Source organism: Ursus americanus, chromosome 31, assembly GCF_024610735.1.
Source record: "Ursus americanus isolate L20-20 chromosome 31, mUrsAme1.1.p, whole genome shotgun sequence".
In the NCBI taxonomy this organism is placed as follows: domain Eukaryota; kingdom Metazoa; phylum Chordata; class Mammalia; order Carnivora; family Ursidae; genus Ursus; species Ursus americanus.
Window position 1 is genome coordinate 4,231,260 of NC_142157.1, and position 72,089 is coordinate 4,303,348.

At 34.6% G+C, this 72,089-nt stretch overlaps 1 long non-coding RNA gene across 3 annotated transcripts; it reads left to right on the forward strand.

The window, feature by feature from the left end:
- Nucleotides 1–3,547: 3,547 nt before the first annotated feature.
- Nucleotides 3,548–33,360, forward strand: LOC148107356 (uncharacterized). Of its 3 annotated transcripts, none has more exons than XR_015722503.1 (4): nucleotides 3,548–3,741; nucleotides 10,119–10,380; nucleotides 20,102–20,278; nucleotides 31,940–33,360. It is a non-coding gene; the product is annotated as an uncharacterized LOC148107356 (long non-coding RNA). The 3 variants fall into 3 exon arrangements; XR_015722505.1 differs by having other exon boundaries at nucleotides 20,102–20,257; XR_015722504.1 differs by lacking the exon at nucleotides 20,102–20,278.
- The last annotated feature ends 38,729 nt before the right edge of the window (nucleotides 33,361–72,089 follow it).

The window sequence follows — 72,089 nt, forward strand, 5'->3', positions numbered from 1 at the left end:
GTGTTCACTTCTGCTCTTTCTCAGAATATTCTTTATCACTGCTAGCTCTCTATTTTGGCCTTGTTTCTAATCCAACTAATGTTTACCCCTGTTTATTTTGTTACCAGCTCATCCTCATTTACTTATTTTTCTAATGGAAACCATGTTGTTTCACATTTAAGTAAGAATTTAATTTCTTTCTGTCTTTGGATCAGGGAATTATCTGTCTGTTTGTTTGTTTACAAATGCCTATAATCTTGAGTTCTACTGTCACCACAACACACAGTGACTACGAATTCAAGTAGAACTTTCTCAGTGAGAGTAAAAATCAAAATCAGCATTCAGTCTTGACCCCTGAAGTGAGGATGATTGTGAGTCTAAGATCTTTGCCATATCATACTGAGAAGCTATACCACGTCTCTGACAGGTCACTCTCAAGTCGGCCCTAATTTAATGTGCCATCAGAGCTATGTATAGGAGAAAGCTTCCAAAGATGTTGGTTTTTGAATAATTTTCTTTTCCAGCTTCTAAGACTAATTTAGATTCCCCCCCCTTTTTTTTTTCATTCTCAGTTATCTCTTAAAGAGTAGAATGAAAGATAAATAGGGTATGAATCAAACATAGTGTCCTCAATTCTTCATGCAGTAAGTAGGGCTAGATTTTTTGTCCTCTGATAATTAACACTTTTTCATCGAGAAGGCATCCATTTTATTCACAGGGCTTCTTCCCCCCAAATAGAAATTGACTCTCACTTCAGTGGTACCCTTCTGTCCTAAGTATATCCTGATGATTGTCTACTGAAGGCTGTGGTAGTATGACAGCTGTCCACCAGCTGATAGTTGGGGCTGTCAGCTTCTGAGAAACTCTGGGTATCCTAAAGCACACACCAACACACCCCAGTATCTCTATTACACATAGGTGTCTTCAGAGAGGCAAATCGTTTCGGGGATTGTGGTAACTCGTGAAGCTCCAAGTGTTTCACACAGACTTGTCTTCCCTCACGTTTTTTTCCTTAGTGTCTCTTTAATCCCAAGACTGTCAGTGCCTGGAGCTTCATACCGAGAGCATTGTGGAGTATCTTAGATTTCCACTGCTGTAGAAAGAAGATAGAATGCTTACACACAACCCAGCGAAGAGGCCCACAGAGGCAGGGCTGCTGACTGCCCTGCAGGAGATAAGTAGAAACCATGCCCCCGTGCAGGTCTTTGTCACATTGTATCAGCTCTGGTTAGACTGATGGTTAGACTGAAAGTTAGACTCAGGGAAATCACCAGCCACTTGAATAATTTGTTATTCAATGCAACACACAAACATAACCTGAAAGGGCCTCAGATATACAAAAGGGCAAGGAAGAATACACAGGCCTGTGAGAACAGGATCTTTCATAGTCTCTGCAAAGTTCTAGAATTATCTGCTTATGTTCATGCAAATCAGATATATTTTTACCACTGCCGAATATTTATGAAGCTGCTACTAGTATTATAGATAGTTTTAAGAGTTAGAAGGAGTCTGGGATTTGGAGTTGTTTGAAAGGCATACTCAAATCAGCTGGGAGTTTCCTCATCAATCAAATGAGGATGACAAAAATAATCTTGCCAAACTTTTATGGGATTATTAGTGATCAATGTGAAGCTCGTCTCACAATGTCTGGTGCTTGGTAGGTGCGGAAGTCAAGACGGCTGCCACTCCTTCTCCTGTACTGTCCTCACTGGCTGTACTGTCTCTACCAAACACTACTAAACATACTGAACAAAGTGATACAAGCCATATAGGTTACACTGGAAAAAACACATTTGACCCTATGTATTTAAACCTATAGGAGCAACTCCACAAGTATCAGCAAAGATACACTTGGTGCATTTCAGTTTACAAATGGGATCTGAAGTCAGCACTTAGAAAAGTGACAAAACCCAACAGCCTACTTGGATTTGGGCAGTGGGGAGGATTGATGCACATGTCTCACTTGTGTAATCACTTGGTGTGAGGTCTGCAAACTGAAGCTCTCTTCTCTGAACCTTACCCATTGAACATTCCCCAAAGTAAAAAGGTTTGGTTTAATTCCAGGACAAGCAACTGAGAAATGGCCTCTGTGAAACAAATACATTCACATCAGTTTGGATTAATTTACAAGGAAATGGAATGAATTGGATCTAGTTATTGTTCAGAAGGCTAAAGGTTGATTCTAGGTAAAGATCAGTCTGATTTACATCCAGCCTCCAATTTATCTGTCTTATCAGTGGTGATCCTTCTGCCCCAGGGTTCATGGAATGCAGATGGCGTATGTAAACCAAAGGGAAAAACGAGGATGTAGAAAACCAGAAATTCCTGTGTAAGCCAGTTTGTAAGATCTGTGAGCAATTATACATGGCAAAATTGTGGAAAATATATAAGAATTATATTATTTTACTAAAAAGTACATAATTTCATGTTCAAGTCAGCAAACATAAACGTATTTTTAAGTATTCTTGTGGGTATAAATCATAAACTAAGAGGATTTTTTTCTACTTATATTCATTTCGTTATGAATCCTTTTAATCCCTAAAATATTGTATTTCTAATTTTTTGCACTTTTTAAATATTCAGGATTATTCCACTATGTTTAGTTTATAATTTGTCTCTTAAATTCCTATAGCCTTAATATTTAATAGTAATTTATACATGTTATCTATTTATTCTGAAGAGAGAGTCATGTGAAATTTGTAGGACAGGTAGTTACTTTCCCTATTTACAAAAGAGGAAATAGGCTCTCAGAGGTCGAGTCATTTGCTAAAGACCACCAGCCAGTTTGTAGCAGAGAAGGGCCTAAACACGGTTGTTAGGATTCTAATGAGGAGACTTTTCATTCCACCCTGTGCCTTCCCAGAGATTCTAGATAATTCAAAGTAAATTCTGGGAATACATTCAGTTAGTGTGCCCTGAGGGTGGGGTAGTCATTTACCACACCACTGGATTTTATACTCCAGTGTGGTAGGAATCCAAAAGAAAATACTTTAATGGCACCATTTCTACAAGAGCATTGCAAAATCTCTTCAAACACAGAAACTGCATACACATTCGATATCCTGTGCCTCTGAACCTTTCACATAGTCCCAGGCCTGCCTTTACTCTTAGAGTCAGAGCCCTGGCTGAGTGCGAAGAATGCACTGGAATAGTCCCCCAGTTGGTAAGTGAGAACCGAAGACCTGCCCTGTCCTGATGTGTGTGGCGGTCACCGGGGGCCCAGCAAGCTGCTAAGCAAAGGAGGACTTAGGATGTATGTGCCCTGCAGTCTAATTGCAACCACCTGCTAAGGCATTTACCTAAAATACTGTCCTTGGGAAGACAGGGTCCACAAATTCAGGCATGACCCAAAGTGTCCTCTCCTGTACTTAAGAATACACAGAGATCAGAATTCAGCTTGTCATTCCAAAATTGAACTGTCCCTAATTTGGATCTGTTCTTTTGCATTCCAAATACCTCCCATGAAGCACCCTGACTACAAGGCCACATTCCAACACCTCAGCGCCTCTGGTTACATTCCTGTGGGGGTTGGGTGGGGGGTGCTTGGGCTTCACATGCCACATATGATTCATACCAGAGTAGTATGTTTTCATTATCTGAAGCTAAACAGATTAATATACATTTATGAAACCCATTTGTTTCTTGAAAATTTGCCTCAAGAGGATTTTAATAATCCCACTGGATAGTGGCTTAAATAACCAATCCCAGCATCTGCGCTTCTGCAAGCCAAGGAGCAAGGCACAGAAGAAGAAAGAAATGTTGGTAAACAGAACTTTCTCTATTTCGGGGCTTTCTTGGAACAGCTGCTCAGTGTCACATTTTTAACTAAACAAGTAACCCTCCCATGCTTCTTGTGAGGGATAAGAACTGCTATACTCCAAGCAGCAGAATGCACTAAAAAGTGGTAATGATGCTTGATATCAGAACTTGCTAATTTCTAGTTGCTTAGTAGATGTAGTGAGGTAATGAAAAAGAGATGTTTTGACAGACTGTACAGAGAACAGACTTTGTAGGAAATTTGCACTGGAGTGGATGGGAGGTGGGGATGAGAAGAAGGAAAATGAGAAAATACAAGCAGGAAATCCTTTTAACCTCATTCTGAAATTTCAAGATCACTTCTTTGGCAAACTAAAGCATAAGAAAACCTACTGGTGTAAATACCTTCTTATTAGCTGGAAGAAAATATTGTTCAACTTAGTATCTAAAATGTGTCACATTGATAATCACTAAATTTGAATTAGGCATATGGTTTGGTAATTTTTTTTTCTGGCTTGTGGGATAAGTATTACAATCCTGTGTAAAAGTGAATTACCTCTGGTTGTATACTATATGAATTACCTTTATCAAAAAGACAATATTATATTAAATTGAAACTGTTCCTGAAAGTTTATCATAAATGATGAGGTTGTGGGATATAGGTGAGGTTCAGTGGGGTGTGGTCCGGAGCCGACGACCAAGAAAAAATTCTTGAGACGCCTTTGGTGCAAAATTGGTGGTTTATTAAAGCACGGGGACAGGACGTGTGGGCAGAAAGAGCTGCTGCCCCGGGTTGTGAAGGGTGGCTGATTATATACAATGGGGTTGGGGGAGGTAAGGAAAAAGGGAGGCTTCTAGAGAGTACTTTCATATGTTAAAGAAGACTCACAGGATACTCACAGGATAAAGAAGCCTTGCCATTGTCAAGTTAAGGTTGTTTACCCCCCCAGCAAGGCATTAACATGAAGATAGTTGGGAACTTTCTGGATTCCTAGAAGTATCTGTCTAGGGTGTGCAGGTTATAAAGACATTTAATTATTGTATCTACATTCCCTTCTGAAAGCTAGGTTATTGATAGAAATGCTTTGTTCTTAACTGCTAAGACATTTGTAATCTGAGGGAGATTCAAGTCTTACAGGACTGTGGTCTCTATAGGTTAACTATTTCTTTGTCCTTTAGGGCAGCCAGGAGTGCCTGAGGAATGTCACATAGGTCTCATGGGGGAGGGGGGGGTGCAGGGTGTCAGTTTCTGCTTTGTCCTCAGCTTGCCTTCTGTTCCCTCGTCAATAAACTTTTAATATGAGTTGATAAAAAACACATGTGTTAACTTTACACAAAATTGCACCCTTTGGATTCTATTGCCTATGTTAACCTCATTCCAGTCCCTGATTTTTATGTATAATTTTTTTCTCAATGATTAAAAGAGAAAGAATGGCATGAAAGGAGGAATACTATAGTGGAGACCAACTGAAACAGAGAACATGTGATCCTTTTTTGTGAGAAACAGACATGGGTTGTCCAGATGCTAGATTGGCACATCCGACACCCTGGACAATCTGGGGTCACATTTTCCCCTGGCCTCAGTTTTTCCCCTGGTGACTGAGGGGATTAGCTTTGTCCATCCTAAATTGCTCTACTCTTCCATGATTTTGTGACTGAACTCACACTGTGGGTGCTAGAAATTCCCATTTGTCAACCACCTTCCCTGTGCATCAATTTATAGATTTGATTCTGATTCCCCTTGATCACACCCCTGATCAGGTAATCATAAAGGGAAGGTCAGCTCCAAAAAAAACACCCCCGCATATTTTTCCTCTATCTACGTGAAAGTGTGCAAAGAAAATAGGTAATGCAAGCTATTTGTACTGTCAGTAAAGAAAGGATTATTCATAAGCTTTTATTAAATTTTAGTAGAAAATATCATTTACTACCTAACTCAAAGATCTCTTTATAAGGCTAGACAGAAAATGTCTGTTTGTGTTTTAAGAAAAATGTTGTTTCCACAGATAAATGTGCATGTATTAATCTGTCAGGAAGTAGAATCTACACAATATGACATGTTTTCCTCTCCACGTTGCAGCCAGGAAACTGAAAGCTAGTTTCAGTAATGAACTGTATTAATGTGACTATCTCTAGTATCTAATATATCCTTTCTCTCTGCTTCCTTCAAGCTACATCAACCTATTTTTGTTCCTAATTGCCCTATTTTTCTTTGTATTTAATTTCATTTATTTCAAGTACGTTAGGAAGAAAACAAACTCTAGTTGCAATTGTAATAAACAATAATATAATTAGCTGAAATAAATTATTTCCAGTAAACTCAAATATAATATTGATTAACATTTTGAATATTCAAAGCATCATGTCATTGGAGAAAATACCCTGTAAAACAGAAATCATCAATGTAAAGCTATTTTCCTGAATAGTTCTAAGTCATAATGATCAGAAAGTAGAACAAGAGTCCTTTGTATATTTAAGCCTATGGCACAAAACACATGAAGTCACTTCAGTCAACACTGAACTGATGGGTGAGTCAGGGACACTAAAAGACTGCACCTCAATTCTAGCCAGGAAAGGAGGAGAGCAAGATAAACATAAATACATCCTGGGAACAAGTCAGCCAAGTGACTGGTTGGAGATACAGAAAATGTAAAAACTCTGGAGTTTTCCAGACATCATTGGCCTAATGCAGAATTTGGTGTGATTCAGATTCATCTTAACCTTATTTAGGGAGGTAGGATCCAGAAGTGATAGAGACCCTCAGAATCCCGTGTATATATAACAAGCCTGAGGAAAACAGGGCTCTAGTTTTTCTTCCTATGAAAAATAAATTATGAGTGAATAACATATTATAAATGACTAATTGAAGAAAAACAAGAACTTACAAGATTGAAACCTAGGGAGAAATAATAATGAACAAAAAACATACTAATTTGGACCCCCATCCTCTGACAGCAAATCATTTACTGAACAACTTACTGTTCCTCTGACATGAAATATGAATTTGACCTAGAAAAAAATTGTAAAAAAGTGAAAGTAGTATATAAAGTATACAGGGTTTCTAAAAATTGTCTCCCGAAATCCATGTGTATAGGATGTATTTAGCCTTTGTAAATTATTCTTCCTGAAGTTCAATTCTGATTATTAATGTTTACACTTATTCAAACATTTTCAAAGCATTTTATTAGATTATATAGGAGGAAACAAAGGTGAATAAAGTACAGCTACTGTCCTTCAATACCTAATCTAATTTATAGTTACTGCTTCACACATATCCAAATGTCTTAACCAAATGCAAGGACTTCCTTCCTTTTTTTTTCCTTCCTTTGTATTGATATTGTTATTGTTGCTTGTTTGTTTTCTTTATTCCAAAATTCCTCATTTCTTTTAGGTTCTCTACTATTACTCCTCAAAATATTCCTTGTTTCAACAAAGTAAACTTTCTCCTTCACTTTTAGAACTTCATTCACTCTATCTTCCAGTGAGGACTTATCAACACAAAGCATATCTATGTACTGAAACCCTACCCATCTTTCAGAGTTCAACTCAAATCCTTTCCGTGTTGGGCCTTGATATTTTCTCAGCATAAAGTTAACACTTGAAGGTTATTTTAAAGGTTAAGTGAAATAATATAAGTAAAATGCTTAGCACAATGTGGTACATAGTAAAGTTCTACAAATATTTGCTACCATCATACCATTTTTGCCAATAACACCAAAAATAAAATGACCACTTCCTCCTCAGAAAACCATATATTTATCCCTTTCTGATGTCTTTTATTAGTATTCTTTCTTCCCTTATCAGTTCCCCTCCCACATAATATTCCCTCAAATTATCTTGCATATTGTACAATATGATTTTTTTCATACAACATGTGTATTTTAATACCTTCTTCATAGATTAGTACTTTTGTTTTTAGCTTGACAGAAATTTGATGAATGATTTTTTTTAGGAACCTATGTATTTAGGTTTCCACCTTCCAGAAATACCTCCAGAAACAGTCCCATTTATCAGTCTCCAGCTCAGATTCACCCATCTCCCATATAAATCCATTGCTTGACATAATTTCTAGCTTCATTAAGAATTCATAGACCTTCGGCCTTAAGACACTTCAACATATCTTTTTTTACTATATAGTTGTGTGTATCTTTCATATGCCCTAATCCATTATAAACTCTTTAAGGTTGGAAAATACTGTTTCATTTTCATTTTTAACCCCTTTTATTTCATAGTTTGTCCATGCATTAATTCATTGCTTAATCCATCCATTACTTTTTCCCCTCACTCACACTGGAAACAATGGTTCAGAGCTTATAGTTGTTGAGCACCATGAAAAAGAGTCAGTTGAGTCCCTTGGCCACCTGCCATGTTGTCCCAGTTTCTCTGACATGGCTTTCTCAACTGTTTTTATGTATGTTAAATTATATATACAGATTTATAAATTTTTATAAGATCACCTAGCAGACATCATAGGTGTTAAGTAAATGTCAACATTTTTCTATCTTCATCAACAAATTATTTGTTAAAAAAAAAAAAAGAATCCTGAAGAATGTTATACTCAAAGTAAATGTCTCTGATCAGTACTTAAAACTTTTATTTTTAAAGGCAGCAATTGGGGGAAAACAAAGAAACAAAAACAACAAAAAAATCTAGGGAACAACAAAACTGAAAAACCAATACAGTAAACATCAGCTCTCTTGTTGGAAACTGTTGTTTTTGTTTTGTTTTGTTTTAAAGAGTAAGTAAGAGTAATTTGAATTGCTGGTAAACTAGAACTTCCCTCCTGTGACCTGAGAGCAGGCTGTACTTTCCATAGATCCCAGAGTCAGACCACATTTCTGATTGCTGCAGACTAGATCTGTGTGTGTGTGTGTGTGTGTGTGTGTGTGTGTGTGTGTGTGTGTGTGTGTGTTTGTGTGGCCTGAGGGAACCCTGAATTTTGCTCTCTTCTTTCTGTTTGCTATGTCAGCAGAGTTGGCACGGACTAGATTCACATCCAAAGTCAAACTTTACTTACTTGATCCAGGGCCTCCAAAATCAAACCAGTCTATCAAATGCAGAGTATAAGTCACATTTGCTTTCTGTTTTTCCAACCTAGAATTAAAATTACTTTAAAATATAAACAAGTATATGGGCAGCCTGACTACTGTCAATACTATTTAGAGAATATATAAATTTTGTCCAATTTTTAGTTTACATTTTGGTAATTCAACATTAATAAATAGAAAAGCCTCAAAATCTCATTCTATTAATTCCCAAATCAGCTGTTCCCTTACAGGTGTTTAGATCACTTTAGAAGAAACAACTTTGAATAACAGTAAAAGTTCATACTTTACTTTTTTAAAAAATTTTTTAGAGAAATTCTAGAATCAAAAAAAAGTTAAAGACAAAGCATTCATATGATTTCACTTAGAAGCTAGAGCTTAAGAAATAACTGTTTATTGTTTCTCCCCACAAGGAAAATCAGATACACAAAACTCTAAATTTGGTCTGTCTTCACTATACTGTACCACTTTGTGAATTTGAGCAGCCTCCAAGAAGTATCACTCCTCCCAGGCATTTTCATTCAAAGAAATTTCATTTGTTCGACATTAATTATGCTATTTGAGTTTTTGTCTAATTTATAACATAAAACCATAACCCATTTTTTCTTCTGAAGCACAGTACATGCATTAGTCATTTCATGTTACTCTGCTATATTTAAAATGAATGTGTCCAGGTCCTCTTGTAATATTGTCATTGTACAGTGTGCGTATAGCACGGTCCAAGTTTGAGAAGAATGAACTTGCAACTATTTATCACCCAAGATAGAAACTAAAATGTCAGAAAGTTGGTAAACTATTTTGGTGTTTGAAAAAATTGAATTGTCTTATTCTCATTGTTTGGAATGGAACAGAATTGACCAATATACAGATAATGCTCTTTCATTTGCATTTGGATTGGTTTAGGTTCAGAATGCAAAATAGATACCAACTATGTATGTTAAATTCATAACTTGGTATAGCCAAGTGAAAAATGTTATGTGTGGAAGGAATGATACACAATTGATTATGCAGTATAATGATTAAGGTGATTATGACTGTGTAACAAATCACCCCCAAAGCTCCATGGCATAAAACAATGATTTATTATGCTTGCAGTTTCTGAGGGTAAGGAATTCAGACAGGGCATAACATGTGTGGCTTATCTCGATCCATGATGCCCAGGTTCTTAACTTCATAGATTCGAAGGCAAGAGTCCAGAATAATCTCTAGGCTTCCTCACCTGCCCCTCAGAGAATGGTGCTTCTTGGAGTCTGTCACATGGCCTTCCTTGCGGTGTGGTGGCTGAGTTCTTCTTTTTCTTCTTCTTTTTTTAAAATATTTTATTTATTTATTTGACAGAGAGAGAGAATGAACACACAAGCTGGCAGAGGAAAATGGAGAAGTAGTCCCCCCTCCCTGCTAAGCAGGAAGCCTGATGTGGGGCTTGATCCCAACCTGAGCCAAAGGCAGCCACTTAACCAACGGACCCACCAGGGCCTGGTGGCTGAGTTCTAAAGGCAAACATCCTATGAGAGGGGGCCAACCATCAACCTTCCTCCTTTTAACGACCTGGCCCTAAAAGTCACAAGCCACCTAGGTCTAATGGAAATAGGCTTCTCAGGTATGTTTCTTTTTTTCTTTTTAATTTGACTGTAGTTGACACACCTTGCTGCAGTAGTTTCAGGTGTACAACACAGCAATATGACAAGTTTATACATTACGCTATGCTCACCACAAGTGTAGCTGCCATCTGTCACCATAGAACACTATTACAATATCACTGATTATATTCCTTATGCTGTGCGTTTTTCCCCCTTGACTTATTCATTCCATTACTGGAAGATTGTATCTCCCACTTGCCTTTATCCATTTTGCCCATCCTCCCACTACCCCCGTCTAGCAACCATCAGTTTGTATTTATAGGTCTGCTTCTGCTTTCTGTTTGTTTATTTGCTTTTTTTTTTTTTAGATTCCACAAGTGAGTGAAATTATATGGTATTTGTCTTAATCAGTCTAATTTCTTATACTTAGTATAATATCTTCCAGATCTGTTCTTGACGAGGATAGCAGGGTTTGAAAAGAGCGTGTAGAACAGGAAATAGTCCTATGGCCATTCATGGAAAACACAAGTAGCAAACATTCTTACCAAGATATAGAGTGTTCCAGGACACCTGGGTGCCTCAGTCTGTTAAAGCATCTGCCTTCAGCTCAAGTCATGATCCCAGGGTCCTGGGATCGAGTACCTCATCAGGCTCCTTGCTCAGCAAGAAGCCTGCTTCTCCCTCTGCCTGCCTCTCCCCCTGCTTGTGCTATCTCCCTCTGACAAATAAATATCTTATTTATTGAACCATTATCAGTTTTCCCTCTTCTAAAACTTCATGCAATACATGTTGTTTATTACTACTATTATAGTAGTTTTATGTCAGCTTCTTTCTTTCAGCATGATATATTTCATATATCTTATATATCTTGCATATATAGTAGGTTTTTTCTTTTTTTAAATTTTTTTCTTTTTATCACTGAATAGTATTCCATTGAATACAAATTTTTACTCCATCCTCCTGTTAATGGGCATTTGAGATCTTCCTAGTCTGTGCTTATTAATGTGTAATTGTGCTATGAATATTCTTTACAAGTCTTTCGGTGAGCATATATTTTTATTTTTTCAAGGTAAATATCTAAAAGAGTAATTTTCTGAGTTATAGGTGTATATTTAACTATACGAGACACTGCAAAACTGTATTCTGTAGTAGTTGTAACATTTTACACAACCACCAGAAATGTGTCTTCACCCACATATGTTGTTAGTCTTTTCAGTTTTTAATTTCAGCCATTCTAGTGAATGCATAGTAGTAGCTCGTCATGGCTTTAATTTGGATTTCTTTAATTACTAATAATGCTGAGCACTTTTTCATATGCTTAATGGATACTCAGATTTCTTCTTTTGCAAAGTGCCTATTCTAATCTTTGCCTATTTGTTGTTGTTGTTGTTATAGGAATTCTTTGTCTATTCTGAATATGTTTGGGCTTTTTTTTTTTTTTGTCAGATTATGTATCAAGACATTTTTTTAAAGATTTATTTATTTATTTATTTATTTATTTATTTATTTATTTGACAGAGATAGAGACAGCCAACGAGAGAGGGAACACAAGCAGGGGGAGTGGGAGAGGAAGAAGCAGGCTCCCAGCAGAGGAGCCTGATGTGGGGCTCATTCCCAGGATGCTGGGATCACGCCCTGAGCCGAAGGCAGACGCTTAACGACTGAGCCACCCAGGCGCCCCAAGACTATTTTCTTCTTCTAGTTAATGCTTTATTTTTCTCTTTCTTAATTATTTCTTTTGATGAAGTTTATAATGTGATGTAATCTAATTTATGAAATTTTTTCTTTTGTTGGTTACTAGTGTCTGGGTCCTATACAATAGTTGCCTACCTTAAAGTCATGAACATATTCTTCTGTAATCTATTCTAGAAGATTTATAATTTCAGCTTTTATAGTTTGGCCTATAATCCATTTCAAAGTAATTTTGTTTAGGGTGCCTAGGGGGCTCCGTCAGTTAAGCATCCCACTCTTAGTTTCAGCTCAGGTCATGATCTCATGGGTTGTGGGATCCCCATGTTGGGCTCCCCATTCAGCGGGGAGTCTGCTTGATTTTCTCCCTCTGCCCTCCCCTGTTGGCTCATTTTCTTTCTCTCTGTCTCTAAAATAAATAATCTTTAAAAAAAAATAATTTTGTTTATCATAGAGGTACAGGCTACAGCTCCAGTTGCTCCAGCATCATTTGTTAAGAGATACATGTATCCAATATATGTATATGTATGTGTATATATATGCAAAATATCTATATATGTATGTGTGTGTGTGTCTATATGTCAAGTTTTTTCTGCATCATTTGCTAAAAGAACTTAAAGATTTGTTTTGCTAGCTTTGCTGAAAATTGATTAATCCTATACGTGTAAGTGTACTTATGGACTACATATTCTGTCCCATTTAAACTATTTGATTATTCTTACTATAGTACCACACTGTCTTGATTACTGTAGCTTGTCAGTTCTACAAAAGTAACTTCAGGATTTTGATTGGTATTGCATTAAATCTATAAGTAAATTTAAGAAGAATTGACATATTAACAATATTGAGCCTTCTGACCCTTGAAGATGGTTTATTTGTGTACTTTTTGAGGTATTCTTTACTTTATCTCACAAAGGTTTTATACTTTTTATTGTGGAGGTCTCCTGCTTTTGTTAAATATATTAAGTATTTTATGCTTTCTAAAGATATTGAAAATGCCATTAATTTTTGTTCTAATTAGAGCATTCTAGGATTTAATCCCAATTCCAAGAATACACTTTGGGAATATACTTAGGAAATAAGCAGAGATATTGACAAAAAGTATGTGTAAGAATATTTTCAGTACTATCTATACTAGCAAAACATTGCAAATGACAACTAAGTGTCCAAAGCTAAGAGCATGATTAAAGAAACTATGGTGCATCTATATTATTTACTAATAAACTATAAAATTATTTTGAAGAATATTCAGCATAATAAAATGGACAATATAGAATATTGAATAAATTAACAAAGTACTAATTTTTTATATATTATGATCCCAAGTATGCAAATATTTATCAAGTATAAATAATATTTTTGTCCGGAGGGAAATAAAAAAAGTATTAATCTTTTGTGATATCGTTAAGTTAATTTTTCTTTATGATTTTATGTATTTAATAAGTTATTTTTATTATGGTAACATATATATAGCAAAATTTACCATGTTAACCACTTTTATGTGTACATTTCAGTGATATTAAGTACATTCAAATTACTTTGTAACCATCACTATCATTTTCTAATTTTTTAAATGGCTGATTATCATTTTTAATGCAACTATGGTAAATACTGTTTTCTAATTATTTTACTAAGTTTAGATTCAGACCTTTGCAACAATTACATAAAAAATTTAAAAGAAAACATTTTTCTCATGGTCAGGAGACTGTCCTAAGTGTTGGATTATTAGATTACGGTATAGAATTTTTAAGTCAATATATTCAGACGTAAAAAACTGTTTTGGCAAGACGATATTTAGTTTTGGTTTTGTTTTTGCCATATCCATTTACAATTACTCGGGTGATCAAAAAATGTTCATTTTTCTACTGTTATTCTTTAAAAAAATCTCTGATAGGACTTTGAAGGTGTGTTGTTTCAAATATGTCAACATTATTTCAAAAAGGATCTGTCATAGTTAACAATACAAAATTTATTAAAAAGAATTTTATTTTGGGGGGCACCTGGGTGGTTTGCCTCAGCTCAGATCATGATCTCTGGGTCCTGGGATTGAGCCCCACATCGGGCTCCCTGCTCACTGGGGAGTCTGCTTCTCCCTCTGCCCCTTCCCCCAGCTTGTTCTCTCTCTCTCTGTGTCAAATAAATAAATAAATAATAAATAAATAAATAATCTTTTTAAAAAAGGATTTTATTTTTCTTAATTTTATTGAGTTTTTCATTTTAATTCCAGTACAGTTAACATACAGTGTTTTATTAGTTTCAGGTGTACAATATAGTGATTCAACAATTCCATGTATCACCCAGGGCTCATCACAAGTGCCCTCCTTAATCCCCATCACCAATTTCACTCCTTCTCCCACCTTTCCCCTCTGGTAACCATCACATAGTTCTCTATAATTAAGAAACTGTTTCTTGATTTGTCTCTCTCTTTCTCTTTGTTTTTTCTTTTGCTCATTTGGTTTCTTGAAATCCACATATGAGTGAAATCACATGGTATTCTTCCTCCCTGATTGACTTATTTCACTTAGCAAAATACTCTCTAGATCCATGCATGTTGCTGCAAATGGCAAGATTTCATTCTTTTTTACAGCTGATTCGTATTCCATTATTCCACTTCTGTATGGATTCATCTATTGATGGACATTTGGGTGCTTCCATAACTTGGCTATTGTAAACAATGCTGCAATAAACAGGAGGGTGTAGGTATCTGTTTCAATTAGTGTTTTTTAAATTTTTTGGATAAATACCCCATAGTTCAATTACTGAATTGTAAGGTAGTTCTACTTTTAACTTTTTGAGGAATCTCCATCCTGTTTTCCGCAATAGTGGAAAAATGCACCAATAGTGCATGATTGCTCCCTTTTCTTCACATCCTCACCAATACTTGTCATTTCTTGTGTTTTTAATTTTGGTCATTCTGACAGGTGTGAAGTGATATTACATTGTAGTTTTAATTAGCATTTCCCAGATGATGAGTAATGTTGAGCATCTTTTCATGTGTTTGTTGGTTATCTATGTCTTCTTTGGAGAAATGTCTGTTCATGTTGTCTGCCTATTTTTTAACTGTATTATTGTTTTTTGGGTGTTAGTAGTATCAGTTCTTTATATCTTTTGGATATTGAAAATAAATAATTGTTTCTCTTATAAAAGCCCCAGGGCAGTTAACATTAAGAAGGAATTGATGAGAAAAAATTATATTCACCTTTATAATTTATCTGGTAACAGTTATTTTTTTTTAATCTGTATGTTGATTTTTGATTTTATTAGTCAGATAAATTGGCATAGGTAGAAAAATGAGTCAAATACATAAAAAATTTATCACAAAAGAACAATTTTGTCCAATTTTATCTGATCCTCCTTCAACCTTCCATTCACTAGTCCATCCTTCTAGAGCAGACTCTCAACACTTTGAGCAATTTCTCATGGTTCATATATTAATTATTTCCATTCTAATGTTCTCTACACCATATTTAAAATTGCTCCATTATTTTTCATTTGCACTAATTTGCACATTATTATATTTTTCCTAAATGATCTAACACATCTATCAAATGCCTGGGTACAGCAAATAACGCATCATATTTTTCTTGGTGCTCTCCATCTTTCTACACTGGTGCCCAGTGTAGTATGAGGTTGCTCTTTGCTTATCTTCTATGCTGAATCCCCTATTTCTTGCATCCTTCATTTTCTTTAAACATGTCCTCTAGTAGCTTCCTAAAAATAAATAGGTAGCTTTCTAAAAATGGATAAGACCTACTTTAGGTAGGTCTTTTTTTTTTTTTTTTTAGGCTTGTATGTTGTAAATATGAATTTAGTCTATCCTCACCCTTGATTTTTTTTTTTGAAAAAGAATTATGGATTGGAAAGAACTTTTCCTCTGAATTATGAAATCATTTCACTGTCTCCTAGCTTTCAATGTTGCAGTAGGTAGAAAAGTCTAATGCCATTTTGATTTTCATAACTTCGTACATGAACTTGTTTTCCCTTTGCAAGTGAGTAGGATCTTTCTTTTACAATAAGGTTCCTGGGTGTGGGTGTTTTATATTTGTGGTGCCAAGACTCAGTCCTTCATCAGGATGAGATTCATGGCATTCAATTCTAAGAGCTATTTTTTCCCCCCATTTGTTGATACTTTCTTTCTCTCTGATTTTTTCCTATCAACTTTTTCTGAATTACCTATTAATTTAATTTTGGGTCTTCTTAGTTCAATTTCAACTTTTGTTACTATTCTAAACTATTCGACATAGTTTTTGTCATTTTTTTTCCCTTATTCTCTGGGAGATATTATCCATTTTATCTTCTTCCAGTCTTTTTCTTTATGGTTCTCATTTTAAAAATATTACTTAGCCACAGATATTTTCTTATTTTAAGGACATCTCTTTTAGAATGTTTTCAATGGTTTTTTTTTTAAGTTCTTTCTCTGATCCCCCTTTAACCTGTTTCCTTCCTTCCTGCCTTCCTGTCTTCCCTCTTTTTCTTAATTTGTTTAGGTTTTACTCCTTCCAGTTGGAAACTTCCTTTCATCTTTCATATTTTAATCATTTTACATTTAAGGGTGAGGCAGTAAGACTGTTCAGAAGTCCTGAGTAAGCAAGTAGAAGTTATTGGATAGGAGTTACTGTGGGGCACTCAAACAGGACACTTGTCTTTTTCTGAAGAGAAATGCCAAATTTGTTTAAGAGTTTACTTGTTTGCTTGCTTGCCTTTAACCATTCAGTTTCTCCAGGATGGATTTTTCCAGGTTTCTGTCTATGGGGGAAACATTTTAAGTCTGGATGAGAAGGGGGCTTCTCTTATTCCTCCTATTTTTAGTCTTATGCAACATCTCTGCCTTCCCTTATGACTGTGGCCTCTGTGGCTTGGTTTCTTGAAGAGAATGAGGATGTGGTCTCTGACAAGAGTTAGGGTCAGGCCAATCCTATCTGGGAAGGGTAGGAGAAATGGCTTGGAGACAGATTTCAGTCAATGTCCTGTTCTCAACTGCTTCCTTGTGGCCTGGTCCTCAAAATAGTGACATTCTCAGAGGTTCTGTGGAACAAACTGACCTCTGCAGACTCTCAAATTATAATTTTTATAGTGTCTTTTACTTTGTCAAATCACACATCATTCCTCTAACTCTGTTTTTCTAAAAGTAGTATAAATGTTTTGCCAGTCGAAATCTCCCCATTGTCTTTATGGGTTAATAAATGTTTTTGAAAAATTCCTTTGCTGTCATTTTATTTGGGTTATAGTAGGAAAAAAAGATTGACACATGTTGTCAATACTCCATGCTTCATCAGGACTTTTTGTTTGAATATGAACTGATTTAGAGTCTCACAATATTATGATGTTAACTTAGTTAACCTCCCAAGAGAATGCAATATCCAGGTGTATTAGTGTTGCAGTTAATGAAGGCGAACCTTACATAAGAGATGGGTTTAAATTGAATATCTATGTTCAGTAATGTTAAGCATAACATTTTCTTTTATTAATCCAGAGTATAAAATATGTGGTCTCTTTTCACCAATTTCTGATTTCAAATATATTATCTCAATTACCTACATGTTGGGTGGATAGATCATAAATAGATTGATAGATGTGTATTGTGTGTCTCACTGCTGCTGAAATTTTTAAAATGTGGCAGAGCTATTCTTAAAAGACATGAATAAAAATGCAGATGGGTGAGGAAATTCTTGTCATTGCTGTCAGTTTCTGATTCATAGATGATAAATATAGCCTAAAAATTAAGTTGTTAGGAAACTCACTTCCCTCTACCGGCTAAGCTGCAAATGGTTGGCTGTCATGGCATAGAAATAGGAAACGCTACTTAGGATGGACTTCAAGCTGTAGAGCTTCCCTGAGGGGATTGTGCAGCAGCTTCATTCCAAACCCAAAACACAGAGAACACTGGATATATAATTATGTTTGCATTTGGTTCTTTTTCCCTTGTGTTCTTTTTCTTGGCTTCAGACTGTTTAAGAATTAGAACGTCTTTGGTCTTTTATTTACTTATGATGTTCAAAATTGGCAGAGTTTGTAGATTTAGGACTATAGAACAAACCCTAGATTAACTGAGCTATTGAACGTCCTTTTGTTAGAATATAAAGGGTTCTATTCTATCCACCAAAACAGATATTAGGTACATTCTTTTCATTAAAGCATGCCCACATCTTTCAGTAAGGAAGCAGAATTAGGAATCAAATCCACTGATCTTGTTACAAAAGCAATGTTTATCCCACAACAAGATATTTTGATGTTAGTAATATTTAAAGCAAGTTTCCAAAAGGAATCTGATTAAAGTATAGGATAAAATTCAGAGATAAATAATCATCCAAGATACATCTTTAAAATAACTGGGACTCCTTCTCAGGACAAATAACCATCAGCTCAGATAATTGAAAATTACCTGGAAACCATAGTGAATAGAGAAAAATTGAGTTACTCTCCCAGATTATTGCTTTAGAGCTTGTGGCAAGATAAAACCTAAAGTTTACTTTTTAAACTGATATAAATAATATCATATTTATTTATTTAATTATATATATATATTATATGTAACATATATATATAGGTTCATATGAACAGGTATACTAAAGTTTGGTTTTAATATTGAAATATGTCATGCAGGGCTGTCCTGCAGTGCTAGCTTTCTCTCCGATTATATCAGTTCACGTTGTCGTGCAAATAAATACTCCTCTACTAGCTGTTACAGTTCAAGAGGCCCCGAACAGTAAGAAAATGGTAGATTTCCTTCAAGACTTTCTGACAAGCTGATCCTTAAAGTCCATATAATCTAGGAGCTAGGCTCTTGCAATTAAAGAAGGAGGTAGCCTTTCCTGAAAATTTTCCTCAGGCATTCATAAAGGTCAGGCTTACAGAACATTTTTTCTTTTACTACTGTCATTATTTTTTGAAAATCAAACAGCACATACAGTGAAAATAAAAATATACCTGAAAACTCTCATCCAGTGTTTGTATTTTCTGCTTCAAAATATTTTGCATCATAAATTCTGTCAAATTTTGATGAAGAACCTGGGGGTAAAAGTGGGAAAATATCAGTGATGTATAATAAAAAATTTTTAAATGGAAAAATAATTTAAAAAACAAATATAAACATGAGTCATTTAAATAGTTAATATCTAACTTTCTCCTTCTTGGAAAATACATGAAAATATACTTATTTTATCCAAATTAGTTTCCAGGAACTTAGTGATGGAAATTTAAGAACCTTGCACTATTATTCTACATTTAAGCCAGGAAATGCATGGGAGTTCTGTGGGACAGCTGCATGGCCACAGGGTTAACTTTGTACTCCAAATATCTTATCTTATGCCTGAAACACACTGTTTTATCAAGGTTCATCCTGGTTATTTCCACTCATGATTAGACAACTCTAAAGGGATGAAAGTAATGGCATTTTATATATACTTCTTTTCAAACACTGAAAAGGTTTCTGAGTACAGGGTTGCTTCCAGTTACTAAGCTATAGAAACCTGGACAAAGTCATAAATTGTCTGCTGTAGCCAAGGTTGCTATCAATTTATTTAAATTCTATTTGCTCAACCATGCAAAATGAGCAAAACTTGTGAAAGTGGTGACTGTGTGAAACAAATTTAGTATGATAAAAAATAATAGAGAAGTTTAATGTTTATTTAATTGTACTGGAGAAATGTTACTGTGCTACTGGGTAATTGGAGATAAATCAGAGTCAACCTCATGCAAGATAGCAAAATGTATTTGCTCTGGACTCCCAGTCAGACTTAAGTTCAATTTTCAACTCTGCTACTGACAAACTGCACAATCTAGGTATATTTCGTAACCTGTCCAGGACTCAGTTTCCTAGAAATAAACCTAGTTCTATGTTATAGGATTACAAAGGGAACCACATGAAATGATGCAATAGAAGGCTTAGCTTGAGCATTGCTAGCATCCTGCAGATATTGGATGCTGCATTTTGAATATAATTAGTATCAACTTTACATATCAAACTGAGTATTTATGAAGTCATATGGGAGAATTAAATTGGAATGATTCCCTTTCTCAGACTCCCTAAATTCGTCCCCTTCCTTCCTAAAGACCATTTATTGGGACCGGTGTGAAGCTGAATTCTAAAGTTTACACAAACAGGGAAAACTTCTCAGTGGACAACAAACTGAAAGAGAGAAGATCTAGAAGGATCAGATTAATCCCGTTGTTGCAATTCAGAGATTGGCTCCAGCCAGTATGGTCTCTGTAAGTAATTTGCATAACAAGGTAAGAGCTTCTGTCTAGCAGCTTCCTCTCCTCTCTGGAACTCCTATCCCTTACCCAAGTATTAATCCTTCTTCTCCAACCAGGCCTACCCCCCAAATGAAAATGTATCCTTTCTTCAAATTAATCAAGCCTGGACTATTTAGCTAAATTATCCATGAATTATCTGAAAGGTGGAATAAAGCTTAATCCTTCTGAGATTAAGCTATTTATAGTTGTCCCTATTTACCACCTGTGTAGACCTTCACATCTTGTGCATGCCGCTCTCTCAACCTATCCCCCTCATTTACCTACTCTGGAAATTCCTCTTCGTCCTTCGTCCTTCGAGGCATGGTTGTGATTTTACCTTCCCTCTTGAATATTCCCGGATGACCCGGGCAAAGCTAGTCACTTCTTCACTATGTTTCCATAGTCATTGTTTTGTAGTTTAAAATCATAGTATTGATCACCATATCAATTAACATATGCATTTTCCCCATTAAGCTGTTTGATTCTTCCTTGTGTTTTTTTATGTACCTAGCCCAGGCCTGGAGTACAACAGGTCCTCAACAGCAGCTATGCAGAAATGCTATTGATTATGCTCTTCTAAAAATCAATGGAATTGGCTTTGGACCTAGCAAAATATTTACCAAGTAGCATATGCTTTTCTTGTCATTGCAAGAACAGGTACAAATGAACCTAAAAGCACCTCAACTTCTGGAATAGAAAGGGGTATCTTTGGTTTGTAGAGATACTGTGGAAGAATAGTAACATAAAGAGGATGGGATGGAGATTTTAAAGTCAGAGAGACTGGGTATAAGAATCATCTTCACCTCTGTCACCTAATAGCCGGGGAGCTTCACACACATTACTTTGCCCACTAATCCTTAGTTTCCTCTTTCATAAAAATGTAGAGATATTGTGACTATTAATTGAAATGATGGATAAAAAGAGCTGTGCAAATGTGTGGCACAATACCTGAATGAACATCGTGATTGCTACAAAAACGCTTCCCTTCCAGGAACTTTGTTTTGGGCTGGGGGGAAACCTGGTGTCGGGGAGGGGCAAAAGTGAAAATTGTGCACCTACATTCCTAACAAGGAATGTAACACAGGGCTGCACACAGGCCCTAATTATGGAGAAGCTATACCCAAACATCTTATCTGGCTAATCAAATTCAAAATGCAAGGCTTTATTTTGTGTAGCAACTGCACATTAATGGCATCTACGCTGTATGTTGTGTGTGTGTTTTGTTTTGTTTTCAAAACAGAAATCTTTACTTTTTTCTCTGTAAATATCTTGATACATTTTGGCTTCCAGTTTAACAGAAGACATAGTACAATAATATAAGTATCTTATCAGATTCCACAAGAGCCTATATTTTTAAATAAGGCATTTATTATAAGATTAAATAAGATCATTGTGATAAAGAAACTTTCTGAAAAAACTGTTACCCTGTAAAAACAGACTTAATCTTAATGAAACAGAATCAAGACATTTCCTTAATCATGAGCATGTTATCATGCCATAAGATGCCCGTTGGTAAATTTTTGATGTCTTTTTGTGAATCACTGACTAATTCTATTATCTTCAGACGTAAGCTGACCTTAAAAAATAATGGTGCTCACACAGTGTTTCATTGTAAGTACTGTTTTACATCCTCCATTTTACACACTAGCCTCTGTTCAGCAGAGAAAACCCTACTACAGCCAGATTCAGGCTACTAGGAGTACTGATGCTGGCCTCTTTTCCCAGCTACTCTCTTGGGATACATAGCCAAACTAGGGGTACAGTATGGCGGTGGAGCAGCATCTAGCCAACCGACCACTAGGGAATTCAGAGCCATGGCCAAAGCCTCTTTAGCACTGTACTCCTAGCGGCCTGACTTCAGAACTCTCACTTCATTCATGATAAGACAGCTTTAAACAACTGTGCTTTTCCTTGAGAATTAACAATGTACCTACTTAGGTTATCTCGGGATAAAATACCAAATTCTATGCCCTGATAAAACCTTTTCTCTGAAGTATATTGCTGTTACATTTTTGTCTCAAACTCTCTTAATGGCCAGTTTCACATGAAATCATTTATTAATGCAGTCAGCCAGCTGATCAACACACTTATTAAGCACCTATTATGAGCCAGGCACTCTTGTAGGTGCTACTCAGAGTAGTGATTCTCAAACTTTAGGGGAAATCTTGTTAAAATAGGTCCTGATTCAGAAAATCAGGGGTGCAGCCCAAGATCCTGAATTACCAAGATATGACGTTAACAGTTCTGGTCCACAGATAAGATAACAGAGAAAACTATAAACAGGGTCAGGTTTTTTAACTACAAATTGGATTTTTTATGGATATTTACCTGATGTGATGTAATTATTGAAAAGAAGGCTAACTAAATACATGAAAAAATCTGAAAGGAGTTTTATTTTTTAGGCGGTTCAGAATAATTATCTACTGACTAACAAAGTGATGCCCAGAAAAGATCTTTTCTTGCATTACAGGAAGCAATAAGATTTACTTTCGACTCTATGTTTAACTGCATTTATTCAACTTCAGTTACAAACTGACCAAAAATGTGAATGGTGCTTAAAACACTGAAATTGTGTTTTCATCCTAAAAATTGCATACAGTTGTTTATAGGATATTTTTTTCTATTGCCATATTGACAAACTGTTGTTTCTGAACTGCTTTTGGAAGCATAGATCCACTAACCAGAAATTTCATACGTAGGGTTTTCCATCTGAAGGTGAAGTTTGGCAAGCAAAACCCCCGAGAAGATAGCATGGCATCATTCAGTGCATTCCTAATTCATCATTTAAATTTCCATGCTTGGAGAAATTTTTGTTGGAAATTTTACAGTCCTAAAATTAATGCTGAATAAGGCACAGTTATTTCCAGTTTTTTTGGTGGTACTGCAAAACCACTCCAGTTAATCATGATAAAGGCCTGTGTCACGATGACCAATTTCATTTCAGTTTGATGCATAATGCTTTTTTTTAAACACCAAACACTGTGTTCTACCTCAAGAAAATCCACGTTTTTCAAACTATTAAGGAGTAGTGTAAAAACTCAAGAGGACACAAGCTAATTTGTCTCTGAGATTAATACAGACAGAATAGTATCTTTAAGTTTAGATTTCTCTAAAGTTGTATAATGTTTTAAATTTAAGTACATACTCTATGATTTTTATCAGTGTATTTTTACATGATTCTCTACGCTTGTAACATATACCAGCACATTGAATGCTCTAATTTCCAGATTGTTTTACAGCTCTTGCTTCAAATGCTATCTAAAATTTACTAGCAACCAAAATTTGGAACTGTATTTTTAAGTATCAAGCCTACAGATGATTATTAAATTTTAAAAATGTGGGGTGTTTTTAAAACTTAAATTCTGCTTTGGGGTATTAGCCGTAGTTTTAAAGCATGTACCCCACAAACAATTTCTTATTTATCAAGAAGCACCTTTCATCAGCTATCTCTATCTCTAAAATGATAGAATAAAGGCTGTTCCTCCTCAAATATCAGGTTTTATGCAGCCCAGTAAAATGTAAGGCACAGACATGTTTGCCATTCCCCTAGCAAATGTTTATCACAATTGCCACTGTCTGAGAGCAATTTTAAAATATGCTAAAAATGATAAGCCTACATTTTTCTGTATTCATTCTTGTGAGGGAAAAGTAGCTGAACATTCTTAGCCAGCCTCTTCAATTTTACTGTGAAAATTCCCTTCTGCTGTGGGTTCATTCAAAGCCAGGAGTATGGCTTTACACAGCTTTTCATTGTACTCAAGGGAAGTTTATGGAAATGTTGCAGAAATAAGCTACAAATGGAAATCTGGCCTTCTGCCAAACTGCATCTCTCCTTCCTGTTCTAACAACTTTCTTTTCCCCTTCCATACTCAATGTGTTCTTAGCATATAGAACATTTATCTAAAACTAATTTTAGAAATACAAAATATATCAATTAAATCTTAAACAATATTAATAGCTGAGAGTTATAAAGTATAGCTGTGTGCCAGGCATCTTTCTAAATGGGTTACATTTATTAAATATAAATGATTTTCTAAATGCTTCTCATAAACTAAGTCATTTAACCCTCATGATAACCCATGAGGTGGGTACTGTTGTTATCCCCATTTTATAGATGATGAAATTAAAGCACAAAGATTTGCCCACAGTCACTCAGCATGTTGTTGGCAGATGTAGACTTAGAGCCCAAGTCACCCTAACCCAGAGTCCAGGCTCCCTCAGTACTTGCCATAGACTGTTCATGACAATTTACTTCTGTCTACAATAAACTTGAATGAATCAGACAGAACTGTTGGGAAAAGGGGGGTAGATCAGTTTTACATTTGACTTGACTGACATTACTTAGGTTTTATACTAAGCAATTGTGTAATTTTTCTTTCAAAGATGGATGAACATTTTCTTATATTTTTAATTTACACAATATGGTGAAAATAGCATATATTACAAAATGGTTTTTAGAAATAGAAAAGTGTAACATACTTGGATATCTTTCACTTGATAATCATGATTATTTTTTTGGAAGAGTTGAGTTCCTTGGGTTGAAATACATTTTTGAGAAGCAAAAAGAAAATAAGAAAGAAAAAAGGAAAGGAAAGGAAAAATATTTTCCAAAATTCTGATTCATATGGATGTATGACATTGGAAATGCCTGTGTTATTCTTACTATGATGTGCTCAGTCATAAAATTAAGATTAGAAACAGGAATTCTCATGAGATTACTGAGCCTTCCAGGTTTGATAGGAAATAAAAACAGAAATATATGTCCAATATGTTTTTCCCTTATGAATGTAGTTTCGTTGAAAAGAAAAGTCACAGCCAAAAATTCCTGAGTAGTACTCCCAGTCCTGACACTGACTTGCTCAGTGACCCTGGCAAACTGCCGGACAACTGTGATTTCATTTCCTTCTCTGCAAAGTTAGCAGAATACTTACCTACATCCCAGATGTTGGAAGACTTAATTAATGTCAATGTTTGTGTAAAAATGAAATGCTGTTTACCCAGTAAATGCCAAGTAATTCAGATTTTTTACTCCCACTTTTTGCAGGCACCATAGAGTACAGAAGAAACAACTTGCTAAAATAGTTGGTAATATCAGGAATTCTTGGACCTTTCTTTGCAGCAATAATTGTAAAAAATAATTTATTAACCACTCACATAATAATGAATTTCTGCATATAGTCACCAAATTTTACATACATTGCACTAAACATTTATAACTGAATATGTCAATTATACCTCAATTAACCTGAAAAAATGCATAGTTGTATACTCGTATTGGTCTCCTTACTTAGCCATGCCGAGGATAGTGTCATGGGTTCCAGCCACAGTGAACCTGATGTCTCATTATCTCCTAAGGCCACAGACTGTACATCTATACCATTAATCAGGCATCCTGAAAATTCATGCAATGAATCACAGGGACACTAACATCAATTGTCATGATTCTATTCACATTTCTGAGAAAACAAATTAATGTTCTTGTCTTACTTTTTGTCTCAGCATCTTGTGTCTACTGACACATGCAATTAATCACTTATTTATTCATATTTTTATGCACGTATTGATTGTCTACTATGTGCTAGACACCGTGCTAAGTAAACCCTAGGAATATATTAGTGAGCAAGAAAAAAAGAGTTGTTGGTATTATAAAACATACTCTCAGATGAAATGTAGACATCAAGCATTTGTTTATTAATCATATGTGTAAGTTATCATGATAGGGAAAGCTCAGGGACACCTAGCATGTTATAGAAACTAAGGAATATCTTTGGAAGGAGATGATATTTCAGCTGCAATTTAATGGTGAAAAAGAGTGTGGTCCAGGCAGAGGGAAGAGTATGCACAATAAACCACAAAAATGAGAGAGAACTTAAGGTTCAGGTTGGCCTGGTCTCATACAGAAGTAGTGTGAGATGCAGAACACTTTATCCTAAGGAACGGGAAATTTTTGAAAGATTTTAGGCAAGGATGTGAGATTACTAGACTCACATTTTTATTAAAAAAAAATCACTCTAATTAGAGTTTGGAGACTGGATGAAGAGAGAACACTAGGGGCAGATATAAGTTAGGAGGTCATAAAAATAATTATTTCGCTAGAATTAATGGTGAAGTGGATGAGGCTAGTAGCAGAAAGAGTGTAGAAAAACAGTATTTGGCAAATGTTTGGAAAATAGAACTAGGTGAACATAGAACTTTATAGGGTTTTTTGAAGGTGAAGTGCAGAGAAGGGGCCAAGAAGGGAAAGCAGGATTCAAGGATTCCTGTCAGGTCTAGAGCTTCAATAAGGCATAGAGGAAACCTTCACTGAGCTAAGAAATACTGAAAGCAAAACACCTTCAGAGGAAAAATGACTTTAGTTGTAGACTCATTAAGTTCACAATGACCAAAAACACCTAGTGAAAACATTTGAGAGGCAGTTTAACTTAAGGCCCACAAAAGTGTTTTGGTAGAAGATAGACTTAGGAATCTTCAATATATAAATTGGAAATAAAGCCAAGACAGAAGAGGACATTGAACGGGGCAAGTATATAGAGTAAGAAGAACATAAGGCCCAGGAAAGAGATTGAGAGGTATCAATATTTAATGAAAGAAGAGAAGCCTACAAAGGAGATTGAAGAGCGGGAGGAGGAAAGGGGAGAGGAAAAAAAAGAAAGGAAGAAGAGGAAAGCCCAGAGAGTCACCACTAGAACTTTGAGAGAAACAGTCTCCCTTACACACTGTAATAGAAGTGATGAAATGAAAACTAATAGTATAGATATTACTCTTTTGAAAGTGACTATGAAAGTAATGTGAGATCTATAGTTTATCGGTATTGGATAATGTGGAATCAAGGGTGGCTTGGTTGAGATTGGAGATGAGCATATTCAAATGTTAAAACAAAGGAGGCAGTTTGAAGAAAAAGTTGCAGATGGAATAGAACATGAGGATGACGATAGAACTAGGCCATGAGGAGGTCCAAAGCATAGGGGAATAATTCTGTAGAACAGGAAGAAGGATATCTTTTCCAAATGTATATGGAAGGAAGAAAAAAAATAGGCATGCATGCAAGCAAGGTACAGATATAGTGATGAAAAGTTAAAGAAATTACTTTTAATTAATTTTATTTTCTCTCTGGAGAAGGCCTAGACTGCTTGGGGAGGTGTAAGTCAGAGAAATCTGAAGAATTGAACGAAGTTTAAAACTGTAAATGTGACAAGTAGGAAACTTAACTGATTTGGGAAATCCAAGATTGCTGGGTGGTGTTGATGATACAGTTGATGATATTCTGTAATGCTTATTCTCACTTTATTTTTACCAAAATAATATACCAAATTATATTATATACTGGATATTTATTAGAAAATTTATATTGGATATTACCCAAATTCTACCCATACAATTTTAAGAAGGTTGACCAGGCATACCTGATTACCTGCCTTCCCTCCCAATTTCCCACTGAAATAACAGTAATATTTACAAAAGAAAAATGTTTCCTACAGTGCTGAGAATGAAAATGGAAATCATAAGGAAACCTGAGCTTTTGGTGAATTTTAAATTGAAGAACTGATGGATAAACCAGAGTTTAAAAAGTCACAAGGCAGAATAAATAGGTGAAAGACTGCAGTAGAGGGGTTAGGTTATGCTGGAAAGGCACTGCTTATGAGTGGGAGAATCCAAATAGTATCAGGACACTCAACGAGGAAACTGATTGCAAGACTCTTTATCAACAACTGAGAACACAGAGAACTAAGTAAGAATTTGTATAAGTTGGTAGACAGAACAAGTTACAAATAATGAAATAAATTGAATTGTTATCAGATTCCTCATCAGCAACACTACAGGTTAAAAAAAAATGGAGAAATGCCTTCAAAGTCCTAATAGCAAAAATTTTGAATCTAAAATTCTATATCCCATGAAACTATCAAGTATGAAAGAAAAATAAAGGTATTTTTACAAGGCCAAGGACTTAGAAATTTATTTTTACATGTTTTCTGAAAAAAAAAAACCAAACAAACTACATAATATTCTCCAACAAAATGAGGAAAAAAAGAAGACATAGTATCCAAGAAAGAGAAGATTTAATTCAAGATTAGAAAGAAAAATAATTTCAGGTTGGCAGTGATCAGTTAATTTAAATCCAAGTAGACTGTCTTCAAGAAGAATAACTTGAACAAATACTATAATTACACATTTGAATGATTTCAGGGATAGAGTGAAGTCATGGGATTTATTTGTCACTAACAAAAAAAAGGCAATTAGAAATACCAGGGAAAACAAAAATCTGTCTAAGAAATCATTACACAAATATAAAGTGGCATCAAGAAATACCATTTAATTAAATACCATTTGTTAGATCAAGAAAAATAAGTTTAAAAGTAATATTTAAAATTACAAAAGTTATCACTAATAGGAATACTAAAATAAAGTATTAACAAAAATTTGGAGGAAGAGTGAGCAAGAAGAGATGGAAAAATGTACTCACTGTAAGTTGAAATTCTTAATCTTTCATAGCAGAAAATATTGTTTTACCTTTCCTTTTTAATGTATGCAATAAATGAGCAAAGAAGTTCATACTTATACAAATTCAGAACTAGCACTCTTCCTTTACCATGCAGTGGTAGAGTGAAAGCAGCACATATCTTGGAATAAAACAAATTAGGGTTTAAATCCTGGGTCTATTACTTATAAGCTGTGTGTTCATGGCATATTTATGTAAGCTCTCCAAACCTTAGTTGGGGAATAAATTACAGAGTGAGTATTAAGAACCCTGTACAGTGTTTTCTCAATAGTAGTCTCTCAATGAATATCAGTATTGTTTTTATTTATAGAATCTTCTTGAAACAATAACTCAGCATGTGGTATGGTTGATGACTACTTATCACCAGAGATGTGGCTTTATTGTGCAAGTTGCAAAATAAGGTGTCCTGTTTTGCAGTGACATTTAATGTAATTAATTGAGTAAAAGGAACAAGTGATTTACTGCCTCAGAGAATGAAGGGGGAATCCATAATACCTTGATCTTTGGGGAGCCTCCAAGGTAGTAATTATTATCACAGACCTAGATGAAGTATTTTAAAAAATTATGTAACACTTGAATGAAAGCGGAATAGTACACCAAATTTCTTTGCTTTTATTTGAAATAATATTAACTCATTTGTGGGAGAATTGGTTATCTCTTGATCATCCTCTCTTAGTTTTATATGCCTTGATTAAAATAAATTGGAAATTATATTTACTAATGAATAAATGAAGTTCCTTTTGTGAAAACAATTATTTTATAACATGCAGCACACATACGGAAATAAGTGAAATGGCCTCTTGGGATTTTTTCTTTCCTACACTCCTGATTACATGAAGGGGGGTTTCCCTGGATACCCTGGCCTCTTGCTCCACCCTTAGGTCTCCAGGGAAATAGAGTGGGTGACCAGAGCAGTGAGCTTGGAAGGAGGGACTGGATATTCACAGCTTTGCCCCTTCTGTGTCTCCATCTTGAGCCAAAGGAGAGCTTGTAGTCATCTGTTCTCTTAGTGCCCTAAGTAGTAAACAGAGAGGTTTGGGCCACTCATTCATTGCAACCTGTCCTAGATGGGCAAGTTCAGTTTTGGTGTTCCAAGAGTTGGGAGATCTTTGTTGCAAAAAAATAAAGCCTTTATTCAGTTGCAAGTTTGAACTCCATGCACCTAATTCACTGCTTTCTCTCTCTCTCGCTCTTAAAATTTTTAACTAAGGATGGGCAAAGGAGCCTCCTAAAATCTCAAAATAGCTGGGAACAGCTACATTCAAGCCTTATGTATCTTTGAACAACTTGTTAAACAATTACACACAAAGGAAAGGAGATAAACATAAATGTGAAAACTGTGAAAATGTAAGTAGTTGACTACCCGCTAAGACAATACATATTACACATAATTAACACAGTTTTATATCTTTAATAAATTCTATTTCAAGATAAATTGGCATGTTTTTATTTGGGGCATCCTGTCTTAGTCTCCCAAAAGTGATGAACTCAGCAATAAGCTTCTAAATGTCCACCCTCACCTTTTTGCCCTGAATTGAGGAACTCCAGTACTCAAGGGGACCTATCCATATGGTTCTTATTATTATAAATTTAAAAACAGATTTGTAGCTGTTGTTTCATAATTCTTGCAAAACCTTTCCATTTTGACCAATGGAACAAAGATTTAGATAAAAACAAATAAAAAAATAAGCATAAAAGAATGCATGTCAGGTTCAGGATACAATAACATTTGAGGATCAAATATGTATTAAATTTTTATGTTAATGTTGATAGTACTAGTCAAATCTTAATTTTTCTTTCTAATGAAGTTAAATAAATTAATAAAATATAACTTCTTCTAAATGTCTTCCTAAAGTCTCAGTGTTCTAACAGCTTATTAATTAAAAATGCTTTTGATAAATTATTATAAAGATGGTTCTGTTTGGGGTAATACAAATTGATTTTATTCTGTAAAAAAAATACTTTTTTAAAGTTTGAAATATGAACTAAACCAGACTGGAAACAGAAAGCATATTTAAAAACTATAGGAGCAAAAAAAAGAAAAGAAAAAAGAAAGAAAGAAAGAAAAAGAGCTTTAAGACCAGTCTTGACCAGTTATCTGTTAATGATGCCAAGAGCAATATTTTTTGTTATTCATATTTTCTACTCAAGGCATTATCAATTATATTTATTTTTAGTTTCTTAAAATATTATATGTAATTGATATCTATGTATCTTAATCATTTTTCAACATAAGAGAATTAATTCAACAATAAAAATGGTGTATTAGGACATGTGACATGACATTGAGGCACCTCCATATAATTCTCTAATTTTTGTAAAGTCAATAAATAATTAGTTAATTATGGCTCGATACTTATATAGAACTAGGAGCTCAGTTTCTCATAATAGTTATAAATTTATTAAGAATTAATATTAAGAATTTTCTACTGTGTGATTTCACTCATATGTGGAATTTAAGCAATACAACAGATTGGACATAGAGGAAAGGAAGGAAAAATAAAATAAGATGAAAACAGAGAGGGAGGCAAACCATAAGAGACTCTTAACTATAGGAAAAAACTAAGGGTTCCTGAAAGGGAAATAAGTAGGGGAATGGAGTATTGGGTGATGGGCATTAGGAGGACATTTAATGTAATGAGCACTGGGTGTTATATGCAACTGATGAATCACTAAATACTACTTCTGAAACTAATAATACAGTATGTGTTAATTAAATTGAATTTAAATAAATTTTTTTAAAAAAGAATTTTCTATCATTTTTGATTGATACTTACCATAGAAATCAGATTTCCTTTTTTTCTTTTCTTTTAGAGTTAATTTTGGTTAAATATTTCATTATATTGAAGGGAGATATTTTAAAGTTATATGTCTTCATTATAAAAAGGTGTCCTTATAGGGGCGCCTGGGTGGCACAGCGGTTGAGCGTCTGCCTTTGGCTCAGTGCGTGATCCTGGCATTATGGGATCGAGCCCCACATTAGGCTCTTCCGCTATGAGCCTGCTTCTTCCTCTCCCACTCCCCCTGCTTGTGTTCCTTCTCTCGCTGGCTGTTTCTATCTCTGTCAAATAAATAAATAAAATCTTTAAAAAATAAAAAATAAAAAGGTGTCCTTATTATTTTGATGACTACCCATAAAAATCATTCATTTGTTCCAGAAGGTGTATTTGAAACGAAGAAGAAGAAAGAAGAAGAAGATGAAGAGGAAGATGAAGACGAAGGAGAAGGAGAAGGAGAAAGAAAGGAGAAAGGAAAGAAAAGAAAAAGATATTTTAAAAATAAAAATATTTGTGACTCTATGTCACATGCCTCCAAGTCAATTAAATTTTCTACTATTTTCATACTTGGATATAGTAGTCTTCTAGATATTTAAAGATGTTGAGGTTGAATGTATCTTAGTTTGCCTCTAAATAACATCAAAACCACCTGCTTAGAAGTCAACGATTTCAGCAAACTCTTTGGTCACATACAAACAATGAGCCTTATTTCAACTATAAATAGTTCAACTATTTTGCATTCAAAAAGACATCAGCATTTAAGAATATTTTTTAGATTGGAAATAGTAAAGCTTCCTTTAAGTTAGTAAGCCAATTATAATATTTTAAAATTATTTACTTGTCAATTATTTAGCTTCAGTAGTGGACATGATTTAATAGCATTTTAATGGTAAAAAGTAGGCTAGGTATTTTTCTATAAAAGGTGGTTTCAAGGGGCACCTGGGTGGCTCAGTAGGTTAAGCATCTGCCTTCAGCTCAGGTCATGAACCCAAGGTCCTGGGATTGAGCCCAGCATTGGGCTCCCTGCTCAGCAGGTAGTCTGCTTCTCCTTCTCCCTTTGCCCCTGCCCCCCCATGCCACCTCTTGCTCTCTCAAATAGATAAGATCTTTTTTTAAAAAAATAGGTGTTTTCAAAACCTTAGTAGCACATAGAATAGCATAATTGAAAAAAAAAACAGTTTAATTGGGATAGATAGAAGCGATTTCAGATTCAATTCTGCATTTTTTTACTGTTTAAATCTATAAAAATATTCAAAAATGATAATGGGCTTAAACTTTATTTTTTTAAAATAAATTTTTCAATCTGCCTAGATATATGTTATCGCACAAGGGTTTGCCAGGCATTTATTAGTGATCCTAAGTGTAAACTTCTTACCTCCCACCTCCATAGGACAAAACTCCATTCATAAACACAGGAGGCCACACAGATGCAAATGCAACATACTTAGTTTTTGTTGCAGATCAGAAATCATACAAATTTTATTTGAATTTCAGGAAGACATTCTGTCAGTTTAGAAACCCTCAGGAATATAAATCAATTAGTCTTAATGTACAGCCATTAAAAATATTTTGAAGTACATAAAGTACAAAAATAAAGTCAATCAAATTATTTTCTTAAAGTTTTTAAAGTGTAAAATATGTCACCAGTGATCTGGAAAAAATAAAGAAGTCCAAAATGTGAAAGTAAATGAAAATGTGAAGGAAAGAAGTTGAATTCAATAAAACAATTAATAAATCACTAGTTTGATCCAATTTTTCACCTTCTTTGTGGTTGTGCTGGCATCAAATAGACACACACCATGTGTATGTGACAGGTGTATGACTTATCTAGGGCTACAAACCTTCTTTTTAGTGTAAAAGGAAAATGAGTCATTTAGTTTCATGTGCCCAAGTTCCTGGCAGAAGGCATACTTAGTGAATTACTGGTTTGTACAAAACACTGTTTGATACCCCAGCTCTGAAGCATTTCACAATGCTTCAACTGGAAATAGAAAAGAATAATTACAAATGGTCCCTAAAATATGAAAATTTTGCTTGAAAAGAACACATTTTTCACAGAAAATTTTGAAGTTTTGTCAGTTATGCAAAGCAATTTGCAATTACGTGTGTGTGTGTGTGTATATATATATATATATATATATATATGATTTTCAGAACTTATTGTGATGTTCTGATCCTCTTCCTAAAAGGAATGCAAAATCATTCTCATTGGTTCTTGCTTTTTCTACTTCCCCATAAGTTTTTTTTTTCTTAAAGATTTTTATTTATTTATTTATTTATTTGACAGAGAGACAGCCAACGAGAGAGGAAACACAAGCAGGGGGAGTGGGAGAGGAAGAAGCAGGATCCCAGCGGAAGAGCCTGATGCGAGGCTTGATCCCAGGGACCTGGGATCACGCCCTGAGCCGAAGGCAGACACTTAACGACTGAGCCACCCAGGCACCCCCCCCCAATAAGTTTTATATACAGTATTTGTTGCATCAGTGTCTTCTTGGTCATCCCCTAAATGAGAACAAGAGAAATATATGAAGAAAATAAGGAAAGCAGACACTTACTTTCTTAAGTACTTACTTACTTACTTACTTAAGCAGACACTTTCTTAAGTACTTTCTTACTTCTTACTTACTTAATCCTACTCCTCTGAATGACCTGATGAGCTTGTACATTTACAAACCTTCCCCTGCCAACCTTCATATGCAGCACAATTTGAATACATCACCAAATGGTTTTATCAAGAGAAAGTCACAGCATAAAGGCTAATTTATAAACCCTTAATAATTATTATTATTAATTATTAATAGAGTGTTTAACTGTTAACCAAAATGCATTACTTTCATGTAATAGTTCCTCTACATCTTCCCTTTTTAACATTTTTGCCATCATATTATTTTACTATTGGGAAAAAAATATCAAACTACAATATTTGCAACATCGAGGGAAGAAAACGCACAATGTATGATGGAAATAGGAAATAGAAAAGATGTCGAAAATAACAGTTTAGATTAAATTCATGTACAAAATGTTACTTCTTGTATTGCTGACATTATTATTATTTGTAGTCTTCCTCATTCCATGAAAGGAGTTAAGGCAACATACAAAGTTCTGTACCTTAAAACAGAGGAGAAGAAGAGTATTGCAAGGAAAAGGGGGAAAAAGAAAGAAAGAGAATGGAAATCAAGAGCTCCTGATCATATATGTGATTTGAGCTTTTTATCTCTAATTATAAAATGATGTTATTTACAATTTAGACATGAGCAGAGTTGTAGAGTTAAATATAAGGGCAATCAAGATATTCCTGGAGTTTTCATTACTTTAGAGTCACATTGAAGATGAGTGTACTCACCACATCACAGTGACTAGGGGATGGGGGAAAAAGGCTTTCATTGTTTTCTACAAACTTGGTTCCTTTAAATCAAAGGGATAGAGAGGCCACAAATTTTGTTTTCCAAAGCTGCCTGCCGAGAGGTACTATGAAAAAAAAATGTGAGCAAGAAAAATAAATAAATAAAAGGTATCCAAATTGGAAAAGAAGAATTATGATATGATGTAGATGAAATGATGCAGATGACATGACATTATACATAGAAAACCATAAAGACTTCACTGAAAAAGCATTAGAACTAATATATGAATTCAGGAAAGTTACAGGATATCAAATTACAATAATCAATATACAATATACAATAATCAATATAAAAATCTGTTACATTTGTATATACTAATAATTATTAGATAAGTAAATTACGAAAACAATCCCATTTGCAATTATATAAAAACAAATATCTTGGAATAAATTAAACCAAGGAGGTCAAAGACCTATACACTGAAAACTAGAAGACAATTATAAGAGAAATTAAAGAAACATAAGTAAATGGAAAGATAGTCTGTGCTCATGAGAATTAATATCGTTAAAATGTTCATACTCCAAAAGCAATTTGCAGATTCAATGAAATCCTATTAAATTTCCAATGGTATTGTTCATAGAAATAAAAAAAGTCCTAAAATTTTTATGGAACCACAAAGGACTCCAAATAGCCAAAGCAATCTTGAGAAAGAAGAACACAGCTTGAGGCATTATGCATCAAAGTATATCACACAGCTACAGTAATCAAAACATTATGGCATTGGCATTAAAATAGACACAGAGACAGTGGGAGAGAATAGAGAGCCCAGAAATAACCCACACACATAGGTCAATGAATTCATGACAGAAGAGCTAGGAATATACAAGGAAAAGTTATTCCCTTCAATAATGAGCTGGGAAAACTGGAGAGGCACATGAAAAAAGAAAATGACACCAGACCACTCTCTTACACCACACACACACACACACACACACACACACACACACACACACACAAGCTAACTCAAAAATGGGTTTAAGGTTTGAATGTAAGACCTGAAACCTTAAAACTAGAAGAAAACATACACTAAGCTCCTTTGACATCAGTCTTGCCAACATTATTTTGGATTTGACATCAAAAGCAGAGGCATCAAAAGCAATAAAAACAAGTGGGACTACATCGAATTAAAAAGTTACTGCACAGCAAAGGAAACCATCAACAAAATGAAAAAGCAGCCTACTGAATGGGAGAAAATATTTGCAAATATCTGATAAAGAATTAAGATCCAAAATTTATAAAGCATTCATACAACTTAACACCAAACAACAAACAATCCAATTAAAAAATGGACAGAGGATCTGAGGACATAATTTTCCAAAGAACATACAGACGACTGAAAGGTACATGGAAATGTATTCAACATCACTAAGCATCAGGGAAATACAAATCAAACCACAATGATGTAACACCTCTCACCTGTTAGAATGGCTGTTATCAAAAGGACAAGATATAACAAGAGTTGGCAAGGATGCGGAGAAAAGGGAAACCTTGTGCAGTGCTGATGGAAATGTAAATTGGTATAGCCACCATGAAAACAGTTTCTCAAAGATTAAAAAAAGAACTGTCATATGATCCAACAATTCCACTTCCAGGTATTTATCTGAAGAAAATAAAAACACTAACTCAAAAAGATATATGTGTCCTCATGTTCATTACAAAATTATGTATAATAGCCAAGACATGGAAGTTACCTAAGTGTCCATACATGGATGAATGGGTAAAGAAGATGTGGTCTAGAAAAAGGGAAAGACTTCCAGGGAAGATGGTGGAGTACCGTAGGCTCACCTTGCCCCATAGATACAACTAGATAATACTCACATCGGTGTAAATAATCCAGATCACTGGCAAAATAAACTCTATAACTAAATGTAGGGAAGAGACCACATTGAAGAGGGCAAGAAGGGAAGAGATGGGGTTGGGAACTAAATGGACACACAGGGCTGTCCGTGGAAGGGAGAAACACTGCCGGCACAGAGAGGAGAGAGAGAAACAGACCCCCACCACAAGGAGCCTGCATGGGGAAGACATATTCACATAACATTTGGCTTTGGAAACCTGAAAGGCTGAATTTCATGAGTTCCTACAACCAGTGGGACTTAAAACCTAGAATTTTAAAAAATATTTATTTATTTTATTTTAGAGAGTGAGAGAGCAAGCACAACCAGGAAGGGCAGAGGCAGAGGGGGAGATAATCTCAAGCAGACTTCACATCGAGTGTGGAGCCCAAGTGGGGGCTCAATCTCACAACGCTGAGATCAAACTGGAGCCAAAACGAAGAGTCAGATGCTTAACCAACTGCACCACCCAAGCACCTCTAAAACCTGGAATTAAAAAAAAAATGAGCAGGCTTAGTTCTGGGAGAACCTGGAGGGTGAGAGAAAACTGAGTCCATGCTGTAAAGAGACACCACAACAAACAGCCCATGGAGACACAGCATACAAACAGCAGTTTGAAAGGCTTCTGGGGGCACACAAGAAGGAGAGTTATTTACTAATTTCAGAGCCTGTCCCAGAGGGACAGAAATTTCTGGGGAACTTCTCTAGGAATAAAGGAACTGGCAAGCACCATTTCCCACTTCTGCCCCCCAGCATAAACACACGGCCACCTACTGGACTTGCTACCTAACTTGTCAACACTGCTGCCTTGCCCCTCCACATTGTTTCTACCAATTTACCCCTCCAGAGAGCTTACCTCTGTCCAGGTGCTGCAAGTTCCCTCTCACATGGGAACAACAGCATGCAAAGCTTGCTTAGAACCTTAGCCCTCACCACTCACCCACCCCCATGCTATGCTTCTGGGGAGTCATATAGGCTGCTTCAGTCCCAGAGCTACAGGCCCCTCCTATAGACAACCACAGGCACACAAAGCATGTCAGTACCACTCCCTGTTGCATCTTGCCCCCAGCACTGTTCTTCCACTGATCCACCCTCTCCAATACTCTCTTGGCTAGAGCCCAACCAAAACAGTACCGGCAGTGTGCAAGCAGCCCACTCAGAGGCCAATACCACTCCAAGTGACTCTTGCCCCAGTGAGAGGAAAATACCACACACTGTAGTCAAAGTGAGGCTTCAGCAGTGAGCTGGAGGGAGAGAAGAGGTTTGACTGCATGCCCACCCACCAACAGAAGTGTCTCAGGGGACAACACAGGGAAAGTGCCCGACAGTTTGGGGCTACCACATCTCTGGAAAATGTCTAGCCTGTCTCAACTCAAGCCCAGAGTGTCCCCAGACTGGCCCACCAACACCAAAGGAACCAAACATTTCCAACAACAGGCAAAGCCAGTCATTGCCGACAACTGGACTAAAGGAAAAAGCAGCTCAGCCACAACAGCAGGGCACATGTGTCACAAAGCAGACACCTCTGAAGCTCCAGGTTCTAGTGAACAGGGGACACTGCATGGCAGGACATTATCGGACCTTTTCTTATTACTTTCAAGTGCAGGAGACATTGCTGTCTTTCCGACCACACAGAAATAGACTCAGAGAGTTAGACAAAATGAGAAGACAGAAGAATATGCCCCAAATGAAAGAATAAGACAAAATCAAAGCAAGAAACTTAAGCAAAACATAGGTAAGTAATATGCCTAATAATTCAAAGTAATGATCATAAATATACTCACTGGGCTAGAGGAAAGAGTAGAGGACATCAGTAAGGCCCTTAACAAAGAGGTTAAAAAAAGAACCAATTAGAGATAAAGAACACAATACATGACATTAAAAATATACTAGTTGGAATAAATAGTGACTAGATGAGCCAGAAGAATGAATCAGAAACCTGGAGGACAGAGTAAGGGAGAGTAATCAAGCTGAGCAGGTGGGAGAAAATAAAATTATGCAAAATGAGATTAGACTTGGGGAACTCAGTGACACCATCAAGCATAATAACATTTGTATTACAAGGAGAAGGAGAAGAGAAAGAAAAGGAAGCAGAAAATTACTTGAATAAATAATAGCTAAAAACTTTCCTCATCTGGGAAAGGAAAGAGAAATTCAGAACCAGGAGGCATAGATTTTCCAACATAATCAACCCAAAGAGGTCCACACCAACACACATAGTAATTAAAATGGCAAAAAAAAAAAAATAGTGATAAAGAGAGAATTTGAAAAGCGGCAAGAGAAAAGAAAACAAGTACATACAAGGGAAACCCCATAAGGCTGTCAGTGGATTTTTCAGCAAAAAATTTACAAGCCAGAATGTTCAGAACATACTATCCTAAAACAGCAGAATACACATTTTTCACCTGCACATGAAATCTTCTCCAAAATAGCTCACATGTTAGGCCACAAAACAAATCTCAAAAAATTCAAAAAGATTGAAGTCACTCAATTCATCTTATCACTTTTTTAAAGATTTATTTATTTATTTATTTTAGAGAGAGAGAGAGAGTATGTGTGTGGGTTAGCAGGGTGATGGGCAGAGGGAGAGAGAGAATCTCAAGTAGTCTCCCTGCTGAGTGTGGAGCCTGACGTGGAGCTCGATCTCATGACCCTGAGATCATGACCTGAGCTAAACCAAGACTCAGATGCTCAACCAACTGAGCCACCCAGGTGTCCCTCAATTCATCTTTTCCGAACACGGTGCTATGAAACTAGAAATCAACCACAAGAAAAAGTTTAGAAAGAGCACAGATAAATGGAGGCTAAATAACATTCTACTAAACAATGAATGGGTCATGAAGAAATAAAAGAGGAAATCACACACAAAAAAAACACATGCAAATTTAAAGAGTGAAAACACAGTGGTCCAAAATATTTGGGATGCAGCAAATACAGGCCTACCTTAAGAAGAAAAATCTCAAGCACACAACCTAACCTTACAGCTAAATGGGCTAGAAAAAGAAGAACAAAGAAAACCCAAAACCAGCAGAAGAAAATATAAAGATTAAAACAGAAATAAGCAAAATAGGAAAAAAATTACCACAGACCAATGAAACCCAGAGCTGCTTCTTTGAAAAGATCAGCAAAATTAATAAACTTTTAGCCAGACTCATCAAAACAAAAAGATGAAATGTATGACTAATAAAATCAGAAATGAGAGGAGAAATAACAATCAACACCACAGAAATGCAAAGAATTATGAGAATAATATGAAAAATTATAAGCCAACAAATTGGACAATCTAGAAGAAATGGATAAATTCCTAGAAACCTGTAACCTCCCAATTGAATCAGGAAGAAATAGAAAATTTGAATAGATCTATTACCAGCAATGAAATTGAATCCACAGTCAAAAAACTCCAAACACACAAAACTCTAGGAGCAGATGGCTTCATAGGTGAATTCTACCAAACATTAAAAGAAGATTTAATGCCAGTTCTTCTCAAACTATTCCAAAATATAGAAGAGGTATTCTTTTTTTAATTTTTTAAAAAAGATTTTATGTATTTATTTGTCAGGGAGAGACAGTGAGAGAGGGAACACAAGCAGAGGGAGTGGGAGAGGGAGAAGTAGGCTCCCTGCTGAGCAGGGAGCCCAATGCTGGCCAGGACCCTGGGATCATGACCTCAGCCGAAGCAGGTGCCTAATGACTGAGCCACCCAGGTGCCCCAGAAGAGGTATTCTTAAGCTATTTCAAAAAAGACAGAAGAGGAAGGAAAACTGTCGAATTCATTCTGCAAGGCATGCATTAACCGGATACCATAGCCAGATAGAGACGCTACAAAAAAAGAGAACTACAGGCTAATATTTCTGATGAACATAGATGTAAAAACCCTCAACAAAAATATTAGCAAACCTAATCCAACAATACATTAAAAAAAATCATTAACCATGGTCAAGTGGAATTTATTCTCAAGGTGCAAGTGTGGTTCAATAATCACAAATAAATCAATGCAAAATATCACATCAATAAGACAAAAGAAAAAAACCATACAATCATTTCAATAATGCAGAAAAGCATTAGACAAAACACAACATCCATTCATGATTAAAAAAAAAGCCCTCAACAATGTAGGTTTGGAGGGAGCATACCTCAACATAATACAGGCTATGTATAAAAAACCCACAGCTAACATCATACTCAATGGTGAAAAGTGAGAGTTTTCCACATACTATCAGGAAGAAGACAAAGATGTCCACTTTCACCACTTTTATTCAACATAGTATTGGAAGCCCTAGCCACAGCAATCAAACAAAAGAAAGAAATAAAAGGCATCCAAATTCATAGGGAAGAAATAAAACTTTCACTATTTGCAGATGACATGATACTATATGTAGAAAACCCTAAGCCTCCACAATAAAGCTACTAGAACTAATAAATAAATTCAGTCAAGTTATAGGGTACAAAGTCAACATACAGGAATCTGTTGCATTTTTATACACTAATAACAAAGATGCAGGAAGAGAAATTAAGAAAGCAATCCCATTTACAAATGTACCAAAAATAATAAGACATCTAAGCATAAACCTAACCAAGGAGGTGAAAGACCTGTACTCTGAAAACTATAAAACACTGATGGAAGAAACTGAAGATAAGATAACACAAAGAAATGGAAAGACATTCCATGCTCATGGATTGGAAGAACAAATATTATTTAAGTTTCCATAGTACCCAAAACAATCTACAGATTAAATGCAGTCCCTATCAAAATACCAACAGCAATTTTCACAGAACTGGAACAAAGAATCCTAAAATTTGTATGGATCCACAAAAAACCCCAAATAGCTAAAACAATGTTGAAAAAGAAAAACAGAGTGGAAGTTATAATAATTCCATATTTCAAGTTATACTACAAATCTATAGCAATCAAAACAGTATGGTACTGCCACAAAATAGACATATAGATCAATGGAACAGAATAGAAGGCCCAGAAACAAACCCACAATTTTGTGGTCAATTAATCTTCAACAAAGGAGGCAAGAATATGCAATGGGATAAAGACAGTCTCCTCAACAAATGGCGTTGGGAAAACTGGACAACTACATGCAAAATAATGAAACTAGACCACTTTCTTTCACCATACTCCAAAATATATTCAAAATGGATTAAAGACCTAAATGTGAGACTTGAAACCATAAAAATCCTAGAGGAGAGCACAGGAAGTAATGTCTCTGAAAACAGCCATTGCAACATTTTTCTAGATATGTCTCCTGAAGCAAGGGAAATAAAAGCAAAAATAAACTACTGACACTACATCAACATAAAAAAAAAAAACTTCTGCACAGTGAAGGAAACAATCAACAAAACTAAAAGACAGCGTACTGAATGGGAGACAATTTTACAAATCACACATCCAATAAATTGTTAGTGTCCAAAATATATAAAGTACTTATACAATTCAACACCAAAAACCAAATAATTCAACTAAAAAATGCTAGAAGAAATGAAAAAACATTTCTCCAAAGAAGACATAGATGACCAACAGACACATGAAAAGATGTTCAATATCACTCAACATCAGGGAAATGCAAATCAAAACTATGATGAGATATCACCTCACACCTGTAAAAGAAAGAAAGGAAAGAAAGAAAAGAAAAGAAAGAAAGAAAGAGAAAGAAAGAAAGAAAGAAAGAAAGAAAGAAAGAAAGAAAGAGAAAGAAAGAAAGAAAGAAAGAGAGAGAGAGAGAGAGAGAGAGAGAGAGAGAAAGAAAGAAAGAAAGAAAGAAAGAAAGAAAGAAAGAAAGAAAGAAAGAAAAAGAAAGAACGAACAAGTATTGGCAAGGAATTGGAAAAAAGGAAATGCTGTATAAAGTTGGTGGGAATGCAAACTGGTGCAACCACTGTGGAAAACAGTATGGAGGTTCTTCAAAAAGTTTAAATATCCTACAATATAGTAATTATACTACTGGGTATTTATCCAAAAAATACCAAACCACTAAATCAAAAGGATATATGCACCATTATGTTTATGGAAGTATTATTTACAATAACCAAATTATGGAAGCAGCCCAAGGATCTACCAATAGATGAATGGATAAAGAAGTGGTATATACACACAATGAAATATTATTCAGTCATAAGAAAGAATGAAATATTGCTATTTGCAAAAACATGGATAGAACTAGAGAGTATAATGTTAAGCAAAATAAGTCAGAGAAAGACAAACGCCAGATGATTTCACTCATATGTGGAATTTAGGAAACAAAACGAAGGGAATGAAAAAGAGAGAGAAACCAAGAAACAGACTTAACTATACAGAACAAACTGATGTTTACCAAAGGGAAGGGGGGGGAATTGGTGAAATATTTGATGGGAATTAAAGAGTGCACTTACCTTGATAACAACGGAGCAATTTATAGAATTGTTGAATCACTATGGTGTACACCTGAGACTAATATATTATTGTATGTTTATATGTATAACTATACTGGAAATAAAATAAAAACCTTAATAATATAAAAATATAGAGAAGAAACAAACAACAAAAGATTATATATATATACATATATATATATATATATGGTGAAAAGTGAGAGTTTTATATATATATATATGTATGTATATATACATATATATATATACACTTACTATTTAACCATAAAGAAGAAGGAAATCATGCCATTTGCAACAACATAGACCTTGATGGCATTATGCTAAGTGACATAAGACCAAAAAAGATAAATACTGTATGATCTCACTTATATGGGGAATGAAGAAAAAAAAATGAACTCATGGATACAGAGAACAGATTGGTGGCTGTCAGAGGTGGGGAAGGGGAATGAGAAAAATGGTCAAAGGGTATAAAAAGATCCAAATTCCGGTTATAAAATAAGTCAGTCATGGAAATGTACAAAATGATGACTATAGTTAATAATACAGTATTGCACGTTTCAAAATTGCTAAGAGAATAGATTTTTAAAAATTTTATTATAAGAATAAATTTTGGAACTATGTTGATGATAATGACTTATAGTGATCATTTTACAATATATACAAATATTGAAATATTACATTGTATAACTGAAACTAATGTAATATTTACATGTCAATTATATATCAATTTAAAAAATCTACAACCTAGGAATTTTTTTTTAAGTGTGGGTTACAATGTACAACCTTTTTCTAAGGAAGAGTACAAGAGGTCCTAGAGCCTACCCTGCCCAAACCTGGTCATAGCCTCTGTCAGTCTCCATGTAGACATTTCCTGAATCTTCCCCTCCCTGTATCCCTCATTCCTTACATCCCCAGGTTCTCTTGGGGCTGACTCCACTGGCTTAATATGTCTTAAATTAAACCCAATCCCAACTCACCATCTCTACCACAGCTGAATTGTCTTCACTTTGGCTTTAAGCAAGGTGATTGTAATTTCCTCTTATTCCAGTTCCTTTCTCTGACCTATAGGACAATGATTCTCAGACTCTAGTTAAGGGACCTCTTACAACCTTAATTATGACTGAGGACCCCAAAAGATTTCGTTGTTGAGTGCTGTAGCTATTGGTATTTATCATATTAGAAATTGAAACTGAAAATATTTCTACTATTTATTACTTCATTTAGAAATAGCAGTAAACTCCCAATAAGCATATTTGCATAAATAACATTCTAAATATTGCTACATTTTCTTTAAAAAAAGAGTGAAAAATCACATTATTTTATATTTTTGCAACTTTCTTTAATGTCTGGCTTCATAAGAAACTGTTGAATTCTTATATCTGCTTCTGCATTCAGTCTGTTGTGATATATACTTCTGATTGAAGCATATTAAATCTTGGTCTCACAAAGATACATACCTGGAAAATTAGTAGTATTTTAATAATTTTCAGATAATTGTGGCAATATAGAAAACCTTGACAAATAGTAGTTTTTAAAGGTTAGATGAAATATGTAATACAAAAGCACACTGATGAATTCTTCCTATCTGTTATATCAAAATCCACTGGTCTTACACTTTAAAAGAATAGTTTACCCATGCATGATTTGTAGTACTGGTCACTAAGTGGTGCATCTCTTCTGAATATTAGCACATTTCATTATGCAATATCAAAAATCACATTTACTAATATCATCATGGAGCTTGTTAGAAAAGTCTTGAAGTATTGGAAAGCTGTCAAGATCATGGTAGCAGATACAAGTTTTTCAAAATTCTAATTTTCACTTGGGAAGCTCAAGTTTTATCACAGGCAACAAACATTATCAGTTGTTTTCCTTGAAGTGACAAGTCTCATATTGTTTATTTTTGAGAAAATGTCTTCCATATATTTGTGTATGAATAACCATAGTTAGTCTCTCAGGTATTCTTTCAAGTAAAAAATGTGTACCATGTACAAAGGGGCCCATAATCCCATAATTCCAATGATTATACAAGTACTTTCCTGGAGATACCATAATTTGATATACAGCAGAAGTGCTCTATGTTACAGCTCATTTAATCACATAGAATATTAAAGAGACATGGTCTCAAGAGCTAATATTTAGTAAAATTAATACTTTTTACTACTTCATTCAGGAAATTTGTAAGATAAACTGGATTTTTTTTCCTAATGATAATGGATGATGATGAAGAAGAGACTGCTACCACAATTTAGTATTATGATGTTGATTCAGGCACCTGCAGTTTTGCCCATCTTTGCTTTTGTACCATCACAGTAAAGGTGCACAGTGGAAAAGCGAATAGCATATTAGTATTACCATGCAAATAGTGTGATCTTACAAACACCTTGAAACGTTTACAGAGATTCCCAGGGGTCCATGGACAAGGTTTTCATGCTCTAACCTTTTTTAGCATATTCAAGGTAAAGAAATTTGGAGGACAGGGACTTTTCCAGGAAGGGAAAACAGTTAAGGAAGTTCCCAGAATAAATCTGGAAAGTTGGAAGATTTTGATCAGATGAGGTTTTGATAAGGGCCCAGTCCTGAAACAGAGAATAAGAGAGTGAGAATTTTGAGCTGATTGGAAATTGGTTCCAATATTTTTGACTTTCAGCTGAGACAATAAGCTGTGGTGAAGGCAGCAGGGGTAAAGGGAGATGGGGACAAAGCCACTGATGATTATCATAGGTACCTTTTCTGAACAAATTCAAGAAACTGTTAGTGTAGATGGTAATGTGGTCCTTGTTACTCAGTCTTGGTACCTATCCAGGCAGCACTTTTTACTTTGACCTTCGAAATCTATTCTCCAACCTAGAGGTCAACAAACATTTTCTGTAAATGGCCAGATAATAAAAATTGTATATTTTGTGGGTCATACAGTTTTGTTGCAATAGTCAACTCTGCATGTTGCAATGAGTTTCAAAAACTTTACGTATGGACACTGAAATTTGAATATCACAAAATTTTTGTGTGTCACAAAATATTATTTTTTTCCAACCATTTAAAGAATATTGTTAGGGCACTTGGGTGCTTAAGTCGGTTGAGCGTCTGACTTTTGGTTTTGGCTCAGGTCAAGATCTCTGGGTCATGAGGTTGGCACCAGGTTTGGCCCCTGCTCAGTGTTGAGTCTGCTTGTCCTTCTCCTTCTGCCCTCCCCCCCACTCTCTCTCTCCCTCCTTCTCTCTCAAACAAATAAAGAAAGAAATACAATCATTTAAAAAATAAAATAAAAATAAAGAACATTCTTAGACTGTGTGCTATACAAAAGTAGATGGTGGGCTGGATTTGGACAGTGAGCCATAATTAACATACCTTGCTCTTACTCAAAAGAAAGACTCTGATGATAAAATTTGGAGTACTATGAAGGGTAACTTGGATAAAGACCTTTTAATATTCTTTGATTTAGTATCTTTATTTCAGGCTGACCTTATGCTCTCACTATCCAAATATATGTGATACTGTTATTCTAATATTGCTGATAAAAGTCACAAGGTCCTTTGACAAAAAAGAAGTCATGGAATATAAAATATACAACATAACATAGTATAATACAATGTAATGTATTGTGATAACAACACAGTTGAAGTTTTTATTAAATTCTCCCAGTTTTCATCTACAAAGCTATTTCACAAAATTGTGTTTGCCCAAAAAAAGGAAAAGAAAGTAAACAAACTCCCTTCTGCATTTGGCCCCAGGCAGAATAAAAAAAAACTAAAAGCAGAAACATGAGTTTCTTTAAGCAACTCAGTTCTGAATGATTTAACTTATTAAACAATACTATTATGAAACCACAGATTAAGTGACTGAGTTTATTTTATCCCAGGAATACCCTCCCTGCCCACCCACCCACCCAGTCTCTTCAGTCTAAAGGCTCTTCAAGCCCTAATTCAAATCTCATCAACTCTGTAAAGTCTTCCTTTGTCTAAGCCATCCCTCCTACCTGAATTCCTAGGCATTTATTACGGCACTATTTATTTGACAATCATACAGAGGGTCTTTTCTGGTGTTTTCTTGAACTGTTTTTTGATTTTTCAATGTTTAACTGTAAACTTCTAGAGAATCACAGTCCACTTTTAGTTTCTTGTAATTTCTAGGTTTAGCATAATGCCTCATTCACCATAAGAGCAACTCACCAAGTACTTGTTTAAAATCAAATGCAAGTAAAATAATGTATTTTTTGTTCATTATTCTTCATGATTTCTCCATTCAATTTCTTCCTCAGTCTCCCAGGAAGAAAATTTCCCCATTAGTATTCACCCTGCTTTAGATTATTTTTTAAATCTACTCAGGAAATTAAAAAAAAATCTAACATGAAATTTACAAACTAACATTATTTATTTATTCAGCACATTGATACTATTGCCTAATTATGTGTCCTTTCATTTTTTTTTCAAATTCTACTAACCTAATCTACATTGAGGTATACAGAGGTTTTGAGTCAGGCTGAGCTGGATTCTTACCATGAACCAGGTTATTTAGATCATTGGCCATCTTCAAAAAACTTCTGGAGTATAGAATTCAAATACAGGTTATATATTTAATATACACGTAATGGTGTTGGGAAGCATAAAATTGCTATATTGATTTTGAAAAACAAATAACAATGCCCATCACAATTTTGAATGCAGATATCTTTTGACCCATCAATTGAGGTTTTAGCATTTGGTTTTAGGTATATACTTACAAAAGCATTTCAAGATATATGAACAAGAATATTTATTATAGTATAAGTTAGAGCAGGAAAAATATGTAACAACCTAAATGCCCATTAAGTATGGAATTTGTTGAATAAATATGCTACTTTCATAAAATAAAACACTGCATTGTATTTAAAAGAATGAGACATGTCTATATACTGATATTGAAAAATTTCTGAAATGTATTGTTTTTTGGTTGAAAAATCAAGGTGGTGTGTGGGGCAAATAGTTGGATTTCATTTGAAAATATAAAAAAGACATTACTTACACAGGTTTATGCAAAAAAAAATTACTTTCCCTAAGAATACACAAAATTGTTAACTGTGATAATATTCAGTAAGAAATACTAGAAGCTCAGAGAAGGAGACTTCTACTTTTTATTTGATGCCTCTGTATAACATGTGCCTAAAAAATACCGCATATAGAGGTACCGCAAGTACTAAATCTGAACTCACAGCAGTGCTTGGCAAGTAGCAAATGCTCCTTTATGTCATCTACATGTCTAGTCATTACTCCATTTTTTTTCAGAAAATACTTATCCCAATTCAGAAAATACATAGTGATGAATCACCATTCAATCGGCGGTGCTATTCTGTGTATTTAATTTGCAAACCTAGATTTTTTTACTACCCCTACACAAAATTTACTGTTTTCTGGTTTGTTTTGAATTGACGAAATAAAATAAATCTGTATTTGAAAGGGTTTTTTCTCTCTTAAAGAATCTTTTTGTTTAAACTGGTATATACATTGAGACAGGCAATTTTTAAAGTACTCTTACTTATATTTCCTTAGGTAAAAACACTGTTATGTGATGCTGATTCGGCATGATTAATGAAAAAATAACATTCTATCTCACATCCTAATAGCCTGGTTAATCCAAAATAAGAATTCCCTTACCAAGTCCACATGAAAGGGAACAGGCATAAAGAAAAGAAAACGGAGGGAAAAAAAGAAGGAAATGCGTTAAGAAAAATCCTCTCTTCTTGTGAGGCCAGCATGACATTGGCCAGAACAGAAGTCAGAAGCAACTTAGAGAAAGTATGACCCATCCCATCTGCAATAACTCTTTCTACACTTGAATTGTTACCTTTATACTCTGTAAGATATTTTCACTAAAAAGAAAAAAGGATTTTTCACTATTTAGTCTGGTTTGGGTTGCTTATCGGAAATCATGATACAAATTACTTAATCTCAGTGTATTTCTATGACAACCAAGGAAAACCAAATATTATTTAGCCTTAGTTATTCCAAAGTGCTAAGACTCAGCCCCTGACCTTGCCACAATGTGTCTGCTGCCAACTGTACCTCATGGCAACAATGAAGGCTTTGTGAAAGCAGCATGGATTCCTCAGGAGTCTGTATAATGCTTTCCTGGAATGTGGGTGGACAAATCCTAGTAACTACATGAGACTTTATCAAAACTAAACCTACACTTAAGACATACTCAGAGTGAAGGAAAATTTTAAAAAGCAATATGTTGAAATTCCCTTATAAAAGGTCATAACCTGATATGGTAATGTTACAGAAACTAGCTTGCATAGTATTAGAGCTTAGAGGGGAAAAAAAGACCCACAGAAGAGATCTCTAACGTGGCCCTTTCATTTAAAGCTGAATATGCAGGAAATTTTTCTGACTTTCCCAAGTTGATAGAAGAAGTTAATATATCTACGAAGAGAATCTGAAAGAGCTGCGTGAAATGAATGAGAGGTTATTCATTAGAGAATACATTTACCTTCTGCTACTCATAATAAAAGTAATCATGGAATACTCAAAATAATCAAATCTAGAACCAATCTTATTTCTTGTTTTGCCCAATTTGACTCCCCTTCCCACCAACCATTTATCAGAGCTAAAACACTAATCTGAATTTACTTTTTCTCTCCAGCATGTATTTAGTAAACTCTATGGAATAGAGAGTGGTTTTAAAAAACTAGACATTCATGGTCTAATGGACATACTTGTGAACCATGAGAACAATTCAAAGAACCAGTCATGCACACAAGTCATGTAGACAAGATAGGACATCCAGATAGAGAAAAGAGCATATGCAATGAGCCAGAAATATGAAAGTTTTCATGAAAATTTATATCACAGCACAAGTTACAAAAGAATGATCTTGATCATGAGATTAGAAAAGCAGCCACAGAATATAGAGTTTTTATTGTCATGTTGAGTTTCAGCTTGTGAAGGATGACCTGAAACTTTTGAAACAGTAATTCAGCAGCTCTATAAAAGATGTGGTACAACGAGTAACAAGGGCATCTGTTTTTATTTTTTATGATTTTATTTATTTATTTGAGTGAGGGGGAGAAAGAGAAAGAGATAGAGAGAAAGAGTGGGAGGAGGGGCAGAGGGACAAGCAGACTCACTGCTGAGCAAGGAGCCTGATGCTGGACTCAATCCCAGGATCCTGAGATTATGACCTGAGCTGAAGGCAGACACTTAACTGACTGAGCCACCCAGGTGCCCAAGGGCATCTTTCCTTAGGCGACCAAAGCGAGATTAATTCATAATCCAAGGACAAGTGAGTATGGTTAGAGAGAAATAGATGATTTTGAGAAAGGTCAAAGGAAATATATGAGTAGCAACAGCTTTTCTTGATGTAGGCTATGCATCTATAAAATGGAATATATATAAAGTGACAATGGATAAAAAGACATTTTCCAATTTTACTCTTGGGTTATAGAACTGGAAGCATTGCTTAGCCACAGTAATTTTCTCAGTATTTCTAAACATCCTATGGTTTTTACTCAAGTTTTGCAGTGCTTTTATAATTTTGTATTTTGTCACCTCCATGAAGTTTGTGAAGGAAATTATTTGTTGTTAACCATTTGCCATTTTAACAGGAAAGTCACCATTTATCTTTTTCTTATCCTTTTAGCTACTTGCCTAACCAGATTTTAAGTTCCTATTTTATGGGTAAAACTATTATATAAATTCATATTTCTAGCATAGCACCTTAGATAATGTAGGATATCCATCTCTCTCTTTCCCTTTTTAGTTTTGAGTTGCTATTTGGAAATGGCAATCCATGACAGTTTTCTTTTTGCAAATCTCTGTACTAGGAAAATAGTTACATGTCATTATTTAAAGCATAGACATAATTTCATACCTATTAGATTTTCTCTTATCATAAGTTATCAGGAAGTCTAGAGCTGTGATGAGGTCTTTATTAACTAACTATGTCAAGCTGTGGGGCAAGCATTCTGTGTATTAACTTTCACACTAATTGATTCTCATTTTCTTTTACTCAAGTTCATTTAAATTTTAAAAATTATGTGTATAAAATGTCTTAAATCCTTTATGAAAGCAGTGGGGTATAAATTAAAAGATAAACTCTACATACTGCAACATTCAATAAATATTCATGGTTAGCAATCATAGAATTTGCACAGTATCAACCTAGAATAAGAGAGAATTTGACAAAATTTGGTCATGTAACTTCTCTGTGGCCATCCACTGCACTGTCTATTCAAGGAAGTATTTCCTCCCATTCTGCTTCACAGAAATAATGAGATACCAGTATTAGAGTTTCTTCCAAGGAAATTTCCTGGACCGAATAGAATAATTAAATAAGCTGAGTTTGCTGAGGTTATCCAGGCTTCACTAATGGGGAACTTGTCTTTTTCTTAAAGTCTAAACCTTTCAGTTTAATGGGGTTACAAGTGTTATCATAAGCCTTTCCTTTACAGTGCATATGAAAATAAAATATACCCTCTGCTACACTTGATCTTAGCCAAAAGGCCGAGAAGCGATTAAAATATACCCTCTGCTAAATAAGAGTATAAATAACTAATCCTTATAAGCTGCTTTAATGGCTGGCTGAGGCACTAGAGATGAGAGAGAAAATAATATTGTACTTTTCAGAAAATGAAAGAATTTTAAAAATTACTATATTTGGTCACTGGACTAAAGACTCCTGGCAAAAAAGCCTTTTCAGAATGACCCAAGCTCTAACTTTAATATAAACAATTAGCTGGAGTTTCTTTCCATCTCTTCTCCCTCCCCTACTTTTCTCCTTATAATAGATTTCTTACTCTAGTGGATGGTATGGTACGCCATCAAGATCCCTGCTCCAGGAGTACCTGGGTAGCTCAGTTGGTTTGGACATCTGACTGTTGGTTTCAACTCAGGTTATGATTTCAGGGTCCTGGGATTGAGCCCCCCGTTGAGCCTGTGTGAGGCTCTGTGCTCAGTGTACAGTCTGCTTGTCCTTATCCCTCCCCCTTCTGCCTCTCCCCACCTCAAGTCCCCCTACTCATGCATGTACTCTCTTTCTCTCTCTTGCTCTCTCAAATACATAAATAAATACAATATTTTTTAAAAAGATCCCTAATCCATGGAACACTACATCAAAAACTAATGATGTACTGTATGGAGACTCACATAACATAATAATAATAAAAAAAAGATCCCTAATCCAGAATTGAGGCATTCATCCCCTACCCCATCTCAGCTATTCAGAATGTTAGGACTAGTGGCTCACAATAAGTCCCTCTTGAGGATTTCAGCTGAAGACTTCTTAAAGGCAAATCACAATCTGCTAAATGATGATCCAGAGATGGAGCAAACCAAAGAAGTTCAACAAAGGAAGACTGAGAAAACTTATATTTAATTGATCCTCACTGAAAGAATTGCTAAAGGAGATACATTAAGAAAATGAAAATTGAACTCCCCCAAAAAGAGTGAAATATAAGAACTGATGAATGGTAAACATGTTAGAGAAGCTACCCAATTCAACAATCACATTGACCACTACAATTACAGTGTAGAGAAACACAGTGGAAGTGAAGTGCTGAACAATATCATAAATATGGTAGGAGGTAAACAGACAAAGTGTTCTGAGGTCCTTGTGTCAATTGGGAGTTGAAATGAGATACTTATTGTTAACTTCAAACACAAATAAGTATACACATTGAAAATGTAAAAGTATCCATCAAAAATACTGAATGTATAACTTCCCAAGTATTAATGGGACAAAGTAGAAAAGGAGAACTTAATCAACCCATAAGATAGTATAAAAGAAGACACAGATAGCAAGAGTAACTATTTATGGGTGCTGTAATGAGTCCCAGAACCCCCTGGGAGGTATTCAATATGATGGAGGTATTCATTCATTCATTCCCTCAGATACCAACTGTTGGCTGTTGATGGCCCATTCTTGATGGGGAATACCTAGCACAAGTTTGCACCCTTTCTCTGGTGACAGCCTCTGTCCAGTAACTGGTCAAAGCAGGAATGTAAATCTCCAACTCACTTGCTTTAAGATGAGATGAATCTTAAGAGCCATTTAGCTCCAGAGCTCCCTGACTATAAGATGAACTGAGAGTTTTGCTACAAATGCGTAACAGTTTAATTCCTTGCTTTGTCTAATCTTACCTCCTTCTTTCCCTTGCTCATATTGATCACAGTCCCCAATAACCTCTTACAAATAATTCTCTATCTTTGGTCCTTCTACCCAGGAACCTGGACTAAGGCAATTATCTCATATGTGCTAGATATCAGGAGACAAAGATGAGTAGAATTAGAAGATAAGATGTACCAAAGGAGTTCAAAGCTAATTTATCGAAATAGTTATATTGTAGGTTCTGGATTCAGACTTGCCACTTACTAGCTGTGTGACCATGGACAAACTCCTTGAGCCTCAGTTTCCTTACCTGCAGCATAAGGTTGCTGTATGCAGTGGACTGAATATTTGTGCCCCACCCCTGATTCATATGTGGATTTCCAAATCCCCAGTGTTATGGTAATTTGGGAGGTAATTAGGGTAATGCAATCAATAAGGTAGATCTCTCCTGTTAGGATTAGTGTTCTTATGAGAAGAGACATAAGAGAGCTTGCTCTCCCTCTGAGTTCACAAAGACATCATAGTGAGCACACAGTAAGACAATGGACACTTATAAGCCAAAAGAAGAGCTCTCAGAATAAAACCTACCATTGATGGTACCTTCATCTTAGACGCTTCAGTTTCCAGAACTGTGAGAAATAAATTTCTGTTGTTTAAGCCACCAAGCCTATACTATTTTGTTATAGAGCCTGACTAAAACATTGGTAGTTAACTAGGAAGTTCTTAAATATTTCTAGACAATATTATTCATCACATGTGAAAATACTGAGAGCATAAAAAGAAAGAAATAGCTAAAATTAGAATAGCTTGTTTTACTTCAAAGAAGACTTTGAAATAAGGTGACTTGAAGTTTAAACTTGAGAGATGAATAGGACACTGTCAAATAGGACAGAATTGAGATACAATGCCAAGCAGAAGAAGGAACATGAGCCAAATCACATGTGTGGAAAATTGCAAATAATCTACATGGGATGGTGCATAGTTGAAGGTGGCAGCGAGTAGGACTGGAAAGATTTGAGCTAGCCTAGGCAGCTTAGACTTTATTCTGTAGTATTCAATAGGAAATCCCAATGCATTTATAAATGAATGTGATGTGAATAGATTCGTATTTTTAAAAGGTAACTGCTCAGCACAGTGGGAAGGATATTTTTAAAAAGCTAAGGAGAATCTAGAAGCCAGGAGACGTGCAAGAAGCCTGTTGCATTGATCTAAGCAAAAGATGAGAATAGGCTGAACTAGGTCAGTGGCAGAAGAAACTGATAATGAATGATTGATTTTAAAAACACTTAGGAGGTAAAGTCAAAAGGATTTGGGATGCATAGTTGAAAGTAGAGAAAGAAGGGAAAGTCAAAGCCAGTCTCCGGGTGTTCTAACTTAAGTAAGAGGTTGAGAAACGGGAGAAACTTTTATCTTAAACATGATCAGTTTAAGATATTAGATTAGCAAAAAATTATGTAAGAAAATCAGCGTGAAAGAGGCTAAATAAAACTCAAATAAAACAATACTTGAACAGTGATGTCATTGTGTATGGAGAAACAGCCTTCGTATGTCAGTGTCTGCAAAATAATTTTCTACCTGGTTAAATTAGCATACAGAAATGTGTTTCTTCTCCCATGGAAAAAGAATGCTTAGGCAGTGAATACATAGCAAGCCATAGTACTTCACTCTCAATACCTGAATGTGGGTTTTCAATGGACAATTCAGACTGTATTCATGCACTATTCACCAATAATTTATAATATGCATAAATAGCCTTCTCTGTTAGATTTATATCCATGCATTTAAATTAAGATCCGCTTAGTCTGATGCCTCAGAGTCTAGCTGAAAATATGCCAAAAGTTTGGCTTTTAAGTTTTCAAGCTTTGGGGGGATTAATTCATCCACCAGAAGCGTAATACTTCCATATGTCCAAGTTTAGATGCATTTGCTGCTTCTGAAAGAAACAAAGATGACACTATGCTGACTTTCAAAATGAATCAAATAAAAGGAAAAGCATAATTCAAAGCCAAATTGGGATTCATTTGCACATATTTGGGACTTAAAAGATTTTTGTCATCATTTGACTGGAGCCCTGTTGGAACCTATTTAGAAGTCATTTCCAGAGAGCTCTTTCCAGGATGCTCAGCTTTAAATTGCACTAAAGCCCTGTTTTGCTTTCCCTGATCACGCAACCAACTGACTGCCTTTTTATAATTGTGTCTCTGCAGCCCTGTCAGCAGGACAACTGTAAAGCCATCTTTAAACTTAGTGAAAACATGAAGCTCAAGATGAAATTTAGCACTTGAACTCCCAACTCAAGAGGCTGTATTGTAAGAGAAGGCAGACTAGAATGAAATTAGAAAATTTCATCTGAACATAAAAGCATTCATTCCTAAGGCCTTAAAATGGCTGCCTGGGAGAAACCACACTTCCTAAATTTTTTAATAGTACTCTTAAGTATCAAAGAGTTCTAGTGGCAAGTTTATAGGAAATTTTGTAAGTATTTCATGACAAAAATGAGCTTTACTGTCAAATTGTATTTATTGCTATTTCACTCATTCAACAATGGATCTCTTTTTTGAAAGGTTGTGTTTCCTGTCTGTGCTTGCTGTCTGCATTTCTCCAACCAATCAGCATATATTCACTGAGTTCCTAGGAATGCTGAAATGTTCTTGAAGAAACAAAAGTAAAATATTTTTATACATGTGTATAAACATTTGTTATGCTTAAAAACAGTAGACTATCACATAAGGCAGAAAAGGGGGGAGGAGTACTCTGGCAGAGATAACGTTACATAGAATTATGTACGTTGGTCATTATTTATGTAGCCCAAAGTGAACCACCAGGATCGTTATTTCAGACAACAGTGCTATTTTTCACAATTCTAACTGTCCATTTGAAGTTTCTAAAAAAGCTTCCTTTACTCTGTATTTCTCTGATTTTCAAAGTCCAGAATGAATAGTATCATATCGGTGCATCTGTGGAGACTTGAAACATGTCCTCAAAGTTCTTTGACTTCTCCTTTTGAGAGGTGGAATTAAAGTCTTCTGGAATTTGAGCTCTGATTACTTAACCAGTGGAGGTGATAATGTCCTAGTGTCTGGACCCAGGCCTTGCAAAACTAGGAACTTTCACTTTCTATACCTTCACACACTCTTTCTTAAAATTGAGACCTAACACTCAGGAAGTCAAGCTGCCCTATGGAGACACCTATGCAGAGAAAAAAATCTATGGCCAAAAAATAAACAGAGACTACCACCATAGCTGAGTTGACCCAGTCAATGTCAGGTGAAATGGAGATGAGATATCCCCACCGAATCCTGCTCAAACTGAAAATTCATAAGAAAAAGACTTAAAATATCAAAATTACTAAAAACATCAAAACAAATAGACGGTCTATAAATTACGTGTGTGTGTGTGTGTGTGTGTGTGTGTATGTGTGTGTGTGTGTATACAGACACAGTGAAATTTAAAACTAAAATAAAAGTTGAATTGCTAATTAGATACAATTAAAGGAAGGTTTAATAAACAAGAAGTTAAAAACTGGAAGACTGCATGTAATATAACACCAAAAGCAAAAAAGGATAGAAAACATAAAGGAATGATAAAGAAAAATGGAGCTTTGTGTTGATGAATGAGGAATAAATAACATGGAATAATGTCTGAAACTTATCCAGAATTTAAGAAAGACATATATTCTCCTATAGAATATTGAAAGTATTAATAACAGGATAAATAGCAGGATGTAAACATTTAGAATGTTTTAGTCTAGGTGAAAACCATGAAAGACAAAAATAAGATTTTTAAAGTATCCAGAGGAAAAACACAGTTTACCTACAATGAACTGGAAAAAAAAATTGATTACCTACTTCTCAACAGCAGTAATAAAAGACAAAAGATAGTGGTAAAATATCTTCCACATATTAAAAGAAAACAAATATCAATCAAGAGTTGTATTCTTAAAACACAATTATTCTAAAACTAAGAAGAAACTTATTAATGGGGAACTTTATTGCTCTGTCGTGACATGTCACTCACAAGAGCTTCCTCCAAAGAGATATAAAGTAGTGCAAATCTAGACCTCCATCTATCCCTTTAATCAAGAAAATTCCGGAAAATTTAATAGAGACATCTTTACAGAGTGAATCTCTTTTATTGCTTAGGAATGAGCTACCCACCGAAAGCATATCTTTTGTTCAGCTCCTCTAAAGACATCACCTCTGCCCACTGTTAGATAGCCTCTCTAGTTAGTGAAGAAAATATTGTGTCCTTTTATACCCATCCAAATGTCTTTCTCAACTGTCAGAATATGGACAGCGAAAAAGTGCACAACTTACGAGGGACCCTTTGAAAACAACAATCACCTACAGACCCTCACTAAAAGAATATGTAAGGGATAAAAATAAGGAGTAAAAATAACCTTGGAAGGAAATTCTTGGATTTTAGAAGGAACTGCCAATAAATTAAATTATTTAACATGTAGGTAAGAATAAACAAATAATGGTTTTATAAATCAATTCTATTAATGTTGAACTGGTTGGATTAAAAAAAAAAATATCTCCAGAGTTTAAGTCTGGATAACATTACTGTATAGAACTGGAAAAAGAATGGTGACCAGAATTAAAGTATCTTAAGGTCCTTTTATTGTTCAAGGAAAGAGTAAAAATTCTATTAATTTTAGACATTATAAAATATGCATATTACAATTTCAATAGCAATGATCAAAAGAATTTAAAAGAAATTATATTATGAAAAAACAAATTCAGAAAAAAAATGACAATTCCCAAACAAAGTCAAGAGGAAAAAATAAGGACTGAAAAAAAGGATGAGTAAATAAAATTCCAAATAAAAATGTAAGATTACATGTTAATATTATAAACATAAAAATGCTGCAAATACCATAACAAATAAACTAGAAATTGGTTACAAAAAGGTTTCAGATAAATATCCTAAATATGTGAAAATCAGAAAATATCTTGTGCAGAATGAAAATGAAATTACAATGTGTCAAAATTTGACATAGACACAGACACAAAGGGGACACAGAGGGAGAAGAAGGTGATGTGAAGTTGGAGGTACAGATAGAGTGATGCGCCTACAAACCAAGAAATGCCAAGGATTACCAACAACCACTAGAAGCAAGGAGAAACACATGGAATGGTTTCTCACTCACAGCTTCCAGAAGGAACTAATCCTGTTTACTCCTTGATTTCAGACCCCTAGCTTCAAGAACCAATTGAGCCAGCTTTGGTATAGTCAGGAAAACATATTAAAGTTTACAGAGGAAACAGTTGTATAGCTAACTAGAAAAAGTAGCAGAATAGCATGTGTAAATGCCCCAAGTGTTTACCAGAAACAGAGAGAAGACTTTTCTCTATATATCTTTCAGTATGTCAAAAAATTTGCATTAGGTACAGAAGAGTTTATTTTCTACAATTATAATGATCCATTGGATTTACCCTCAAAAAATTACTGCAAGTAGTGTTGATATTGCGATGGCAGATCCTCCCTAACTTTCTGAAAAAGATCTTGGAAAAATGTCAGAAACCATCAAGTTTCTGACTGGGGCAAGATTCTGCTATGCCATCCCATAGTACCTCATGGAAGAACAGATGGCAAAATGTCTTAGAGTGAAGATATGCAAGTTTATTTCAAGACACAACCAAAACTTGGCAAGTGGATTTCTCTATTACATGTAATATGATCTGAGGCTAGACTGTGAATGATATTACAATAAAAGTCCTTGTGGGACATTTCTTTTTTAAAAAATTAGTTTAGTAGGTTGAAAAGTTATAACCCTCTATTCCAAAACTGGGGTTATTCCTGGCCTAATTTTCAAAATAAGTACTATATTATCTCAACAACAATAAAAAAGTTTTGTGGGATGCATCTAAAAAAGTGCATAGAGAAAGATCTGTAACATTATATTATTATAGTAGAAAAAAGTCTCAAATCAATAAAACAAGCTTCCATTTTAAGTTAGTAGAAAAAGATGAGTAAAATGAATCCAGAGCAAGCAAAAGTAAGAAAACAACATGTAATAGAGCATAAATTAATAAAATAGAAAAAATAATTTAAAGATGCATCCAAAATCTGGTTGTTTAAAAATAACAATATAAATAATAAACTTCTAGCTAGACTATTCAAGAAATACAGAAGATACAAATTACCAATACCAAAAATGACAGAAGTAATATCACTATAGACACTAGAGACAAAGGACTAGTAAGAGAATGCTGAGACCAGCTCCATGCCTGAAAATTAGACAATTAGATAACTTAGATGAAATAAATGAGTTCCTTCAATGATATAAAATACCAAAATTTACTTAAGAAGAAACAGATAATCTGAAAGACTTATTATATAAATTGAAATATAAGTTAAAATTTTTCCCACTAAGAAACAAAAACATAAAAAATCCTCCAGTGCTAAGTGGTGTCACTGGTGAATTGTACAAAACGTTTAAGGAAAAATTAATATAAATTCTACACAATCATTTCCAGAAATTAGACAAGAAAATGAAAATTTCCAATTTATTTTATAATGCCAGCATTATCCTAATACCAAAATCTACCAAAGACATTACAAGAAAACTTCTAATAAATATTCTTCATGAACACAGACACAAAAATCTTCAACAAAACAATAGCAAATCAAAGTCAGCAACATATAGCAAAAGAGTGTCCATCATGACTAAGTTGAGTTTATCTTGGGAATCCAAGTCTAGTTTAACATAAAAATCAATGTAGTTTAATATTGGTAAACTAAAGAATAAAAGCTAAATGAACAATCCATCAATGGAGAAAAAGCTTTTGACAAAAGTCAGTATCCATTTATGAGAAATAGTAAACTAAGAGTTGGAGTGAATCTCCTTAACATCAAGAGCATGTACAAAGACAAAACAAAACAAACAAACCCTACCATTGACTTCATAAAATCAAGAACAAGGCAAAGATGTCAACTCACATTCTTATTTGACATCATGCCGAAAGTCATAACAAGTGTAAAAATGAACCAAAACAAACAGATTTGAAAAGAAAAAACAAGACTTCTCCACACTCACAGAGATATGATTGTTTAGGTGGAAAGCCCCAAAGAATCTATGAGAAAACCATTAGAACTCATAATTGAATTTATCAAAATCACAGGATATAAGGTAAATCTACAAAAGCCATAGGTATTTTTATATACTTGCAATATACAATTATATAAATAATTTTAAAAAATAGTACCATCTTCAATAGCACCAAAAATATGAATTACTTAAGTAGAAATATAAGAAACATTATACATACAGCCAAGATTAAGATAATATTATTTGATGAAGATGAAGAAGATGATGATGATTGGGGCGCCTGGGTGGCTCCGTCGTTAAGCGTCTGCCTTTGGCGCAGGGTGTGATCCCAGTGTTCTGGGATCGAGCCCCACATCAGGCTCCTCTGCTGGGAGCCTGCTTCTTCCTCTCCCACTCCCCCTGCTTGTGTTCCCTCTCTCGCTGGCTGTCTCTATCTCTGTCAAATAAATAAATAAAATCTTTTAAAAAAAGGTGATGATGATATAATAAAGATAAAGATGATTACAATAGAATCAGCTAACATTTAGATAAAGCTCGTTCTATACCTAGCCCTGGTCTATGTAATTTATATGGATTTGCTTGTGTAATTCTCAAAATCTATGATGTAAATATCATTGTATCTCCATTTTACAAATGAGCATAGAGACACTAGAAAATACATGTGATGTGCCTAGTGTGAATCATTTAGTAAGGAATGAAACCAACATATGAATATGAACACAAGATCTTATTCAATGAGCTATGCTGCCTTAATACAATCATTTTGTCTTTTTAACCTTGCCCAGACAGCAAATAAATTTTGTTTTCTGCCAGAATACTGACTGATACAGAATTTCAACATGAATGACTCTTAGAAAGCAAGTAGTCAATGAACATTTATAGTATCAGTATACTACCTTTACAAATTTAAAAGCACAGAATAAAATGATACATCATCTAGGAATATATGGAATAAAATTATAAAGAAAATCCAAACAATTAAAAAAAATATATCACTTCAAGAGGACTTACATCAAGACTAGAGGCAGGAGAATGGAATGAATACACATGGACCTTCAATGTCAGTGATCAATTTCTTAAATCAGGTGATGAGTTTATAGATTATACTTTCATTATACTTCATAATATATTATTTTATATGTATAATATATTATGTGCCACATAATAAAAAATTTTTAAAAATCCCCCTTGTAAAAAGATACAATTTTTAAGTTAATTTTATAAAAATTAAGGTAAAGAGGACTAGTTTATTGATTCAATAAATATTTATTGAATATCTATATGGGCTCAGCATTGTTCTAACCACTGGGAATTCAGAATTCTGGGGTATATTCACATGATGAAAAGTTCTATGTAAAAAAATAAAGAAAGGAAAAAGAATAGAGTCTCTCTTGATCATCTATAATCATATATTTTGAGAACAGTTGAATAAAAAATTATTAATATAGAAAAAAGAGAAAATGGAAGAGAAAAAATGTATTTAATATATAAGGAAAAGCTTTAATTTTGTATATTTATTTATAACCAGATAGATGATAGATAGATGATAGATAGATAGATAGATAGATAGATGATAAATTTATTTATTTTTCCTAGCTGTTTTACAGTTTACTTAAGGGAATATTAAATCACTAGCAAACAGGGGTGCCTGGGTGGCTCAGTTGGTTGAGTGTCTGCCTGCAGCTCAGGTCATGGTCTCAGAATTCTGGGATCGAACCCCTCCCTGCTCAGTGGCATGTCTGCTTCACCCTCTCCCTCTGTGATCTCTCTCACTCTCTCTCAAATAAATAAAAATATTAAAAAAAAACACAAATCACTGGCAAATAATGTATGTCATAATATGTCATAAATAATGTATGTCAAAATTGAGGTGTAGCAGAACAATGGAAACAAAAATCTGAATGTTTATGGGTTATTACCTAAGGGGTAGGAATCACTCATTTGACAAATGTTTATTGATGGCTCTTGTACACCAGGCCCTGTGATAAGCACCAGAAATAAAGTGACTGGCAAAGGTGGTGGCTTCTGACCTCAAGAAACTTACCTTCAAAATGGTGGAGTAAGATAGTAGTTAGATAATTATACACAAGTATAAAAATGTCATAGAGAAGTACAATCGGCTAAGACAACATATAATTGCAGGGATACCTGGTTAGGAAAGTCAAGAATGCTTTCCTGTAGGAGGAACACCAAAACTGAGGTCCAGTGAAAGAGTAGAAAGATTAAGAATGTGCATGTGACAAAGTCAGAGCAAGGCAAGAGGAAGCACCTGAAAGAAATCTCTGTGTAGTGAGCAAGGGGAGCTCACGGTCAGGATGGAGACATGGACAGCGTATCCCACATCATTCAGTGTGAGGTCCAAGACAACAAAGATCTTGCCTAGAATAGCACTCCATAAATATTCATCAAATAAGTGGAAGTCCATGTAGTACTTGATTAATTGATTAATGGGGGCAGGGGAAGTCTTTTATTCTAACAGTAATTGGAAGGGATTTAGGAGTTCTCAGAAGGGAAGATAGTTGATATGACCAAATTTGGTTTTACCAAATACTACTCTGCTTCAGTGTAGAGAAAAAGTTGGAAAGGGGCCCCAGTGCATGGATCCTGAGTCTTTGAAGGCTCTACCCAAGTCCAGACAAGTGCCAAGGCAGCAGCATTACAGTCAAGACATAGTGGAGGGAAGTGGAAGAGTGGACAGATGCTAAAACATTTTAGAAGGTAAAGTTGGCAGAATTTAGGGATTAATTTCTACTGTTCATTTATCATAAAACCAAGAAACCAGTGGAGAAAGGACTTTTTTGAGAGCCCAACATAGCCAATATTTTATTATGACAATAATGGTGGACGCCAAGATTAGCTTACAAAAAAAAAAAAAATACAAGAAAGGGGGAGAAAAAGAAATTAAGATGGTATGAAGTGATAATTCAGACAGGAATGCAGGTAGCCTTGCAAGTCTTGCTGAGGCAGAAGCCCTCCTAGTTTATATAATTGTGTTGAACAACCACCTTCAATCTAGATGGCTAATTACCAGAATTCATGCCACTTTCTTGTCAAATAGTTTCTCCATTCTAACGCACAGAAAATAACCAGGAGATATAATGTACTTCACTTGGGTGATCTCAAAATCAACTGTATCTTTTGCCCATCCTGTAGACTCAGCCTCATCCAACAGATGCTCCTTCAAGAGTGAAAGGACATTTACTTCAGACTGAGTGACAAGATTAGCACTCTAAATTCTGTGGGAAAACAGAGAGTTCTTTACTTAAAACATTAGCTATCACATATCTGCTTCATTAGTGGACAAAACAGAAATACGAAGCTAATGCATGCAAAACCCTGATTTTTTTCTTATCTTACACACAGCACAGGCAAACACCATATGTTCTGGAACTAATTAATAACTTTCACCCAAGGGCTGACAATGTACCTTACTGTATTACCAAAAAATAGCAGACATATCCACAGACTGTCAAATCTCTGTTGTAAAAAAAAAAACAGGGCTATGATTTTACTCCATAAAATAAAACAGTACCCAAGTAATGAGCTAGATAGAGGCAACTATGAGCGCAAATCTGTAAAAAGCCTTAAGAAACAGAAATCTAAAGCTATTATTTTATTGGGGTTGGGTATCTTGGGGGATTAGAAACAAAAGATTTATATCTCTACATTTTCTGGCTTAAATGAACTGAAAGCACGAGTAACATAAAATATCAGAAAACATATTGTGTTGTCCTAATACTTGGAAAAAATTATGCATCTGAAAAAACGTGGTTGTTACTCTGTTTCATGCAAACTTTGGAGTGTTTATTAAGAATCGAATTGTTCCCTGAAAAGTATAAGAATTTAGAAAGCTGTGGGGGCGCCTGGGTGGCACAGTGGTTAAGCATCGGCCTTCAGCTCAGGGTGTGATCCTGGCGTTGTGGGATCGAGCCCCACATCAGGCTCTTCCTCTCCCACTCCCCCGCTTGTGTTCCCTCTCTCGCTGGCTGTCTCTATCTCTGTCAGATAAATAAATAAAATCTTTTAAAAAAAATAATTTAGAAAGCTGTGGAGCACCTGGGTGGCTCAGTCATTTAAACATCTGCCTCCAGCTCAGGTCTTGATGTGAGGGGTCCTGAGATCTAGCCCCAAGTTGGGCTCCCTGTTCTGCTTCTCTTCTTCCTCCCTTTGCTTGTGCTCTCTCTCTCTCTCTCTCTCTAACTCTCTCTCTCAAATAATTAAATTAAATCTTTAAAAAAAAAAGAATTTAGAAAGCTGCTTTTTCAAAAATTGAGCATTATTCAAAAACACTGATATTCCTAACACTAAAGCCAAATGTTTGTTGAAACATGGAATTCTTATCGATGGAAACAATTCTTATTTTGACAAAGATGGCGTAAGTAGGTCATGTCTGCGTCTTTTGACTAGCAAATGTTTGGATATGAACCATCCTATCCCCCCTAACCCCCAATCCCACCATAATTAAATACCTTTCTGTGGGATATCTAATCAACATTTCTAAAACTAACACTAATTTAAATCTTTATCTAAGTCAACCAAGTTGTAAAATATTTTCCACTATGACCATATGGTAATAAGTAAGAAAAAGAGTCTAAAGACTTGGAATTTTCTATTGCTCTGGTCAGTTCAGACAACTGGCATCCTTTTCCTGTTTTTGTTTGATTATTTCTTTCACCCTTGTGTTTTTAATGTAATTTTCTCCTGTCCTTAACAAAGATTTTAATTCTTAAGGACTGAAACCTTATCTTCTATATTCTGTGTTTTTTCTCTAGCATATAATGAATAATCCTTATACAGTTAATTAAGAGTTACGTAAATTGTAACTTTATGGTAATTTTGATATAATTGCTTTATTTCTTTTTTATTTCTTCTTACAGAACACTAATGAATAAAAATGACTTGCCTATATTTAGAGAAGGCAGTAAAACCAATGCAGGAAAGATTAATTAATTCACACTAATTGTTAGGAGGAATGCCCAATTTAAATGAGTTGGAAATACAAATTATGGAATATTTTTACAAATATATTGTATTAGTTCTTTTGATTACATTCTGTATTTTAATCAAGTAACAAAATAGCACCAACCTGATATTTTTAAGGGAGATAGATGCCTTGTTTTGTAAAATAGCATAATAGGAGGAGTTCCATAGAATTGGAAGCCATCTCTTTTTAATATGTTGTATATTAACCAGGATTACTCTCTTGCCCTTTTCCAGTTCCGTTGTCAGCATACCAGTCTTGTGTATAGTAAATAAAGCAAATTAATGCTAACATTTTTGTTTTTTAATCATCTGTATGAGAGAGAAAACAAGATGAACAACAGAAGCAATCAGAGGTCAGAACACTTTATCTATAAAAAAACAGTAAATATTTCAAGTTCTGAGTTTCTATTACAACTACTCAACTCTGATGGAAATATAGGAACTGTGTTCCAATAAAATTTTATTTATAGATGCTAAATTTGAATTTCATATAATTTTCATATGCCATGAAATATTATGCTTTTAATTTATTTTGACCATTAAAAAACATTAAAAAAATCTTTGGCTTATAGGCCATATAAAACATGAGATAGGCTGGATTTGGTCTATGGGCCTAAATTTGCCAATTTACTTCAACTGTCTCATATATATATATATATATAATTCTACCACATTACAAACAAAAAAGACAATAAAAAGACAAAAAGATTGAAAAAACTTTAAAGATAGCATTTAATAGCTAAACATATAATTGCAAATTAGAGCTGTTGAATTCTATTTTGCTAGCATTTACATATCTAAGGCTTTTGTTTCTTTTTTATATAAAGATGATCAACATCTTTTTATCAGAAATTGTAATCTTACCAAACTATTTTGATTCCCTAAGAAACATTTTCAGGGAAGAAGAACTTCCTCGGCCCTTCAAGGTCCTTCTATCAGGACTAAAAACCAAATTGACATCAGACAGATTAACAGGAGAAAATAAAATTTAATAGTGTAAGTATGGGGAATCCACACAGACATGGAAATTCCAAAGACAGTCAAGCAATGTGATGCCTTTATGAGCTAAGGAGAGGGGTAGGGGACTAAGGATGCAAAGGTAAGAAAGGTCATTAGCAAGAAGGTGAAAGGAGCTGTTTGGAAAACAAATGTTGCCCTGTTATGTAGGAAAGTTTCTTAGGTAAAGAGCAGTCTCTGTTAATAGCTCTCTCCTTAATAATAAGCAGGCCTGAATCTGTTGGATTTTGATTATTTTTAACTCAAAATAATGTTCATGTCAAAGTAGCCCATCTTGGGGCAGCCTGCCCTTGGCCCCTATGACATCAATAGGCAAAATGTTTTTAATATATTTAGCTTCCTAAAAAATAAAAATGATTGCCTATCTTATGCTTTTTCCTGTAAAACTAAAATGAAACTCACTTTGATGGGGAGAACATCAGTTTGCATTCACTCCGATCCTCTCCGCAACCAGTATTCGAATCTTAAATTTTGGCAGAACAAATCAGGATACACCACACCCCTGCACCAAAAGGAGATATTCAAGGCTTTCGAGTGATACTTTCCTTTCCTGCTCTTTTGGATCATTACTTTACAGAAACAGCTTTTAAGATTCTCTCAAATAAGGGTCTCTAAAATTTATAACCATTTATAGAAACAATTTCACTGAAATAATTGATTTGTGACATAGACCATAGAGTTATATAAGCTACAGTCTAAAACTGTCCTTAGTGGTTATTTACTGAACCAGCATCACTCTACCACTGATGAGGTTGTGGAATATAGGTGAGGTGAGGTGGGGTGGAGTTTGGAGTTGACAACCGAGAAAGAATTCTTGAGACGTCTTTTGTGAAAAATGGTGGTTTATTAAAGCACAGGGACCGGACCCGTGGGCAGAAAGAGCTGCACCAGGGTCATGAGGAATGGCCCATTATATACCCTCAAGTACAAAATTAATTAACCTTCAAAAATTTAAAAATCTTGCAAATAATTGGAAATAATCAAGAAATAAGATTTCCTGCTACTTGAGCAAATTAAAAATTTCTTTAAAATTTCAGTAGATAGGGGCGCCTGTGTAGTGCAGCGTTAAGCATCTGCCTTCGGCTCAGGATGTGATCCCAGCATTCCGGGACTGAGTCCCACATCGGGCTCCTCCGCTGGGAGCCTGCTTCTTCCTCTCCCACTCCCCTGCTGTGTTCCCTCTCTCGCTGGCTGTCTCTCTGTCACATAAATAAATAAAATCTTTTTAAAAAATTTAAAAAAATAAAATTTTGGTAAAACCAAGAAGTCCATTATAGTCATTAATCAATCATCTAAATTGGGAGTCTTAAGTATGGGTTTATAACCAGGATCAGTGCTTGGTTATCCAATAGCCCAACCAAGCATGCACATAATGTACCAGCAAAATAATGACAAAGAGAATAAATTTGGATTTTATATAAAATATACAAATTTAAAAAAATCATTGTGATTACGGATTTGAACGCCTCACCATCAATATTGGTAGAACTGCCAGACAAAATAGCAAGCATATGAAAAAAACTGAATAATAGCATCAACTAATAAAATGTAATTTATAGACAATAGACATACAAACATTTATAAACCAATGTCCACACAACAATATCAGAATTTCCAAGTTCCCAAGGAACAATCACCAAGGGAGACCATCCTGGATCATAAAATAGACTCAAAATGTAAAAGAATTGAGATTATATAGACTATGTTCTCAACCATAATAAAATCAAACTAGAAATAATAAAAGAAAAACACAATAGGAAAATCATCAAACACTTGGAAATTAAACTAAACTTTAAAAAAACCCACAGAGACAAAAAAGAAGTCCCAAAGGAAGCACAAAGGTACACAGAACTAAATGAAAATGAAAACAAGATATATCAAAATATGTGGGATACTAGTGACACAGTATTGAGAGGGAAGTTTATATACTGGATACTTAACATTACAAATGAGGAAAGGTCATAAATTAATAACTTAAGTTTCAATCTCAAGAAACAAGATAAAAAGGAACAAAATAAACCCAATACAAACAGAAAGTATGAAATAATAAAAATAAGAACAGAAATCAATTAGGCTGAAAAATTAATTGTAAATGCTTTTTTAAAATTTTGGTTTCCATATTTTTGTTGTGAAATCATAGAGAAAACAAGAAACAAAAGCTTGTTGTTTAAAATATCAATAAAATTGATGACCATTTACCTCTTGCTAGATATGATATCTTGTTGACAATGACAAAGAGAGAAGACATCACTCATATCAGGAATGAAATAGAGGATATCAGTACAGATCCTCCAGTCATTAAAAGAATAACAAAAGAATCTTACAAAAAACTTTACACTAATAAATTAGCAAACTTAGAAGAAATCAATCAATTCCTCAAAAATTACAACCTACCAAGAGTCAACCAAATGAAATAGACAACCTAAGTAGCCCTATAGCCATTAAAGAAATTGAATCTGTAATTGAAAAGTTTCTGAAAAAGAAATCCTGAGAACCAGATGGCTTCACAGGGAAAGTCTACCAAACATTTAAAGAAGAATCAACACCAATTTTAGATACTCTTTCCCAGAAGAGGATGAAACAAGTGTCAATTCACTTTATGAGACCAGTATTACCAAAACTAGACACAAGCAGTACAAAAATTAAAGTACAGACCAGCATCTCTCATGAACTTAAACAAAAACAAAAAAGAAACTCACTAAATTATAGCAAATCGAATCTAACAACATAATTTTAAAAATAAGCAACATGACTAAGTAAGATTTTTTCCAGGTATAAAAGTTTGGTTTAACATTTAAAAAGCAATCAATGCAATTAATAATATCTACATAATACTATATAAATTTAAGTCACTGAAATAAGGCAAAAAAAAAAAAAGAGAGAAAAGAAAGAAAGAAGGGAAATATGTATTTGAGGGGAGGAAATAAAACTTATTCCATTTGCAGCTGACATGAGTGTCCACGCAGAAAATTTCAAGGAATCTAAAAACCAAAACCAAAAACTCCTAGAACTAATATGAGTTCACCAAAATCAACAAACAAAAATCAATGCACTTCTATATACTAATAATCAACATGTAGATACCAAAATGAAAAACACAATATCACTTGTAATTACTCCAAAGAACACGAAACAACAAGAATGCAGATTATCTGTGTGCTGAATATTACAAAATATTAATTAAAAAAATCAAAGAAGGCCCGAACTAAGAGAGACAGCTCATTCATGGATTTGAAGACTCAATACTGTAAAGATGTCAATCCTTCCAAATTAACATATGAGTTTAATATAATTTCTATTAAATTTTCAGTAATTTTGTATGTATATTTAAAACTTATTCCAAAACTTATATGGTAGGCACAAGTGCTAGAAGAGCTAAAGCAATCCAGAAAAAGAGAAATAAATTGAAGGAATCAGTCTATTCAATTTCAAGACCACATGTAGTCCTAGTAATAAAACCTGTGCAGTATTGCTAGAAGGATAGACACATGGACTAATGGAAGAGAATAGAGAACTTAGAAATAGATAAACACATATATGTACACTTGATTATTGATAGAGATGCAAAACAATTCAATGGAAGAAAGGTAGCCTTTAAAACAAAAGGTGTTTGAACACTTGGGTATCCAGAGGCAAATAAAAATAAACACTGATCTAAACTTTGCTCCTTATACAAAATGAACTCAAAATGGATGAGGGACTTAAATGTAAATGATAGAACTATAAAACTTTTAGAAAAAGGATAGAGAGAATCAATAGGATCTAGGGCTAAGAAAAGAGTTCTTAGACTTGACACTACAAACATGATGAAAAAAGGAAACATTGATAAATTGGGTCTCATAAATATTAAAATATTTTTCTGCTTGAAAGACTTTATTAAGACTTTGTTGAAAAGAAAAAGTACAGACTGGGGGAAAATGTTTGCAAATCAACACCAACAAAGAAGAAATACCGACTATATAGATAACTCTTAAAACTCAATAGTTTTTTTTTTAATTCATTTAGAAAATAGGTGAAAATAAATAAATAAATAAATAAATAAATAAATAAATAAATAATAAATAACATTATACCAATGAAAATATACAAATTGCAAATAGGAACATGAGAAAATATTTAACTTCATTACTCACCAGGGAAATGCAAATTAAAACAACAATGAAGGGACTTCTGATTTCTTGTCCAGCATGTAAGGTGCTTAGAAATTCCCACTCCATCATAACAAAAAGTAAGAAGCTGAAAAAACTGAAAGATCAATAACTCTTTGTAGATCCATCAGAAAGCTAAGGTCACAGGGCAAATTACTGTCTGAAAAATTGCAGAGACAGGTGAACACAGAGAATCACAATTTGTCAGAGCAAAAATCCATGGGCAGAAACCTACATGGGAACCAGTACTGGGCTAGCAAAACCTGAACCATAATTGACAAATGGCCAGGGGATCAATATGGATAAGCTACAGAGTTCAACACCCGCAGAGGTACCCATTTTAAGAGGGCCCTACACTTTGGTGAGTGTTACCTCCAGGAGTTCTACCAGGTTCTCACAGTGAAGATCAGAGAAAAATCCCCCCAGACTTAGGGGAGGGGTGAGGGAAAACTAACCACTAAACGGTTTTTTTCACCCTTCAGTTTTATTTTTCTTAATTTTTATTTTTATTTTATTTTAATTCCAGTGTTAATACAGTGTTATATTCATTTCAAGTACACAATATAGTGATTCAACAATTCCACATATTACTCAGGGCTCATCAAGATAAGTGTACTCTTTTTTATTTGTGTTAACATACAGTGTTTTATTTCTTTAGGTGTACAATATAGTGATTCAACAATTCTATGTATCACCCAGTGCTCATCACAAGTGCCCTCTTTAATCCCCTTACCTATTTAACCCATCCCTCACCCACCTCCTCTCTGTAACTGTCAATTTGTTCTCTAAAATTAAAAGTCTGTTTCTTGATTCTTCTCTCACTCTCTTTTTTTTCCATTTTGTCCTTTGATTTGTTTCTTAAATTCCACATATGAGTGAAATCATATGTTATTTCTCTGACTTATTTTGCTTAGCATAATACTCTCTAGATTTATCCATGTCCTTGCAAATGGCAAGATTTCATTTTTTATGTCAAACTAATATTCCATTGTATAAATATACTACTTCTTGTTTATTCTATAAATGATAGACACTTGGGTTGCTTCAATATCCTGGCTATTACAAAAAATGCAATAACCATAGGGGTGCATGTGTCCCTTTGAACAAGTGTTTTTATATTCTTTGGGTAAATATCCAGTAGTTCGATTATTACTATTCTTGGTACATTTGTAAATGGAATTGTTTCTTAATTTCTCTTTTGGGTGCTTCATTATTAGTGTATGGAAATGTAACAGATTTCTGTATATTGATTTTGTATCCTGCAACTTGACTGAATTGATTTATCAGTTCTAGTAGTTTTTTGGTGAACATATGATGTATTGCATTGATTTGTGAATATTGAAGCACCCTTGCAACCCAGGAATAAATCCCATATGATCGTGGTTAATGATTTTTTAAATATATTGTTGGATTTGATTTGCTAATATTTTGTGGAGGATTTTTGCATCTATATTCTTTAGGGTTATTGGCCTGTAGTTCTCTTTTTAGTGGTGTCTTTATCTGGTTTTGGTATCAGGGTAATGATGGTCTCATAGAATAATTTTGGAAGTTTTCCCTTCTTTTCCATAATCTATATTAGTCTGAGAAAAATAGGTATTAGCTCTTTAAATATTTGGTAGATTTCCCTGTAAAGCC